This window comes from Cherax quadricarinatus, chromosome 22 (assembly GCF_038502225.1).
Source record: "Cherax quadricarinatus isolate ZL_2023a chromosome 22, ASM3850222v1, whole genome shotgun sequence".
NCBI classification, from domain to species: domain Eukaryota; kingdom Metazoa; phylum Arthropoda; class Malacostraca; order Decapoda; family Parastacidae; genus Cherax; species Cherax quadricarinatus.
In genome coordinates, this window is record NC_091313.1 from 28,406,125 (window position 1) to 28,462,241 (window position 56,117).

Below are 56,117 nucleotides of genomic sequence, written 5' to 3' on the forward strand. Positions count from 1 at the left end.
CTGCAGATTTACATTACGATAACTCGAGAGTACCTCTTCAGCTCGGCTTCAAACTCTCAGTACTGGTCTCAGAAAAAATCGGATTGTTATTGGAAAATGAAGGTGTCGATTCCCTGAAAATCTCTAAACTACGATACTACCTTCAAGGCTGGCGAAGGGTACGTGATCCGAGGAATTGGATCAACACTTTAATTTCATAGATCAAACCTGATTGCTTCTCATTCTGTTTAGTCCTACTGCTTTAGCCCTTCCCAAGAGTATAATAATAATAATAATAATAATAATAATAATAATAATAATAATAATAATGATGATTTAAGTATTTAAATATGGCATGTTCTAGCACATCTTCATGCATAGAACACCTGATGGATCATAAAAAATCAATTAATAAGTATTCACAAAATAGACGCGAGATTAAAATACGTTAAAAATCAGAATCTATTCTTACCTACCAAGTAATGTCGAGAAAACTCTACGGACACCACAAGCCTAATTTCGTTTGACTGCGGGTTATTTGTGTACAGTTTCATTATATTTTAACAGTGACCTGTGTTGAGTTCTATCTCCTGGGCCTATTGAGGGTGTTGATCTATAGCTCCAGGGCCCTTTGAAGGCGCTAAGCTGAAGGTTCTAGGTTTCCTGAGTTGTGCTAATGTTCCAGAGCCTCTAACAAACACGTTACAAACACATCGCAACACAGACGTCACAGCCATGTTACAAACACGTCAGTGAATCTAATATTCATCATGAACGATACAGGAAAAAATCCCTAAGTATTTCTCATAAAATATTATTACCCATGAGGCATAACAACTGTCTTGGCATTATTATATGCTGTATAATCCTACGGGTTTAGCACTTCCCCCATGATTATAATAATAATAATTGGCATTATCATTATTATTCTGGTGAAACTATTACTCTGGTATAATAAGGAACTAAATTTTAATTTTTTTTATAATCCACTAATTTTATGATAATGAACAGTGCAAAATGATAATTTAAACTCTTACTAATTATTAGGAATTATCATAAATTATGTTCAAGAAGCAGCGCTAAACTGGTAGGGTTTATATAGCGCCTGAGAAATTTTAGACAAATACGATCTAAGGATATAAAGGTAGCTCCAATTCCTCGGATCAAGAGGAGATGATCAAGACACTTCACTTGAAGGGACGATAAGAAGAAGCAAGAAGTTTCTAACACGTAAACCAAAACTAGTAGTAATAGTAGTAGTTAGTATTAATAGTAGTAATATTAATAGTAGTAGTAGTAATAGTAGTCAGTAGTAATAGTAATATTAATAGTAGTAGTATTAATAGTAATAGTAGTAGTAATAGTAGTAATAGTAGTTGTAGTAATAGTAGTAGTAATAGTAATAGTTGTAGTAATAGTTGTAGTAATAGTAGTTGTAGTAATAATAGTAATAGTAGTAGTAGTAATAGTAGTAACAGTAGTAGTAATAGTAATAGTAGTAGTAATAGTAGTAGTAGTAATAGTAGTATGTAAAGTAAAAGGACACAAGTGCAACTAATGTGACATTTTATTGTGGCAACGTTTCGCTCTCCAGGAGCTTCATCAAGCCATTACCATGGAGAGCGAAACGTTGCCACAATAAAATGTCACATTAGTTGCACTTGTGTCCTTTTACTTTACACATTGTCGGTAATTCTACCAACTTTATTACAGTAATAGTAGTAATAGTAGTAGTAATAGTAGTAATAGTAGTAGTAATGGTAGTAATAGTAGTAGTAATAGTAGTAATAGTAAGAGTAGCAGTAATAGTAAGAGGAGCAGTAGTAGAAATAGTAGTAATAGTAATAGTAGTAATAGTAGTAGTAATAGTAGTAGTAATAGCAGTAATAGTAGTAATAGTAGTAGTAATAGTAGTAATGGTAGTAGTAATAGTAGTAGTAATGGTAGTAGTAATAGTAGTAGAAATAGTAGTAATAGTAATAGTAATAGTAGTAATAGTAGTAATAGTAGTAGTAGTAATAGTAGTAGAAATAGTAGTAATAGTAATAGTAGTAATAGTAGTAATAGTAACAGTAGTAGTAATGGTAGTAGTAATAGTAATAGTAGTAGTAATAGTAATAGTAGTAGTAGTAATGGTAGTAGTAGTAATGGTAGTAGTAGTAGTAATGGTAGTAGTAGTAGTAATGGTAGTAGTAGTAATGGTAGTAGTAGTAGTAGTAGTAGTAATTGTAGTAATAGTAATATTAATAGTAGTAGTAGTAGTAATAGTATTAGTAGTAGTAATAGTAATATTAATAGTAGTATTAATAGTGGCAGCCATAGTAGTTGAATTATTAGTATTAGTAATAATAATAGTAATATAATAATAGTAGTAATAATATTAGTTATCAGGAATAGTAGTAGTTGTATTAACAGCAACAGTAGTAGTAGTTAGTCGTAGTATTTTGGATTCACGTTTTTTTCAGTGGCAAAAATAAAATCGTCGTGTATAGAGGAGCTTGACAAGAGAATTTACTGCACGTACAAAGTATGAAATAAAAACCAATAATCCTAAACCAAGAGTAAGGTTAACGTAAAGTAAAATGGTTTTTAAAAAAAAATTCCAACTGCAAGAGGGAAGTTGGAATAAATACCCAATAAGTAATCTCTGTATACCATCTTCTCACCTCACCTGTGGGCATTACGTCTGCATATTCACCTCTTTGGAAGATGAAATATCTGATCCCAAACTGCAATCGATAATCGGGAAATGAGAGACGGGCAAGAGAGCTCGAAATGAGTGTGGCATAAGAGAGCACGTACATCCTGTCAGTAAACAATTGCATGTCAGTATCTTTTATAAGGTCAGAGAGCAGCAATAAACGCTGATGGTGTCTGTGATTACTGGTGTTCTTAGAAGAGGAGGAAATACGCTCAATGGTTACCCTCGGACAGCCAGTTTCATAATGTCTTGAGAATTTTGTTTCATAGTGAGGCGAGACGAGTTAAAGAATACACTGGGGTAGTAAAGTAGTACATAGACAGTTAAGTGGAAGCTTCACTGAAGATGTTTGTTTAACAGTGGGTTTTATCACGTTTACAAACATGTTTGGGTTTTACACAAACAACGCGCACAAAGAAGAGGAGATTACGACGACGTTTCGGTTCGACTTGGACCATTTACAAAGTTTGTAAATGGTCCAAGTAAGACCGAAACGTCGTCGTAATCCTCTATGTGGGGGTTGTTTGTGTATTGTTCCAGTCATGGTATTTTGCCTTTTTTTGTGTTTGGGTTTTGATCAGGCCCACTGTGTAGGCGAAACGTCGTCATTAAAGGATGCCCTATAAATACATTTATGCAGAACAACCACTGTGAAAAAGTAGTGAAATTCCAAGCTCTTTCGTTCTCACATTATCGAGGAATTGTGAAAAAGCATTGAAATCATAAGCGTTTTCATGATTCCTCACATTATCATCAAGTTACACGAGCATGCGAGAAATCACGAAAGCGCTTGGAATTTCACTATTTTGTGTCAGTGGTACTTCTGCATATTGTGATATCACCCGTTTGCTGTGATCTTACTGCAACAAATAAACTTGTATATCTCTATCAATGTGTGTGTATTATACATCCTGCTTCTCTATTCGTGCCTCAGACACCGAGATAATATACGACAGTGTATTAATCTAGATAGAAGCAGAAAGCTCTCCAAAGCAGACGGCCTCGATGTGGACTCTGAAGTTTTCTTCTGTCTGTTTTTCCCCATATATTCCCACATGTATCTCACACCATCCTGTGGGTATCTCACACCATCCTGTGGGTATCTCACACCATCCTGTGGGTATCTCATACCATCTAGTATCTCATAACATCCTGTGACTAGTTCATACCAATACCTAACCAATGAAATTAAGTGCTGAAGAGAAAGTAATTTATGCACAAAAGGGACGAATGAAAGAGGTTGTGAAATTTTAACTTTTTTGCTAAAGTCAAACAACGATAAATTCGACACTTTGGCAACATTTAGGTATATTTATTTCGAAAACGTTTCGTCACTGGTTGACGAAACGTCTTCATAATAAAGATGCCCAGATGTTGCACATACGTCTAGTACATCAACTCATCGGTATTATAATTTATTCTTCAAGTTTCAGTAACAAGTTTGTGAATTAATTTTTTTTTTTACATTTTTCCTTATCAGAGATTAGCACAAGTTTAAGCTGAACTGTTAATTGAAAGTTCCATTAAATACTAGCACCAGGTTCGCTTATTTCAAGAAGACAGAGATAAGTCTTCTTTTAAAGACGAAGACGATTTACAGCTGAAAGAATTAAGTTAGTAATCCCTCGAAGGGTTATTATTAATCGATAATGATTAATATCATTAGCCCCCCTAAAGGACTGAGATTCGTAACCGCTCTTTCCCCTGAGGGTTTAATAACCCAGGAAACCTCAGCAGAGCCAAGCAGTGTAGTTAATTTACATTGGGCTGCTTAGGCTATCCCCCAGGATGCGATCCACTTCAGTCGACTATTGCTAGGTGAACATCGGCAGCAGATGTTGGAAGCCAACGAGTCCCGCCTCGCCCAAGATTGAACCTACGTCATGCTGTTGTGAGGTGCGACTAGGACGTGTGATAGATCCCTCTATAAACTTAAGAAAAACATGTAGATTTACGTCAAGTCAGTTGCTAGCTGTAAATTACGTTTAACAGGCTATGAATTTAGAATAGGAATCAATAACAAAGTAAGAAAGATCCTTGTCGCAGCTACATAATGTACTAGACATGTACACTATACCAGTGACATCTGTGCGCCTTCAGAACCGTTCTAAATATTTTAACTGTTTACAAAATCATTTGTAGATTATCCTAAATAAAAAAAAAACTAATGCAGAGGTAAATAAATCTGTAATTTATTTAAGTTTAAATGAACTCGGAGATTTTTAACTGGTTGTAAGAACAATATACTATGAACATATTCTGAAGAGTAGATGTTTCTGCATGTGTATACACAGACAAGCAGTGAAAATACAAAGGTGTATATATATTATCAGAATATATACACCTCTGTTTTAAGGATTACAGTATGCTTGACTGGTGATGTACAGGTGACATTTGGCTTTAATGACCACCGTGTAGCGGATTGGCTTCAAACCTAATAAACCAAGATAAAAAATCTGTACGAGTAAGGTCAAACCACAGGTGTAGACTCGTTGATGACAGAGGCAGAGGTCAACGTTTACATGAAGGTCATCACAAACGACTTATGATTCCAGCTCAGTTACACTACCATAACAGACGCCTGACACTAATTCCCGTCTATAAATCAAACCCTGGACAGGTTAACGACGACGGATCACAGGTAAAGGTCACCAAATATTCACGCAAAGAGAAAAAGGTTCAGGTAAAGGTCACCAATAATTCACGCAAAGAGAAAAAAGGTCAAGCCTGCTTGCATCATCTCCAGGCCAGGGGTCGAAGGTTAGGCAGTGTAGTTGGTATGATGATAAACCATCTCAGGTGAAATACGTGAGGACAGGCCAGACTCTTGTGGCGAAGGATAATATGGCAGATTCTGAGTCATATTTCTTCACTATAATAAACAAACGTATCACCAGGAAGGACTTTAATGTGTTTTTTCTAAGGACTGGAGAGCGGGCGGGGCTTGCCATGTGGGCGGGACTACCTGAGCTCTGAACCACAGATGCCAGCAGCAACTTATTTCCAGTTTATATATTCAATAATCTAACAGTCTTCTTCGTCTGTGTCAGCAACGAGGAAACAAGAAATTTAAATTTTGATGATAGAATGTATTTTTCTATGGTTAATGGCAAGAAATAAAGGTTAGAATAAATATGAGTTTGGAGATGAGGGGAAAAATCATGTGCTGGCATCGCAGGCGCTGGCGAGGGGATGCTTAACAGATTTAACCTGTTGCATTGTCCTTACTGCCTCATACTCTCATCAACCAGCCACGGAGTGACCAGTGGCTCGTCCCCAGCCGTCAGACAAGGTAAAGTCACCACACACAAGCTTAAACAAAAGTATCTCAGTGGTTCTCACACTACACATGTACACTAACACGTTGACTGACAAGTGTAAGACTCTCTTCATTAGTGCACTTCTCAGCTTCGATTTTTTTAGATAATTACAAAGCATACTCAAACGCATGTTCAATTAAACGAGAAAATCTTTTACAAAATTATTTTAAGCAGATTGTGAAGTATTGTTCGGAAAATAATTCTTATGTTAGATAATTCTGAACGTACGCAGACGTATTGGCAAGTAACTCAGTTCTATAATATAATTAAAAAAAAAAGACGACGTAAGGTTAAGAAAATCATTTAAACGTCAAACGGAAATCGGAACACAAAAGAATTTCAAGTTGTGGTTTGAATATATCTACGAAGCTCAGTGTTATCTCATGTAAGTGAAGTGGTTTTAGAAGGAGGATGATCTTGTGAATACTAGCAACGTAGAAGCTTGTACGACTGGCCACGTTTTAGGAAATAAAACATACATTAGTGTAATTTTTAGAGATTCGTTTTGAAGAGTCATAACGAGGGATCATCACACAAGGTGCCGTATACTCTGTATAATTATATATATATTATATATTATATATATACACACACATGGTATATATATATACAACACTACGACTAGCCGAGGATTCGAACCCATGTCGTTGTGGCCCATCTCATGGTGAGCGAAAATCACACATGAAAATTACACAGGACCATGCAATCCTAGGACTGCATGGTCCCGTGTGTGATTTTCGCTCACCATGAGGTGGACCAAAACATGGGTTCGAATCCTCGGTTAATCGCAGTGTTGTTATTGATTAATGCCACTCGTTCGTGGTTACAATACTAATATATATATATAATTATACACTATGAATAGTCCACGTGTGCTGTCACCTGTGATATTTATGCTAATTGTGTATTATACATGTGTAACGAGTCTTATATCACATGTAGGATTTATACTATGTGCCACATCAATTGAGTATAGCACCTGCGTGGAGCCCTCACCTGATAATGTTAAAAAAAAATGGAAAAATATCAAAAGTATGCATCAAGACTAGTCCCAAAGCTAAGGGAAATGAGCTATGAGGAGATATTATTGTAACTTTACCTAGCTATACTGCAAGATAGAAGAACCAACAAGGGAGACATGATAACATACAAAGTATTCAGGGGACTAGATGGAGTGGTCTCAGACTTGTTCAAGAGGCGAGGAACAGGTTCACGAGGGCACAGCTGGAAATTAAAGTCGCACTGTTCACTAGGACGTCAGGAAATATTTATTCACTCATAATTTTAAGGATAGGCATGACAGGGCTTACCAGGCTAGTGGTAAATTTATCAAGGGGTAATTTAAGAAGCGGAAACAGAAGCGTACACACTCAAACACACATACAAAGACAGAGAACAACGATATATAGATGAAAGCTTAAAAAACGTAGCCACAGGGATGTTAGGAAATACTTTTTTAGTTTTAGGGCAATGGGTAGTAGGAAAATGGCATGTAATGAATGTGGAAATAATGAAGACAGAGTTCACAAGCAGCTTTAAGAGAAACAATAAATTTAAGAAGACCAGAAACTATTAGTTAACAGGTAAATAGTACTGATAAGTATGGTACAGAGTGAATTTGTAAAGCAAGTCTTAATTCTAGCAACGTTTCTCCCAGGATTGAGAAAAACGTCACCGGAGTGAAGCTTTGCTTTATAAACTGTCTTTACCAGGCCAGGAACCTGAGAAACTAAGTGAACAAGACACATGAGGTTTATGGCCTTTATTATGAAGACGTTTCTTCTACCAGGGACTTTACCAATGAAAAGTTCTAGTGGGCGAGACGTCTTCTGAATAAATGCTATAAACAGCAAAGTGTTTCTTATTCACAGAGAAGAGTGATCAAAAAAGCGTCCTTACAAGGACCAAGACTTTTTGAAGTACGTTAAAAACTTACCTGTTGAGAGAGTAATCTTGTACCTTTCTTTGATTAAAATTTTTTAAGGAGAATTAATACGTGAGAGACAGGGTAAAACCTATATGCATACTTGAATATGTGGCAAGGATGGTGGGATAAGTGGCTACTCGAATTCACCTCTAGCTCAGGCAAGGTCTTGGTAACTGGGGGAAGAAGAAAGACTGAGAAAAGAATGAGAAATGTGGGAACAGAAGCTGTAAACCTCACACAAGATTCTTGGTTAAGCACAGTGCAAAGCAAACACTGGCGTACACACAATTTGAGGACATAAGAAGGGCAGTCAGGAAATTTAAAAAAAAGCAATTTACGAGCATGCGTAATGAAAGTTAGATTTATTAGAGGATGCAGCACCGACCATGGATCCAAAACCCGTTCAAGAATGTCCAGAAACTAGAGTACGTCTCAAGGAACAGAGTAAGACCTATCTGGAACTGAAAAAAAATACCTATATAGGAAGACTTAAATAACAAGACTGTAATGAATGACAGGGGTTTCATGGAAGACATGACCACGACGTAATAGATCCTAAGCAGACGTGATAGGACAGAGATGATTGTGTGGAAAGTCGTGAAGTGTGGACGTGGGTACACTGGTAGACGTTGAAGATGTACACAAGTCCAAGAGAAATAAGAAAGTACTTTCTCAACTTTGGAGTAATTAGAAGGTTTAGCGACCTGAATGAGAGAGAAGTGGAGGAAGGTTTCATGCCGTGTTTTTACGAGAAAGAATGGCAGGGCCTCGGAGACCACGAATTTAGTGAGACCGTTCGTAAAGAATTAACTAACGTAGCAAGGAGCAGGGACTAATATATGTGCAATAATCCCCCAAAAATTGTACTCTCAGATATTTTTCTCTTTCAAGTTCATTTAAGGCACAAATTTAAGGTATTTAGCTACAAAACTTTGAGAATAGAAAGTAATGAAATGTGTGTTCAGTGTGGAGTTATGAGATGGTTTATGAAATGCTACAAATTAAACAATTGTCGTAGAACTATACTATCATACTGGTAAGTCGTACTATCGCCTGAAAGTCCCGCGAAAGATGATTTGGGCATTAGTAGTCTGTCATAACCCTTGGGCTAGGTGAGGGTTGTGAGATAATAATAATATATATAATATATATATATAATATATATATATAATATATATATATATATATATATATATATATATATATATATATATATATATATATATATATATATATATATATATATATATATATATACAATATATTAAATTCGGTGGTACATTGGTTAACGCACTTGCCTTATGCTTTGCGTCATCCGGAACGTAAAATAAGTCACGTTTGTCCCCATCTTCATCTGCCAGGACTGTCAACTTAGTATATAATCAATTTATACAACTATTAATTTATAATCTGTTCGGAGTAGTCCTTTGCTTATCTTATCGTATTCAAGAGTTGACCCTTGCGAGTGGCAGTATAGTGAAGGGCTTAACAAGGGGAGGCAAGTAGTGTTCCTTACAAGGTAAAACTCTTAAGAGGCCCTCCACTGTGTCACTGTCTGCACGCCATTCTCAAGTTCTGCCTCATCTTCACAATCCCTCATCCTAACTCTGTCATCACGGGTCCTGTCCCACGTCTCTGTCTCGCATCCTAGCTTTATGATCAAGGGTTCTATCCTTTCCTCTCAATGACTCGGCCTATGTGACTATAGCTTACAGTTTTTTTCTGTTGTATTTAATAGCTGCTTTCCAAATAGCTGAAATTGTTTATTACAGCAAAAGATTGTATTCAATTCCGGGACCAAATAAAAAAAAAAGACAAGTTGCAGAACTGGCTTTTACTGGGAGCACATGTCTATGTCGGGCTTTGTCAGGTCATAAGAGGTTGCAGCTAACACGCATGTAAAGGTGGAATTATATATATACTAACTGTAACCACTGTACGACTTGATGGTTACTAACATACTGTACCACCAGAATGATAGAACTGCAGTAGTTCCCTGGATGGTTGCTGTCTCTTAACTTGCTACCAAGATGACAGGACTGTAGCAACTTTCTGGATAGCTGCTGTCTCCCAACCATCACAGTTAGAGTTAAAAGACAAATAAGAGATAATGAAAGCAGTCAGGGTTCATGTCTAAACCTATAATCATGAAGACACAGGAATGACTGTGCTTCATCTACCATTTTTTTATTAATTTGAACTCGTATCATTACGACGAATAACGTAACATTAGCGACAACGTAAAACAGTCGCCAGTGATGATGACTGTTGGGTGAAAGACTAGGTGCAGTTTTTTTTATGTAATTCTTTCGACACAACATCAAGTGATGGAACAAAAATATGTAAATATTGCCAGTTAAAGTCAGTATTTTAATGAAAGTTTTTGGATAATCTTTCTCCGTCTCTCTAAATATTTCACCAGGTGATTCCTTATTATATTACCGATGAGTCTGCATCACTTTATAGCTGTAAATAGGACTCTACGGGTTTAGTGCTTCAACATCATAATACTTGTGACATTATGATACCATATTTGTTTGATATAATTTAAGAAAGTGTTAAACCTGAGGGTGTCTTATGGTACATGCTAACAATCAGAAAAAAATTCCAATACCTTGGTATCGTGAAGGCAGAGAATTTCTGCATATATTTTGATGAGTATATATAGTCCTATGTGGACATACGCAACAGCGTATGTTCGCAACGAGGGGTGTATATCTCAGCATGTATACTCTTCGAGTTTACTTTAATCTCTGTCTTTTAGAGATAAAAGGTTTTCTGACTTACTTTACAGTTGACCTTAGTTTAAAACCTGTCGACCTTCGTGTGCTCTACAGGTTTCTAACTAATAAACCAAACGGTCAGAAAATTCGCAAAGAGAAAGGGGAATGCGAGGTAAACCAGGTTTGATTCAAAGACTTATTAAATATTTATTCCTTGGATCAAGAGCCCTTTACCGGCATCAAGGAACCTCTTCCAGCCTTCTAAGAAGCAATGGTGAATAAGTCTACGGTGTCATCCCACCACGTTTAACATTCTGTGCACACCAGTCAAGGAAGGTGCATGATGCCGGTGTGGGGCTCTTGATCCGAGGATTTGAACGCGTTCTCATCTTTCTTGAAACCTGATTGCCTCTCTTTCTAAGGGAGCTTATTATCCCTACTGGTTTAAGGCTTCCCCATAATAAATAATAATAAAAATCATAAGCTGGCTGTGATGGAGGTCGCATAATTAACTTCCACTTATATTTCATATCACCTTTTAAAGTAAAAAAAAAAAATGAACCATGATCAATAATCGCTGGAAATCTTCATCCCAGCGACCAGAAATATGCTTTAATTCCCCTCTAATAAATGCTGTAATCATTTCTTTCCAAATTCCTTCCTTTACACCTGAGCGTCGGGGAGTTTCTAAACATCTCAAGATAATCCTGATAATTTCACAATGTGAAAATAAATGATAGAAAACCATTATTGCGTAATGATACTGTATTTTTTTTTACTTTGATAAACAATGATTTTTTTTTTTTGAAGGATGAAATATAAAGGCTTACGATGTTTGCAACACAAATACAGGTAAAATTTTAATTATTTTAAAAATAAAAGCCGAGCTTATGCATGGAAAATAAAATAGTGAATTTCATTGTAAGCAAATTTTAACTGTTAACTTGGATTTATTAACCCCATCTAACCTCTCTAAAATTAATGTAACAACTTAGAGATATCGCTGCCATTATAGAATTTGCCGAAGAGCCGAACTCCTTTACAAATTTAGCTTCACCCCTTCCCAAATTTTTTTAAATGGGTATTTTTTTAATAGTGAAGATACTTTTTTGTTGGTTTTGATCAAACCTAACTTAGAAATCTTACCTAACCTAACATTTTTTTTTACCCAAATTTTGTTGGTATCACATAAGTTTAAATTTATTTAATATTAGTTAAAATAAATTTTGTGTTATGTTCAGATTGATTTTGCAGATTTAAAGCAGACACAAATTTTCCTTATGCTTATTCGGTAGTAGTATCTTTTATTTTTAGGCCTAATTCACCGACCTGGCTTATTCGGCACACTTTTTATTTAAAGTAATGCAAATATTTTTCGGTCTAAGTAGAGACCCTCTTCAAACGATACTAAACTGGAACACTTTCAGTTGCACACGAGAAAGAAGTATTAAGGTAGGCCTATCGGTAAGAATCTACGAGTAAAGGAAAACCTGAGTAGGTCTGCTGGCCTAGGCTCATTTACTAATAATCACAGAGTCCTTCCCCACATTTTTTTTTCACATCAAAATTAATACATTTTTAATTAAATTCACTTTTGTTGATCAAGTTTCTTAACGATTCGTCAGTTTTAAAGAATCTGTAAAAACCTTAAATTTGGAGAAAACACCAAGACTCACATTTCATTGATATTTCAGCGGCATATTTAACAGAGGTTCGACACTCGTTTATAGTATTGTAAATTATCAACGAGTTCCTTATATTCCTCTACCGTATGTTGTTGCACTCCATCAATACTTTAGCGTTAGTGACATTAATCTTACGATTCTCCGAACTTCTTATGCGAGCAAAGAGAATTTAGGATGACACCGTCGACGTTTAAAATATTTGTTTCCCCAATGTAACGTTTATCGTGATCATCGTGGAGAATCTTGCAAATACCAGTATTAATCTGCGCATCTTCCAAACACTGTCTTGGCCTTGTATATCCAAGTCTGAATCCCTGCGTGTCCGTGGCTGTGTATACCCGTGTCTGTATCACTGTCACGGCTGTGTATACCCGTATCTGTATTCCTGTCGTGGCTTTGTATACCCTGGTATGTATCACCATGAATCATGGTCTGCAAGAGTGTAAACAGTATATTAAAAACTTCCTGGCTTACACGGCAAGATAAAATTATGCAAACAATGCTTAAAAAATATATGGTATATTTTCGCGGTGCAATATTCACTATAGAATAACTTTCACCTCAGCTTTCCGTATATTCTAAGATTTTTCTAATCTGGAGATAAACATAACAGATTGTATACTTTTTTATAAAGCCGCAATACAGATAAATGTTGCCATATAGAAGCTTGGTATGCAACGTGTGTATTTTCTTATTGTTTTTTATGTTTAAATAAAAACATATACCTCTTGGTTCACGCTCTTTGCAATTGTACAGCTCATCTTCTTGTCCAGACATATTATGTCACTGTTGCAAAACCAGTCAAATTGGTGATTGCTGAAGGTGTCTTCAACAGTGATTTGCAGCAGTGAGTACCCGCTTGCCGTTCACAGTGTAACACTTTAACACCGAACAGCACAAGTCCGTGCTAGAAACCTCCTGTAGATGGTAAAAACCTCGTGCGTATCCATTTAATAGTTAAAGACACACTGTACTGATCAAGACATTTATTAAAGGGAACGTTTCGCCAAAGGTGACTAGCCCTGATGAGGCCTTAAGAAGTCATTTTTCCTTAATGAATGTTAATGAATGTCTTAATCAATGTACACGTGTCTTATGTAAGAGACACTTGTGCATTGATCAAAACATTAAGGAAATACGACTTGTCGAGACCTAATCAGGGTTGGAAGATTCACTTGTGGCTATACGTTTCCTTCATTGTCTTGATCAGTATATACGTGTCTTTTAACTATTAACTTGTCCCTGTCAACATACCATTTTCATCTATGCATCCACTATTTACATTGAAAGCATTCTTGAATTATTTAAAAGTATTTTGGATCAATTTGAGGTATTCAACTTACGTTGATAGCCAACTTATTCTCCAGTAACCTGTTTAGTTACTACAGTCTTAAGAGTTACTTTCAAGCGCTCCCCTCCAGCCGCCTCGGTGCTGGTACAGGTGTTTTGATGAAAGGAAGTGGAACTACCCTATTACTTTATCCAAGTTCATTACCTCCCATTTTCCAAGTTGGTTATGAGCCCTACGGGCTTAGCACTTACCTACCCATGAACTAATGCTACTTTACTATCGCTTTGGTTGACGTTGCAACATTTAATTACTTTGAGTAATATACTATCAGTTACATTTGCAAAATGTAACCTCTGGATTAACTGCAAGTTTCTAAAGGCTTCGCTCAATATACAACAATTTCATTTTAACTTTCACTCGCGATTTTTAAGTATTTTCTAAAATATGAATATTTATTTCGTGCTCATAATCCAAGTAATATTATTGGTATAGACACGGTCAGCAGCAACGGCAAGTTACGTACTCTCACTGTTGAGATCATATCAATAAAGAACAGTGTAACCCAGTAAGCTACCGATGTAGAAATTATACCAAAGTCTATAAATTAGTTTGTAGATTGATTAAGCCTTTTCACCGTTTTCAAAAAAGCTTATTTTATTTACTCTCAGTAGCCATTAGAAGATTCTAACATAAAAGCTCAGTAATAAAATAATTTGGTCAAGGTGAATGCCCAGGAAGAAATATTAGATATAGACAATAATAAAACCCTTGCTTGAGGAACTATGTGTAAGAAGGCGAGGTCTGTCCTCCCAAATAATTTTTAAGAGGTGTTGAGATAATGTTCTCCGCTATGGGACTATGCCAGTGGGAATGTGAGAGATATTTAGGATAAAGCTGGTGTGATTTATGTCATTACTTGGATATCTCACATCCTGGCTCCTTTGATGAGCTCAAGATCATGAAGCTAAGTGTTATCTTTGAGACGCCGTGGGAGGCTCTTTCCAAAAGATTCTCTACATGACGGTGTACACACACACACACACACACACACACACACACACACACACACACACCTCGGTGTATATACTCTGTTGTCTTCGTCTCCCATCGCCCATCCTTATGCGAAATATAAATTAGTTGTTTTCTTTCAAACACCAACAAAATTGATGCCCCGAATCAAACCATTTAAAAAAAAGAACATACTCGTTTAGGACAAGTTTAATAACAGTTGCTGTAATGCGAGATTTAATGAATGACAGGAGAAAAAAGAAGGATATTTATACGGGTGAGCGTTCTAATTGCTCTCAATAGATGTCTGTGATCAATGCCGATGAAATACAGGTTAATTGAGAGTTACGGCACAGTGCCAGAGGCTGACGCTTCGAATGGGGGTGAGGAGCTACTTTGGTGACTGGATAGGGCTCTTGATCCGAGGAACGGGAGCTACACTCTGCTTGCATTTATAAATAATAATAATAATAATAATAATAATAATAATAATAATAATGTAGAGACTGATGCTCAGAGCAATAAGGACACAGCACAGTAAAGATTTCCGTATTCGCGAGGCACAGTTAAACCCGTAGGGGTTATACAGGGTTATAGGTAGAAGCTCAACTCCTCGGATGAAGACCCCTTCCCCACCTTTGTACCATATGTACCTTTCTCCGAAGGCAACTTGTACTCGCCTGCTTGCGGTCATGGCGGGGGGGGGGGGTTCGAACAGGCTGACTGTTGAATTTCGAGAGGACAGTAACGTATTCTAGGCGATTCCAGTCATATTTCGCATCAAATTATACTCATCAATAATTTTTAATAATTGTGCGATGACTCAGTTTTATTGGAACACTAAACAAAAGAAGCGTTCGAAAATAAAAGTGAAATTTTAAGATTATCGAAAAAAAAAAAATGAATGAATGAAAACTTCTGCTCAGCTAATTGTTTACTTAAAAGGTGTTCGTTATATGAAGGCCGAGTACCCGGATGGGAAGATACTGACAAGGATGATAGTAGTAATAATAAATAATTATGGAAATGTTGCGGTTATCTTAATTGTGACGTCAGGACGCTTCTGACAAGACAGTGACTGAATGATGGTCAAAGTATTTTCTCTTACGGGGGCCACTACCTGGGTGGGAGACGGCCGGTGTTAATAAGAGAAAAATATGGGTCCATATACGAGAACTTCAACCTAAAGCTCAAATGTATTTTGTATTTGAAAGCGGAGTGGAACGTTTTAAATTGGTTCAATAATTCAGAATGAATTATCGCGCGTTTTAGAGAATTATTATAATCGAAACTAAGCGGTAAATCCACAATTGATGTACAACACAATTTAGGGAAAATTGAAATTTTCCCAGCATGATTTCAAAATTAATTACCGTGCATTTTAGATAAGATTGAAACTTCCCTGGCACGTAGTCTAGAGCAGGTGGGCACTTCTAGCTCACTAGCATCTTCTAAGAATCACTGGAGACGCCCTTGAATAGAGATATTGAATTGAGGCGCCTTTTCCCGGCCTCTTGTTAATACTAAGTGAGTGAGTGTGGCGGCAGCCTCTCCCGTCCTGAGTGGCTGGCACTAACCTAGAGCACCGTAAGAGGGCAGTGGTGGAGGGCTGTGGTGGTGGAGGGCTGTGGTGGTGGAGGGCAGTGGTGAAGGGTAATGGTGGAGAGCAGTAGTGAAGGATAGTTGGTTAAAATCAAAACCTACCGACAATACTAAAGTCATTAATATTTCTCCAAACCTTTTCCCACTAGACAAGAATGTTTTAATTCCCAAAATAGGGATTGAACCCTCGTCATATATACGCTAAGTAAATGCACTTCTCAGTGTGTATATCCTGCGAAGTGGAAGGCACATTAAGTTTTGCCTTGAAAACCTCAACCTGCAGATCGCCGCAGGATGGGCACTAGGCAGGTAACTGGCACACTTAACACAGGACCAAACACACTAATGGTGGATTGTGTGGACAAATGAGCAGTATGAGACTCCACTCATTCACGCCACTGACAACAGTGACAGATCCTCCGAGATCTAAAATGTATTTAGTCAACGAGAAGTAATGCACATTCCTTAAATGCAGCATTCACGATGATTGTAATATTTCAGATCGATTCCACACTATCAAACCCTGCTTACCGAGCCACATTATTATTTAATGGAAAGCGTTAACTAAGTAGGGGTCACAGGGGCTTGGGGTATGGGAAGAAGCATCAGGGCACCATCCTTCACCAGCATCAAGGCTATTGAAGGGTCATTTACACAGTAAAACAGCGAGAAAATAGTAAATTTACACAGTAAAATAGACATCGAAACGTAAATATAAAATACATTCTCATGATGACCTCCATGATGCATTTACCTGAAAATTGTTCTGGTATTTGATTAACTGATATCATACGTCAAAATGTATTAATGCAGAAATGTTGATATCTGCAAATGTTTCAGTGGGATATTTAAAGTGTGTGTGTGTGTGTGTGTGTGTGTACTCACCTAATTGTACTCACCTAATTGTGGTTGCAGGGGTCGAGACTCAGCTCCTGGCCCCGCCTCTTCACTGATCGCTACTAGGTCCTCTCTCTCTCTCTGCTTCCTGAGCTTTGTCATACCTCTTCTTAAAACTATGTATGGTTCCTGCCTCCACTATTTCACCTGCTAGGCTATTCCACTTGCTGACAACTCTATGACTGAAAAAATACTTCCTAACGTCCCTGTGACTCGTCTGAGTCTTCAGCTTCCAGTTGTGACCCCTTGTCCCTGTGTCCCCTCTCTGGAACATCCTATCTCTGTCCACCTTGTCTATTCCCCGCAGTATCTTGTATGTCGTTATCATGTCTCCCCTGACTCTTCTGTCCTCCAGTGTCGTCAGTCCGATTTCCCTTAACCTTTCCTCGTACGACATTCTCTTGAGCTCTGGGACTAGCCTTGTTGCAAACCTTTGTACTTTCTCTAACTTCTTGACGTGCTTGACCAGGTGTGGGTTCCAGACTGGTGCTGCATACTCCAGTATGGGCCTAACATACACAGTGTACAGTGTCTTGAACGATTCCTTATTAAGGTATCGGAACGCTATTCTCAGGTTTGCCAGGCGCCCGTATGCTGCAGCGGTTATTTGGTTGATGTGTGCCTCCGGTGATGTGCTCGGTGTTATGGTCACCCCAAGGTCTTTCTCCCTGAGTGAGGTCTGTAGTCTTTGTCCACCTAGCCTATACTCTGTCTGCGGTCTTCTTTGCCCCTCCCCAATCTTCATGACTTTGCATTTGGCTGGATTGAATTCGAGAAGCCAGTTACTGGACCACATGTCCAGCCTGTCCAGGTCTCTTTGCAGTCCTGCCTCATCCTCGTCCGATTTAATTCTTCTCATCAACTTCACGTCATCTGCGAACAGGGACACTTCAGAGTCTATTCCTTCCATCATGTCGTTCACATATATCAAAAATAGCACTGGTCCTAGAACTGACCCCTGTGGGACCCCGCTCGTAACAGGCGCCCACTGTGATACCTCTTCACGTACCATGACTCGTTGCTGCCTCCCTGTCAGGTATTCCCTTATCCACTGCAGTGCCCTCCCTTTTACATGTGCCTGATCTTCCAGCTTCTGCACTAATATCTTTTGGGGAACTGTGTCAAAAGCCTTCCTGCAGTCTAGGAAAACGCAATCTACCCACCTTTCTCTCTCGTGTCTTACTTCTGTTACCTTGTCATAAAACTCCAGGAGGTTTGTGATACAAGATTTGCCTTCCATGAACCCATGCTGGTTTTCATTTATAATATTGTTCCTTTCCAGGTGTTCGACCACTCTCCTCCTGATAATCTTCTCCATGACTTTGCACACAATACATGTCAGAGACACAGGTCTGTAGTTTAGTGCCTCGTTTCTGTTTCCTTTCTTAAATATGGGGACTACATTAGCTGTCTTCCATTTCTCAGGTAGTTGCCCAGTTTCAAGGGATGTGTTGAAGATTGTGGTTAGAGGCACGCACAGCATCTCTGCTCCTTCTCTAAGGACCCATGGGGAGATGTTGTCCGGTCCCATCGCCTTTGAGGTGTCAAGGTCACTTAGGAGCTTCTTCACCTCCTCCTCAGTTGTTCGTATGTCATCCAACACTTGTTGGTATATTCCCTCTTGATGTTCCCTTCTGTGCCGTCTTCCCACAGCCCTTCCTGTCTCTACTGTAAAAACTTCCTTAAATCTCCTGTTCAGCTCCTCACATACCTCCTGATCATTTCTTGTGAGTTCTCCACCTTCTGTCCTTAATCTGATCACCTGGTCTTTGACTGTTGTCTTCCTCCTGATGTGGCTATACAACAGTTTCGGGTCAGTCTTGATTCTCGATGCTATGTCATTTTCATACTGTCGTTGGGCCTCCCTCCTTACCTGTGCGTACTCATTCCTGGCTCTGCGACTGATCTCCCTATTTTCGTGTGTTCTCTGCCTTCTGTACTTTTTCCATTCTCTATTGCATTTTGTTTTTGCCTCCTTACACCGTCGGGTAAACCAGGGGCTCGTTCTGGTCTTCCCATTGTTACTGTTGCCCTTGGGAATAAACCTTTCCACTGCCTCCTTGCATTTTGTTGTTACATATTCCATCATTTCATTTACTGGCTTTCCTGCCAGTTCTCTGTCCCACTGGACCTCCCGCAGGAAGTTCTTCAACCCTATGTAGTCCCCTCTTTTATAGTCAGGCTTTTCCCATTCAACTCCTGTTATTCTCTCCACTTGCAGCTCTACTATGTATTCAAAGCACAGAACCACGTGGTCGCTAGCTCCTAGGGGACTCTCATACTTGATATCTTCAATGTCTGAGCTGCCCAGGGTGAACACAAGGTCCAATCTTGCTGGTTCATCCTCCCCTCTCACTCTGGTAGCGTCTTTAACATGTTGGTGCATGAGGTTTTCCAGCACCACGTCCAACATCCTGGCTTTCCATGTTTCGGGACCCCCATGTGGCTCCAGGTTTTCCCAGTCAATCTCTCTGTGGTTGAAATCCCCCATAACCAGCAACTTTGCTCTGCTGGAGTGAGCTCTTCTTGCCACCTCAGCAAGTGTGTCCACCATTGCTCTGTTGCTCTCTTCATATTCCTTTCTTGGCCTCCTGCAGTTCTGTGGTGGATTATACATCACTGCAATGACCACTTTGTGTTCCCCAGACTGAAGTGTACCTGCTATGTAGTCTCTTTCTCCCGTCTCATCTATGCCTTCCATTATCTCGATTTTCCATCTGTTTTTTTACGAGCAGAGCAACCCCACCTCCCCCCCTGCCCCTTCTATCTTTCCTCATGATCTGGTATCCTGGTGGGAAGATTGCATCTGTTATTGTCTCCGTGAGTTTTGTTTCTGTAACTGCTATGATGTCTGGGGACTTCTCATTGATTCTTTCTTGCCATTCCTCATGTTTATTCGTTAATCCATCTGCATTTGTGTACCAAACCTTCAACTTCTGTTCTAATACTGCAACTGTGGTGCGGGGGGTTGGTTTGGATTGTTCAGTTGCCTTGGGGCTGTCGTGGCTGGAGTCCTTCTGCAGGTGTTTCTGGGGGGTGCGTTTGTCCTTCCATTTGATCCTGGGTTATTTTGCTCTCCTTTTTCATTTCCTCCCATTTCTCCTTTCGTTTTTGAACTCTCTCTTTCATTGTCTTCCTTTCGTCCTGTGTTCTGTCTCGATCGAGGTACACACTCCGGAACTCCTGCTTGCCTCTCAGCCGTGCTTTCTCCTGCAGGATCATGGTTCGGGTTGATTCTGCCTTGAAAATTACTTTGAGAGGCCGATTTCTTTTCTTTGTGAACCACCCAATTCTCCGAAAATTTGCCACCTGGGTCATGTCCCCCTCGCCTATCACCTTCATGATATCTTCAATCGCTTTTTTTTTTGTGTGTGTGTGTGTGTGTGGTTATGAGAGAGAGAGAGAGACAGACAGACAGACAGACAGACAGACACAGACAGACAGACAGACAGACAGAGAGTGTTATCAGTTTTTTAAATATTAGTGAACATAATACTCACTACAGGCAATAAGCACACTCTTACAAATATTAATCAATCACGTCTATTATTATCTGTTACTACTCCGCTCACTTACAACCATTATAATTCCATCATGTTACCGTCACTCTGTGCTGTCACGCCCCTCTATGCTGTCACGCCCCTCCGTGCTGTCACGCCCCTCCGTGCTGTCACGCCCCTCCGTGCTGTCACGCCCCTCCGTGCTGTCACGCCCCTCCGTGCTGTCACGCCCCTCCGTGCTGTCACGCCCCTCCGTGCTGTCACGCCCCTCCGTGCTGCCACGCCACTCCGTGCTGCCACGCCACTCCGTGCTGCCACGCCACTCCGTGCTGCCACGCCACTCCGTGCTGCCACGCCACTCCGTGCTGCCACGCCACTCCGTGCTGCCACGCCACTCCGTGCTGCCACGCCACTCCGTGCTGCCACGCCACTCCGTGCTGCCACGCCACTCCGTGCTGCCACGCCACTCCGTGCTGCCACGCCACTCCGTGCTGCCACGCCACTCCGTACTGTCACGCCACTCCGTACTGTCACGCCCGTCTTCCTCACCAGTTAATTACGTTAAGGAAAGCCGTCTGTCAGCCGTCTGTCAGCTCAACAGTCTCATTTAAGAAGAGTGACTTTGATGAAGCGTTCATTGCGCTGACGGCGACCTGTCTGTGTACTGTAATCAGCTGGGCATTAACTCAAACACTGAAACATAATATCTTGCAGACGAGCTATTTAAAGGTAAACCATTCCGGCCTTATTTCTAACACACACACACACACACACACACACACAGACACACACACACACACAGACACACACACACACACACAGACACACAGACACACACACAGACACACACACACACACACAGACACACACACACACACACACACACACACACAGACACAGACACAGACACACACAGACACACACACACACACACACAGACACACAGACACACAGACACACACAGACACACACACACACACAGACACAGACACACAGACACACACACACACAGACACACACACACAGACACACACAGACACACACACACACACACACACACACACACACACACACACACACACACACACACACACACACACACAGACACACAGGTATGGTTTGAAAATCTTAAGGAAACTTACGAAACCAAACTGGATTGCATAAACGGAGAAAATAAATACTGTATATTAATCGATAAACAGACTGGTTTTAAGTCAGCAGTATTCTGTATGTTACACCTGCTGTGCCATCAGGGAACTCGGATATAATACATGGGAGAAAGGGATGGTCTAACTTATCATTTATTAAGATATCTTTCTGAAAGAGGAATTCGTATGGGTGGGCAAAACGAAGAATATGGTGGAAAGATGTTTCGCCCTTTATCAAGTCGTGAATACCCTAGTGAGGTATTCCTGGATGTTTGTGTGTGTGTGTGTGTGTGTGTGTGTGTGTGTGTGTGTGTGTGTGTGTGTGTGTGTGTGTGTGTGTGTGTGTGTGTGTGTGTGTGTGTGTCGTGAAATAAAACTGCACTAAGCCTCACATTCATTTCGACAATTGTTACTTTATTCATGTTCCACGATGTCGACAGTAAATTCTGACGCGAACAATTAAATTTTTGTATTTGTTCTCACCGGCTATAACGTATCCCGGCTACAATGTACCCCCACTACAACGTACCCCGGGTATATCGAATGAAGAACAAAAGGCGCAATACCTTGAATGAAACAAACAACCCGCACATAGGAAAGAACAGCTCACTACGACGTTTCGGTACGGCATGGACCATTTGCAGAAGTGACATTCTAAATGGTCCAAGTCTGACAGAAACGTCGTAATATCTGTGTATAATGGATGAAGACTCTAGCTAGAAATATAACCTTCTATGGTTAACCCTTGTTCTGATAAATTTCTTTTAGTTTCCCCTCTGTCTTCAGTACCTAATTTGGATCCTTCATAACCATGTGATGCAAATTTGTACACAATACGAAGTCAATGTGAGAATGTGACCAAAAGTGTTGCTATTTCCAACACTTTGACTTCTCATAAAGTATGCCGAAACTAATTACAAGTGTTTAATTGCAAGTGTCCCTCTGCCACACAAAAAGAAAAATATTGTCGATTTTTTTTCCCCATCTAGAAATTTACTGTGAAAAGTATTTGGTTAGTTTATTGCTGGCTGAAGTTTGTCGCCCAAGAACTTTGTAAAGTATGTTACTCACAGCAATCATTCAGTCAGTGGGCAATAAAGTTGAAAAAAAAAAGCGGAAGAATGTGCTGATTTTAGGCAGACACGAATGAGGGAGAGGGAGAGGGAGAGGGAGAGGGAAAGACAAGACATTTGTCGTACTCTGTAACAAGGGCAGTAGGGAGGCTCTGAAGTCTCTAAGCACCTACTTGACGAATTAAACCTCCTCTTCGTCAGTAATTGGGCTCTGGAGTCTGCTTTATCTCACGCCAGGGGTCATTGCTTGTTGCTCTAGATGGCTATCGTAATGTAACTACTGAAGACGTGGTAGTAAGGAGGCAAACTACTGCCGCGACATCTTGAGGAGGGGAAAGGAACTCTAATGCAATCACTTAGAAATTTCCTTACTGACGATGTTTCGGTCTTTGAATCTTGATCACTTCAAATACATGTATTTAAAGTGATCAAAGGATAGAAACGCCTTCAATAAAGATGTCCTAAATTAATGTATTCGTGCGCGTTTCCTTGAAGTCATGGAGTTAGCAGTTACAGAATAATGGTTTAATTTGGTAAAGGCTGTGACTGGGAGTGGGGACGAAGATGGTGTTACAAAGTTTTCTGTTTTTATTGAAAACGTTTCATTCACAGGTGAACTTTTCCAAGTTCGGCGGCTGGGTGGAACATTGTTCAAATGAACTTTGTAATTCTCTCTAAATATCATATTTGTCGGCTTTTTTTTTTTTTTTCCTCTCTCTCTCCTTTCAAATTTCTTCAGAAAATGGAGATGCATAAAGGAAAGAGAGCGGGTATATTACATAACATGGCATAATCTCTCTAAAAATACTCGTCAGACTGCGCTACCTCAAAAATAAGAGGAAAATCTAACAGGGAGACACTGAAAGAGACAACACAATAAACACGAGCTGAATGATTTCCAGTGATGGTTGTTGATTCCTCTCCTCCCTGTCCACGTTGCATAAGAAGGATTAGTCCCAGAGTATCGTCATCTGGATTCCAAATACTGTACACACACTCTGCGAGGTTTAATGCGTCTTTGTGAGCTTTTCTGCATGTCAAAATGTCTTAGGAGAAAAGAAACTTGCACTCTTTTCTGACGCGTTGGCAGCCCGTCCGCTCATCTCCAAGCTCCCCACCTTGGCTATTCATCTTCCGACATCTCACGAGCTCTCATGTTAATCACCTGGAGGTGACCTGTTGACTAGCTGTAACGTCTACTTGACTTAATGATCTAAGCTCGGCTGAACCGACAGCTTCAGCAGTTGTACCTGCGCTGCGTTTCACTGTTTCCCAGAGTTCTCAGACCTCCTGCTGCTTCATCCATTTTACACACGTTTCGGGTGATACACCTAGAGTCAGAAGACTCTGCAAAGTATATGCAGCTAAAACACCCTCCTGGTGATGGTATACAATACAACTAACCACTACATGTCATGATCATGTCAGAACTACTGTGTCTACCCTCTCCCGTATTCGACCGAAGAAGTCTGTTGTGAAGGCGAAAAGTTTTTGGCAGTAAAGATCTCTAATTCTGTACATGTTCCACATTGATATATCAGTTGACAAGAAGTTTAAGTGTACACACCATATTTCGATGGAATATCTATGTAAATTGGGCTCTACCGAGTAAAGAAGGGGCCTAATACTCAAGGATGGGTTATATGCAGCGAGATAATAGAAATGGGAATGCAGGAGGCTGCTTCGTCGTCCTGATTCCCTGAATAAGACGTCAACCATTGTTAGAGCCTCATTATCCCTCTCACTTGTTGTGAGGCTACGGAGACGGGATGCTCGTTTGGCACAGCATATCCGTGGCAGCTAAATTTTGGGGAACTGGAAATGGACGAGGAGAGAGAATGAGGGGCGAAAGTAAAGACGAGAGTGAGAATGAGGGAAAGAGTGGGGTGGAAGCGTACATACGAGTGGGGAAAGGAATGAGGTAGAAGTGGAAGTGAGTTGACGAGAAGTGTACCGCTCGCACAGAATTCTGTGTGAGCGGTCCCCCAACATTTGCTCAGCCCACTTTTATACAGAATCCCCTACACTACACCGACCTCGTGGCTTCAGCATCCAATCAAATGCCCATCACTCCTGCCCGTGAAAACTCTCTCTCACCATACTGTAAAGTTTGCAATTTTCGTGGTGATACTTTGGTATCAAGTACAGGAATGCAAAACATGCTCTGCGTCTACGAAGCTCTTTAATACGTCTGGAATTCGTGCATAAAATTTCCGAGCAAGAGTTGGGTTGATATGTGCTGAACACACTATAAATATCCTGAGGAAACGTGCTGAACATAGCTCAGGAAGGTATGTACCGAGCATTGCATAAATATCCCGAAGACATGTGCTGAGCATATTATAAATATCAGGAATATTATATAGAACCAATTCGAGGAATCAGACTCCTTGAAAATAATAATTACTCACACTTGTGCGTGTCAGACAGACTCTTACTTCTCTGTCAAGTGTAGTATTGAGGACTCGGCTGGGGAGGTGCCGATAAGGAGGACAGTCTCCCGGGAGACGCCGGTATTAACAAATTCTTAACTACCTCTCAATATGGATCCATGTTAAGCTTTCATATGTTTAGATCATCATTAAGCTCGAGTCTAAATTTTGTTTAGTTTTGAGAATTTTCAGCTTTGTTTTGCTGTATAAAAATGTCAGGTAAAAGAAACAACGAGCCGACAAGCAGTCGAGGATGAAAAAGAGAGGAAACGTATATTACAGCAACGTTCCGCTAAAGTAGAACTATCAGTCAAGTTGAAAGCTTTATATCAAAAGTCTGCGATACTTCATTTGTCTTTGCCAATCATTATAAAGTCATCTGAGTCCATTACATTAACGCGTCCTGTTTAAAAATCCTTTCAAGATGAGGATAAATCCATTCCTAAAACAGAAGAATTAAATTAATATTTCTTAGTCACCTACGATTTCCATACGGTTCATCCATTTTCTTAAATACACACGAGACGTCGCTCATATCTCCGACATGTTAAATCCAAATGAAACAAAACGCCAGGCAAATTTGGACTGGCAGTAGGCGGAATGGTGCAAAAAAAAAAAAAAAGTATCATCGTAACTAGAAGCAGCCGGCCCCGGGAGGAATGTGGTCAAAAGGAAGCTGGGTATTATCTCCCAGACTTGGTGGAGTCGAAGAAGAACACAGGCCACAGGATAGGAATCTCTCGGGGTTTCCAGACCCAGGGTTCTTCCCCTGAGACAGACTCCTTCTCTGCACCGTTTACGCCAGCACACGACAAAGCATTTAGAGTTCTTGCCACTAGAGAATGCATTTGGTAAAAAAAAAAAAATAAACATAGCGAGTAACTCGCTGCATACGTCAACTCAAACAAGTGGACAGGTTGGAGTCTTCAGGGGAAATGAGATGTATATGCCAAAATTTCGAATGTAATTTCACGATGTATCTACTCCGAGAAGTATATAGCTTTCATACTATATACATAGAACTTACTTCAATTCCTCATTCAGTTAATATTCGCTTAGTACGCGTTCAGATTAATTGCAGTTAGTGTGTTTAAACTAACAATTAACAGAGTGATAGTCAACTATTATACTATCATTATTATATTCAAGGCTGATATCAATCGGTATTTAAAAGCGAATTAAAAAGAGACTAATTATGAAAACAATTAGCCTCACCGCAGAAGACAAATAAGGCTCACGAGAGGAATGACTAACGAGATGGATAAACCTGTAAACTCAGTCATACTATGTGATTACAACAAAGGTTTGTGGTCACACAACAGCGAGTGTAGGAGATGAATGGGATTATCGAAGGAACTGTGAGACTAGAGATACTGGAGGGAAAAAAATAATACTGAATGTTTTTTCACAATGTGGGAATGTCCATATGCACATAGTCCTAGTCATCACCTACAAAAAGAGGGTGAAAGATGGCAGGTATTGTCAACAAGTCTGGTAGACAGTCACTTGGTAGAGCTTCACACTGAGCGAAACATCAATAAAAGTTTCTCTTCACTATAACTATCAAAAGTCATGGAATACTCAAGTCACGGGAGAGGACGCATTGGGGAACAGTGGTGAAGCAGTGGTGAAGCAAAGGTGAAACAGTGGTAAACACAGTGGTTATCACTATTTATCAGTGTGCTTAAGACAGTGGGAAAACACAGTATGAAATAGTGGGAAAAACAGTGGGGAAAAGTGGGGGGAAAACAGTGGGGAAAAGCAAGTGAGGGGAAAAAACACACTTGCGGAAAACCTCGTGTGATAATGAAAACAAACCAGCGGGGGTATTTCCAGCGGCCAGCGAGGGGATAAACTCGTCCCACTCAGCTGAAAGTGTAAACCGCGTATCACACTGGCGAAAATTTATATAGTAAACAAGAAAAAGGTTATTTACCTAAGTTGCTCTTAAAGTGTCAAGTAGGTACGAGAAGTTGTAAACTTACGTCCATTATTTATTTATCAAAGTCGAGTCCGTGAGTGCGCTGTTTACCTTTTTTTTTTTTTTAATGACTTAATGGGCAGTTGTGTGGGTACTCCACAGTGACGTCATCGAGGTGTGTGAGAGGGGAGGGTAGTAGGGGTGCCGTGACGTCACTGATACGTCATGATTCGGTAGTGACGTCACAGGCTAGGTACCATCTGGCAGGAAGATGCGCCCCTCTGGTTGATGGGGTATTGTGTCCCCTCTTGTCCTCCACATGACGTCCAGGAAAAAAAATTCGTGTTGCCCACATGCTGGAGATGGGACAATTGCTCACGGTTCAGGACATTTATTAAAGGGAAACGTTTCGCCACGAGTGGCCGATGACTAATTAAGGAATCAGTGGCGAAACGTTTTCTCCAATGTCCTGTACTGCACGTAAGTGTCCTTTTCCACGGGAAATATAAGGAATACGGAAGATAGCAGGAAGCAAGGAAGACTGTAGGTAGGAAGAGGCAGAACCTAGATTAAAATTATAAATTAAATAGGAAGACTGCATATAATCGAGGAAAAATGAGAGGAAAAGGGGAGGAGAGGCGAAGTTGATTAAAAAACTGGAAAGGACAATCGATAGGGTAAAAAGTCAATAAGAAGAAAATAAAAAGAAATTTTAAGAATTATAAAAGGCAATCACGACTGAAAAAAATGGACAATCAAAATGAAAAAAAAAAGAATTTAGAGAAAATTGGTTTGAAGGGGGAAAATGCAGGAGGAAGAAAAAGGTAATAAAAAAAATCTTAAGGGGGGGGGAAGACAAGAGATGAAATAAATCGAGTGTAAAAATTATTATAAAAAATATTTGCCTTTCAGTAAAAGTGTGGGAAGGACGTAAATTTATCCATTTGACTGCAACTAATTTCTAAGTAATGATTTTTTTTCCGGGGATTCTGGACTAGTTGCTTATTAATCTTCCTCCGAGTTAGAGAGCGAGTGTGTGTTCAGTGCGTTGAACACCGCAGTTCATCGCTGTTCGTGAAAGTTCGGCTTAAAACTTCCCCGTAACGCAATGACACTAGTCAAATACAATGAAAATTAGCCATTAATTGAAAATATATGTAAAGCAAATATTAGCCTTCCGTAACTGCGTCACTAACAGCAGCAACGTTGTTACAACTGTTACATCGTTACCACAACTGTCAGCTATATGACAACGTTGACACCCTATGTTTAAAAGCCCTTTTAGTTAAAACTGTAAATCTCTTAATAATGTCCAGTTGTCCGTGAGGAGACGGAGGAACCATCCAAATTATTTCCAGTATTTGGGGCCTTCGAAGGAGATAACACCTATTGGGTCTGAGGCACACCTCAACATCCATAAGCAAACACCATCACCTTTTACACTAGCAACTACAGGAGCACATGGGCCTCCCCATCACATTGACACATGAATCAGCTTAGAACCCGAGCGAGGCTCCGCAGGTGGGATCACTTGTGAGTCAGGGCGAGGCAGGGTGCCCTAACCTCATTCTTGAGGAGTCGACTCCAGCTTGTGTTACACAGCCGCCCTCCGCCCAAGATGCTCGGGTTGCTTCCACGCCCTCGGGCATCTGTTGCGGTCGTAGTGGGCCAGTTTGGCACTCTTGTGGCCCGCCTGCCACTCTGCTGTACCCTGATGGACGGCCATAGTGAAGAGGGGTACTACTCGAGATGGCTGGAGTGCATGTAAACTGGCACTCTGGTACTGTGTTCGTTGCTATTAACACGTGAATACGCTCATCACGTAAAAGCTAAAGAACGCCCTGGGTATGAGAAATAACCACACTTCATCCAAAGAGGTAGTAGTTCCAATATTCTTGATGAAGGGCCTTCGTCAAAATCAAGGCACCTTCCTTGAAGCGATCTGACATACAGTGGGATCAACAAAAGGGTGTCCGAATGAAGATTTTTCCTTCCGTTCTTGTGTGGATCCACAACAGTGTTACCCAGTGTACCGACTCTTGAGACTAGAGACGCTGCAGTAAGACTCATCGTTTGGGTACGGATGATCGAGCCTCCACAACTCCTTGCTCTGAATGACCCCACACGGGTAAAGCATTTTAAATAAATGCATAATACAAATCCTCGTTTGGGTTACCTGTAAAACTGTTGGGTTTATCATGGTAGAACGAAAAACTCCATAACTTGTTACATAGTGTACCGAGTAGCACCATGCAATTTTTTCCATCATGACGCTATACCATACGTTATATCACGGTAGACATTAGCACCGCACTCTGCGTTTTATGGACATTCTAGCTTCGAAATATCCTTAATAAGGTTTGCAGCTTACTTGATCTTTATGTTTCTTAGTCTCCCTTCTCTTCTCCTTCCTTTTCCTTCTTGCTATATTATATTGAAGCGAAAATCAACATTAAATAATAAAAAAAAAAAAACTTATGGATCCCCTGTGCAGCAAGTATATCTTCAAATTCGAAGATAGAGTTTGGGGCGTAGTTGTCAACATAGGCTCTGTCTTGAAGGATGAGGCTTGAGGATGAGGCCAGAGTAGGCATTATTTAACAGGGAACCAAGTACACCTCCTTGTGGCACTCTGGCACCAATTAAGTGGCTTTCAGACCCTACTCCATTAAGAACTGCCCTGAGAGTCTGGTCTTGATGGTCATCATTAAGGTATAGAACGGAACCCTCCCCTCTTATTCTCCGTCTCGTCTCGTCTCCTCTCTCGTCATTCCTGTCTTCCCAAGTAAACAAGCAGTACTATAAACATTAACAGCCAGTAACAAATGGGCAAGACGTGTGCAACACCTGGGTAACATTATTATGAAGACGTATCGCCAACCAGTTGCAATTAAAATTCAATACAGAGATTATATACTGAAGAATTAAAATAAAAAATCACTGATTTGCGAATCATTTTGATAAAAATACGCAGGTGTTATTCATTTATCTTACTCGTCAACTTGTCAATTTTGTATACAATCTTTGTATAAAAACTAGAAACAAAGTCCCATCAAATCAGGAGGTGTCGACAATATATCAGTAACTTAGAGAGCAAAGTGAATCCTTCACTGGAGTTTTCTTTCTCGATGTTTGGGGAAAAAATATATAGAAACTCGCGACATGGAATTTAGAAATTATCCTTAAATTACAGAATATCTTGTCAAACCAAATAAAAAATGTATTTTTAAATTCTGAGATGCAACATGTTACGGTATAATTATCTACATAATGTGGTTAGCAACAAAGTTAATAATGTCGTTATTATTCATAGGAAAGCGTTTAAAGATAACAAATCATTCAACGTGTAAGTCCTTACATGATAATCCGTACTTGATATAATATCACGTTACCTCGATACAAACCTTTACCCTTGTGTCTGAAGAATTTAATACTACGGTGGGGGCTAATTCTACTGTGTGGGTTAATTCTGTGCGGGCTAATGCTACTATGTAGCATTAACTCTCACACTCCTAATCCCACTCGTGCATTTCTCCATCCTGTTATTTCCTCACCATCATCTGGCTTAGTATATATCTGCATTGAAGTCCTTGCTTGTGCTTTGTCATGCCTGCTTGTTCTTCGTTTTCTTTGCTTAGTCAGTGTCTCCCTAGTTTGTTTCATGAATCCATTTATTGCTCACTGTCTCTCATACGTTCTCCATCTCTCACTTGACTGTTCATTGTCTTCGTTTCTTTCTCCTTTGCGTGGTCCATGTCCCCCTTGCTTACTTACTGTTTTCCTTGCTTTTGTCTCCTCTTTATGTTCCTCTTCAGGCTTATTCCACATCTCCATATTCACGATCTTCTTCTCCTTTGCGTACTCACTGTTTTCCTTCATGTCTGCCACTTGTCGCAAGATTACTCAACAGTTTCGCGTCCTTCCTGGGTTCGCTGCACCTCTCAAGGTTCCTTGCCACACTCCAGCTACTTAAAAGGATCGAGGCGAGTAATCAAGTCTCCTCCAAAATGTTTACCTTCGTCGTCTTGGTCTCTCGTAACCAAGGTACTGCTTAATGGGAGTTTTATGCAATCCCTGGTCGCATGGCTTCCAGAGGTTTTCATTTAAAATATGTCTAGTTTGTCTCGAGTGAGTGACATCAGCTGGATTCAAATGTGCTGATGACGAGTGTGGAGAATAGGCCCACTTTTCACAAGAAGTCTTTTAAATAAAGCCTGGCAAAGCTCATCAAAGAGAAACGTTGTCTCACTGTTCTGTTAGAGAAGGCATTCACTTGGGTGATCAAAGTATTCAGTAAAAGTGTTCTTAGAGAAGGTATTCTTGTCAATTTCCCCTGGGTTTGCTCTGAAACTTGTCTTTTCTTGACTCCAGAAGTCAGTGCTGGTGGCAGCATCAGCACTGGTGGCAGCATCAAGGCTGATGGTTACAGCATCACTGGTGGTGGCAGCATCAAGGCTGATGGTTGCAGCATCACTGGTGGTGGCACCGGCTACGTCAGGCCGGCTGCAAGAAGCCACTGACTGCAGTTCAAATCACATCCATCAGTCTTAGGTGATGATCCACAACAATTTTGAATAAGAAACGAAATTTTTCTCAGTTATTCAGTCGAGAAATAAGGAGTAATAGATGTTGTGTTCTTGGGTAAAATTGCCTAAACCTCGCCACCACGATAAGATAACCCATTGGGTTCTAAGAGAGGAATCGGCTGAAAATTTTGAACGTTGTCCATCTCGACTTACCGCTTAAAGAAACTGACATATCACAAGACACAAGACCATAAGAGAGGAACAGTGTGTGTACTGGCCCGTGCAGGGCGAACATGCTTACATAACAATTCTCACAACTCTCAGTTTTTAATGCTACCCAAAATTTTCGCTTCTGTTGCCGTCGTTGTCTACTGACGCTCTGCAACACCTTACATCACTACTTCTACACGAGATCTAACTTAGATGTTACTATAAATGAAGCAGCATCGAATATTCAGTAGCATGGTAGTTGCACCACCAACATCAGCAGCAGATTCCCAAGTAAAAGTAACACTAGCTCAGCTACAATGTAACGTAAGAACCTGCCGCAGCTACTGAACACAGTGGAATGTTTGACGTCAGGCTCACCTTACTGCTGACGTCTCGCAGCTCAGGCTGACACCTGATGAACACATCCCACCCAGTATGGTGAAACACGAGAAGGAAACAGTCCTAACTTATGTTCCCATTGTATAGCTGTCATGAAGAGTAGGTTTATATTATTCTATTGATGTGTCCACTACTGTTTAATTAAAAAAAAAACAGTTGCATTATTATAAGCATGGGGGAGCACTAAAACCGCCTGTGGGGAGGGGGTGATGGAAGGTATTCAGACTCAATTCAGGTAACCGGAGCACAGATCCAATTCCCTAGATCAAGAGCCCCTTACTAGCGTCAGGAAACCTCACCTGAGGGAAGCAGAAGCTGCAATATTCGACGTGAAAACTGGTCCCAACAGCCGTACCTCTGTTAGGTTTAATGACACATAAGCAATAAATGAGAAGCAATAAATGTCTCATTAGTTGCTCATACGTCTCTTTTTGCGAGACACATTGTCGGTACTTCCAGCAAATAATTTTACAGCCGTAGCTCTATTAGAGTTACGAGACAACTAGGTGAATACATTTAGGTATCATGTTTGTCTCCCTGATAGCAGACAGGGGATCGACCCTCCACCAGTCCTTCCACTGAATGGCCCACACGGTTAAGAAGACTGTGTTCGGATTATTAACTCTTGATAACCCAATGAAATCCTAGCGTCACTGTGGTCCTTTTATTCTTTTTTTACCTTAGGATACGACCCAAGATGGTCCACTAACACTCGAATACCTTCTTAATAATAGGTGAACAGGGGCAGCAGATATATACATTCCCAACGTTTCACACATTCCGGGAAGCGATCCTGTGTCCATCAGTGTGGGAGCTGAGGAGACTATCAACCGAGCCTTCCACCTGGATCAAGACACTACCCTTAACCCCTCTTGGAAAGTAGTCTAGTGGTAAAAGTATCGAGAACAAATCGACATTAAACTGGATCGTAAAAAAAAGGGGGACATCATGCAGCCCTTCATAGCGTGGCACTCTATGGCCCTCAGGACAAGTGCCTAGCAACGCGCTCTCAGGTGTTTACAAACAAGTGACCAACTGCTGCTCTTATCTCTGGCCCTGGCCCGACTAAGGCAATGACAGCCTGACAGCCATAATGTAAACAAATTTCTTACTCCACGGTAAACAATGTGCTGTCAGGTTACACGAGGTTCATCTCAAGGAAAGTGGGAGGGGGGGATGTTTTTAATTGTAGTTTTCCCAGAGAGAGAGAGAGAGAGAGAGAGAGAGAGAGAGAGAGAGAGAGAGAGAGAGAATGGGAAAAAGACCTAGGAACCAGGCCCCCGAAAGGCTTTAACAAAAGTACAGAAAGTCATCTACAATTGTCATATCTGATGCAGCCAATATAGGATACGGAATTAAGGTACAATTTTTACAGATCACACATTGGATTAGTGTTTAATGACATGAGCAATCACAACACAAATATTTAAACCACCGTCACAAATTCAGAAATAAACATTAACAAGAAGAGCAAAGAAAAAAAAAACTACACATAACGCCCCAAACAGAAAGAACACAAATCAGAAAACAGAACACAAACGCCACAACAAAAAATTAACAAGAGCACAAGCATGTTAAAGAATGATTCAGAAAGACAACGAGAAAAAGGAAAGTTATAACAACTTCAGATGAGATCCTTAACTTGGACGATAACAAAGTTAAAATGGATGTATCCCCATGATTGTTGACCAGCGTCATTGGGATACGTTACGAAATACATCACATAACACATTAAAAACATTATTAAACGCCAACATTGGATACACGTACATTTACTAAAGTTCTTGAAGCTTATTTTTTTCTTTCTATGCAGACTATTAGGACGGGAGATCTAAGTATTATAGGGATACTATCATTCTATTTAATAGCTTTGTTTGACGGATATCGATCCGGTGATTAGTGGACGGAGGATCAAGCCCCCACAGCTCATGCTGAATAACTCATACGGGTCAGAGCTTCATTGTTTTGTGCAGCTAGTAATACTGACGTTAATTAAATAGAAACGAGGACAGGCTGTCAGATTCAGCCACTGTCATTCTTCTCGAGTGACACTGCAAAGATTTTAAAGTGAAAGCCGTGTAGAACAAATCTCTCTTATAGACGTTTCGCCCGGTTTAGAGAAACGTTGTCTATGAAAAAAGGTTGTTTTGCCCGACACACTATCTTTGTGGTAGTCACTGTAATCATTAATTGTGATGTTACAAACTGCATCGTACAGATTTTGCGAGGGCTGCCTTGGTAACATTGTCGCTTATGGTCATGGTGCCAGTGTCATGGTGCCAGTGTCATGGTGCCAGTGTCATGGTGCCAGTGTCATGGTGCCAGTGTCACGGTGCCAGCGTGGAAGAGCTAATACCTTGGCTAACACTCTCCCCAGAATGCTAAGAGAGACGATTGATTGTAGTTCCCCCTAAATCTTAATCTCCCTCTCCCTCTTTATTCCTCCCTCCTCCTGTCCCTTCTGATCCACATCTTCCTCCTATTCCACTATTCCCTCCTAATCCTCCCCTTTCTTTTTCCTTCTATCCTTCCTCCTCAATTCAATTATTCCCATCACTTTGCCTTCCTTCCTTATATATTTCGTCTTATTAATTCGTCCTTTCCTCCTCTTTCACGATTCCCTCCCTTCCCTTTCCTTCTTATCCTTTATCCCTCCTCTCAAATTTTCCTTCGTTCTTCCAAATTAATGATGAAATGCATTCTCTTCAAGCTGAGAAAAATAAACACGCAATGTGTGTGTGTATATATTATTTGTATAAATTATTTGCTGCGTGCACAATTTACTTGCTGCGTGCCCAAATTTGAATTAATTCGTTTGGCTGCTAATTTTAGATAATCCAGCTTGAAAGCTCACAAACTGATCATGAAACGAATGCATATGAAGCACTTTCCAGCTTTTAGCGTCCTGTGTTTGGTGTGTGTCTATCACCCATCACTGTGTGGGAGGTTTCACCTATCGTGATAGAACACTGTTATAAAGAACGTGAGTCACAGCTTAAGTACGTTACCGATACTTCCGTTTTCATTGTATATATTCAGAGACGAAGGAGGGTCTTTAATTTTAATTTTAACGTGTATAGAAAGTTGTATGTGAATATACATATGTCGTGCCGAATAGGTAAAACTGGCCAATTAGCAAAAACTCATTTAAAATAAAGTTTTAAAATTTTCTCTTGTACGTTTAAAGATATTTTTTTTCGTTTAATGTAAAAGTTAATAATGTTGTACCAAAAGCACCTTAGAAAACTTATCTAACCTTATTATAACAAGAACATTTAAATTAGCCTAATCCAACTAAATATGTTTTAGATAAGTTTACAATAATTTAACCATAAACAATGAAATTATTTTTCCTCCTTCGATTCAGAATAATTTTTTGCGAAATTATTACATGCACAAATTTTTGCACAAATTTTTGTAGGTAGTAGGTTGGTAGACAGCAACCACCCAGGGAAGTACTACCGTCCTGCCAGATGACTGTGAAACAAAAACCTGTAACTGTTTTGCATGATGGTAGGATTGCTGGTTTCTTTTTCTGTCTCATAAACACGCTAAGATAACAGGGATATCTTGCTACTCCTACTTACACTTTGGTCACACTTCACAGACACGCACATGCATATATATATATACATACATCTAGGTTTTTCTCTTTTTTCTAAATAGCTCTTGTTCTTTTTTATTTCTTCTATTGTCCATGGGGAAGTGGAAAAGAATCTTTCCTCCGTAAGCCATGCGTGTCGTATGAGGCGACTAAAATGCCGGGAGCAATGGGCTAGTAACCCCTTCTCCTGTATACAATTACTAAAAAAGAGAAGAAGAAAAACTTTATAAAACTGGGTTGCTTAAATGTGCGTGGATGTAGTGCGGATGACAAGAAACAGATGATTGCTGATGTTATGAATGAAAAGAAGTTGGATGTCCTGGCCCTAAGCGAAACAAAGCTGAAGGGGGTAGGAGAGTTTCAGTGGGGGGAAATAAATGGGATTAAATCTGGAGTATCTGAGAGAGTTAGAGCAAAGGAAGGGGTAGCAGTAATGTTAAATGATCAGTTATGGAAGGAGAAAAGAGAATATGAATGTGTAAATTCAAGAATTATGTGGATTAAAGTAAAGGTTGGATGCGAGAAGTGGGTCATAATAAGCGTGTATGCACCTGGAGAAGAGAGGAATGCAGAGGAGAGAGAGATTTTGGGAGATGTTAAGTGAATGTATAGGAGCCTTTGAACCAAGTGAGAGAGTAATTGTGGTAGGGGACTTGAATGCTAAAGTAGGAGAAACTTTTAGAGAGGGTGTGGTAGGTAAGTTTGGGGTGCCAGGTGTAAATGATAATGGGAGCCCTTTGATTGAACTTTGTATAGAAAGGGGTTTAGTTATAGGTAATACATATTTTAAGAAAAAGAGGATAAATAAGTATACACGATATGATGTAGGGCGAAATGACAGTAGTTTGTTGGATTATGTATTGGTAGATAAAAGACTGTTGAGTAGACTTCAGGATGTACATGTTTATAGAGGGGCCACAGATATATCAGATCACTTTCTAGTTGTAGCTATACTGAGAGTAAAAGGTAGATGGGATACAAGGAGAATAGAAGCATCAGGGAAGAGAGAGGTGAAGCTTTATAAACTAAAAGAGGAGGCAGTTAGGGTAAGATATAAACAGCTATTGGAGGATAGATGGGCTAATGAGAGCATAGGCAATGGGGTCGAAGAGGTATGGGGTAGGTTTAAAAATGTAGTGTTAGAGTGTTCAGCAGAAGTTTGTGGTTACAGGAAAGTGGGTGCAGGAGGGAAGAGGAGCGATTGGTGGAATGATGATGTAAAGAGAGTAGTAAGGGAGAAAAAGTTAGCATATGAGAAGTTTTTACAAAGTAGAAGTGATGCAAGGAGGGAAGAGTATATGGAGAAAAAGAGAGAAGTTAAGAGAGTGGTGAAGCAATGTAAAAAGAGAGCAAATGAGAGAGTGGGTGAGATGTTATCAACAAATTTTGTTGAAAATAAGAAAAAGTTTTGGAGTGAGATTAACAAGTTAAGAAAGCCTAGAGAACAAATGGATTTGTCAGTTAAAAATAGGAGAGGAGAGTTATTAAATGGAGAGTTAGAGGTATTGGGAAGATGGAAGGAATATTTTGAGGAATTGTTAAATGTTGATGAAGATAGGGAAGCTGTGATTTCGTGTATAGGGCAAGGAGGAATAACATCTTGTAGGAGTGAGGAAGAGCCAGTTGTGAGTGTGGGGGAAGTTCGTGAGGCAGTAGGTAAAATGAAAGGGGGTAAGGCAGCCGGGATTGATGGGATAAAGATAGAAATGTTAAAAGCAGGTGGGGATATAGTTTTGGAGTGGTTGGTGCAATTATTTAATAAATGTATGGAAGAGGGTAAGGTACCTAGGGATTGGCAGAGAGCATGCATAGTTCCTTTGTATAAAGGCAAAGGGGATAAAAGAGAGTGCAAAAATTATAGGGGGATAAGTCTGTTGAGTGTACCTGGTAAAGTGTATGGTAGAGTTATAATTGAAAGAATTAAGAGTAAGACGGAGAATAGGATAGCAGATGAACAAGGAGGCTTTAGGAAAGGTAGGGGGTGTGTGGACCAGGTGTTTACAGTGAAACATATAAGTGAACAGTATTTAGATAAGGCTAAAGAGGTCTTTGTGGCATTTATGGATTTGGAAAAGGCGTATGACAGGGTGGATAGGGGGGCAATGTGGCAGATGTTGCAAGTGTATGGTGTAGGAGGTAGGTTACTGAAAGCAGTGAAGAGTTTTTACGAGGATAGTGAGGCTCAAGTTAGAGTATGTAGGAAAGAGGGAAATTTTTTCCCAGTAAAAGTAGGCCTTAGACAAGGATGTGTGATGTCACCGTGGTTGTTTAATATATTTATAGATGGGGTTGTAAGAGAAGTAAATGCGAGGGTTTTGGCAAGAGGCGTGGAGTTAAAAGATAAAGAATCACACACAAAGTGGGAGTTGTCACAGCTGCTCTTTGCTGATGACACTGTGCTCTTGGGAGATTCTGAAGAGAAGTTGCAGAGATTGGTGGATGAATTTGGTAGGGTGTGCAAAAGAAGAAAATTAAAGGTGAATACAGGAAAGAGTAAGGTTATGAGGATAACAAAAAGATTAGGTGATGAAAGATTGAATATCAGATTGGAGGGAGAGAGTATGGAGGAGGTGAACGTATTCAGATATTTGGGAGTGGACGTGTCAGCGGATGGGTCTATGAAAGATGAGGTGAATCATAGAATTGATGAGGGAAAAAGAGTGAGTGGTGCACTTAGGAGTCTGTGGAAACAAAGAACTTTGTCCTTGGAGGCAAAGAGGGGAATGTATGAGAGTATAGTTTTACCAACGCTCTTATATGGGTGTGAAGCGTGGGTGATGAATGTTGCAGCGAGGAGAAGGCTGGAGGCAGTGGAGATGTCATGTCTGAGGGCAATGTGTGGTGTGAATATAATGCAGAGAATTCGTAGTTTGGAAGTTAGGAGGAGGTGCGGGATTACCAAAACTGTTGTCCAGAGGGCTGAGGAAGGGTTGTTGAGGTGGTTCGGACATGTAGAGAGAATGGAGCGAAACAGAATGACTTCAAGAGTGTATCAGTCTGTAGTGGAAGGAAGGCGGGGTAGGGGTCGGCCTAGGAAGGGTTGGAGGGAGGGGGTAAAGGAGGTTTTGTGTGCGAGGGGCTTGGACTTCCAGCAGGCATGCGTGAGCGTGTTTGATAGGAGTGAATGGAGACAAATGGTTTTTAATACTTGACGTGCTGTTGGAGTGTGAGCAAAGTAACATTTATGAAGGGATTCAGGGAAACCGGCAGGCCGGACTTGAGTCCTGGAGATGGGAAGTACAGTGCCTGCACTCTGAAGGAGGGGTGTTAATGTTGCAGTTTAAAAACTGTAGTGTAAAGCACCCTTCTGGCAAGACAGTGATGGAGTGAATGATGGTGAAAGTTTTTCTTTTTCGGGCCACCCTGCCTTGGTGGGAATCGGCCGGTGTGATAATAATAAAAATAAATTTTTGCTTGCCTTATTCAGCAAGAAGAAAAAGCATTGCTATTTAAGCCAAAATCACAAGTTTTACATATTCGACATAGAATGTTCATTTTACGACGTTTCACCCATACGTGGAGCTTTACCACCCACACTGGAACTATTCCCTTCAGATGGTCTTTTCCGAGTACTTGATAAAGCCCCATTGTGGGACAAAGTTATAAGAAATCTAGCGCCATTTTAGTAAATTATGTTGCCGACACTCATCTGTAAACATACTGAAGAGTTTGCATGCCATAATTATCTTGCGTCAAAAGGGGTCATAAAACGCTTGAGGAATACGAAGCTTACAGTTTAAAGGGACAGGTATTATCCATTAAAACAAACTCTGGCGTATGCAAGTTTAACCAATGATGAAAAAGAAAATATAAACTTGCGTGTGTTCCAGCGCTTAGAAACAAAGGCAAAAATCGAGAAAGATAAAGAGAGAAGGCAGTGAGGAAGAATGGAATTGACAGAAAAAATAATTGAGGAAGGTGATAGAAGGAAGGAACTGAGGGAGGGAGGAGTTGGGCGAGGAGAGGAATTGAGGAGAAAGCAAGATCAGGTCTCCCCAGTAGGTTTCTAAAGCCGAGTCGCTTCTTTTCTGAACGTGCTGTTGGGGGTCCCATTCATGTTGGTACTCAAGATTGCGTCCCACCTCTTACACGCCAAGTTACTGCACTGCTCTCCGTAGGTTAGTGTTTTATAACGCTGCTAAGCGGGCAGGGTTGTTAGTAGGTCTTGTGGAGTAGAAACTAAAGATACAAGATTGTTATTGAACTGAGTAATGTGTGTATGTGTACTCACCTAATTATACTTAATTGAGGTTGCAGGGGTCGGTTCATAGCTCCTGGCCCCGCCTCTTCACTGTGTGTGCGGTTGTGTGTGTATGAGTATATTAGCTTTTAAAAGTAATCTAGAATGAAATATAGAAAGAATCAACGACAGCTGAAGCAGTTAAGTTACTTCCCTTGTAGATAAGTGTTTTTTCCGACACTTGCATTCGTTGTTTTTTTCTGGGTAAGAGTAAAAATTTTATTTTTTTTATGCGCTATTCTGCTACCATGAATTATTTCAACATTTGCCTACCCCGTTTACATCTTTTTAGTAGTAGCCTAGCTCTCTCTCTCTCTCTCTCTCTCTCTCTCTCTCTCTCTCTCTCTCTCTCTCTCTCTCTCTCAAATACCACAAGACATCGCCCTCCGCTCACATCCCCTAAAATTAGATCAGCTCCAAGATGCAGATCTCATTCCTTTCTGCAACCACGTCCACCCAAAAAATAATTCCAAATTAGGCAAATTCCACTGATGTTTAAGTCATCAACTGTACAAATATAAGAGTGGAGCCAACCATCGTAATCCAATCACCCCCCCCCCTCCCCCTCCCCCAGGAGGATCAAAACTATCACCACGGCCAAAATCGGTGTTGAAAATTGTTGAACCTAAGAAATTTTTGAAATGGGGCTGAAAATGACTGCGTTATGATTTATTGAACCGGTGATGCAACTGTTGCAAAAAAAAAGAAAAAAAAAGTGGATGTTATTACTGGAACGTCCAAAAAGGATAGAGCGAAAATAGGGACAATATTATAGTATTATTCACGGGAAATTATTTTTAAATTATTGACAGGGGGGAAAGAGGCCAATATGTATACACAGGAATAATGTGAAAATTCAGAATCTGGAAAATGTTGTCTTAAATTAAAACGTCGATAATTACTTTTCACCGGCTTTAAAATCACAAGTTTACAATCACTAATTAACACTCACCAGGTTTACGATCACTTACGGAGTGGACGATAACCAGTCAAATTAAAAAAATCACTCATGAATTTGACACAAATAAAAAAAACTAACGGATTTACAGGCACTTACCAAACGAGTCAATTTCTGCACCAACAATCACTTGGTACACAAACGTTCAATTACGAACGTAAGTAACACATTCGTTTCTTGAAAATATATGTAACAAAAATCCGGCCAGAGTAAAGCAGAATATACCCACCCACCTACCAAAAAAAAAAAAAAAAAAAAAAAAAAAAACTGATTAAGCCAAGTTAGATGCCGCCATCTAGCAGAGAAAGTCAACAAATCCGAGATAATTTCCGTCTAAATTTAATTAAAAAGGTCGAACGAATTTCGTGTATAACAAGATCACCGTAGTAAGGAAACATAATTATGCGAGTCGCTGTGTTATCTCAACTTGTTTTTTGGGGTCTATATATTCTTTTTATAGGAAAAAAAAAGAAAAAAAAAGATCAGTTTTGAAAATGAAAAGGTAAAAAGAGCCGAGCCCTCCCTAACACACACACACACACACACACACACACACACACACACACACACACACACACACACACACACTTTTTTACCATTCTTTCGTGAATGTAATTCTCATACATTACCGCCTCGTCACTTGTCCTTTATGAAAATATTCATTAATAAGATCACATTACAACCTGATTATAGATAATGAAATGAAGCGTCATTGTGAGTCTCATTAACCCAATCACACTAGTAAGTTATATTAATGTAACTAACTAATATCAAAATTTGAAATAATATACGACTGCTTGTTATAACAGGTCTTGTTCAGTTATTATTGTTCTAATGAACAAGTTATTATATTTTTGGGAATCGCTAAGTTCTCATGGGTTATGTATTATTATTATTATAATCAAAAAGAAGCGCTAAGCCACAAGGGCTATACAGCGCTGCTCATGGGTTATGTAGCACCTGGAGAATGGGACATGATGTATGAGAGAGGAGGGTAATCTCTGGTTCCTCGGATCTAGATCCCTCCACTTGCATCGAGTCATTGGAAATGAATGGACTCGTGGTGTGTTTATAAGCTAATTTATGAATGTCAGAGGGGACTCGCCTCGCCACTCGTGTGGGGGACTCGCCTCGCCACTCGTGTGGGAGACTCGCCTCGCCACTCGTGTGGGGGACTCGCCTCGTCACTCGTGTGGGGGACTCGCCTCGCCACTCGTGTGGGGCCAGGGTAGTGTCAACACATTAGCTGATGACCAAGAGCAATCTGATGCTGTGTCAGTTGATACAGTCGGGTCAGTACAATTTGGTGTCGCGTCGTCGACATCACGATGAGCAAAGAATTCCTACTCGTGATGACCTCTTCTGGAAAGACGGTGAATAATGGTGAATTTGTTTTTTTCTTTTAGTAACTCTGTTTTCGAAAAATGTTTTATATACAATATATTAAAGAGTGTGACCTGATACAAAAACTTTCACTTCAGTCATTGTCTTGCCCTAATGGCTCCGCTGACAGTTCAGATGACCCTCCAAACAGCAACATCCCCACCATCTCTCCTTCAGAGTGTAGACACTGTATGCCTACCTCCAGGACTCAAGTCCGTCTGACCAGTTCCATTGGCTCCCTTCAGAAAATGTTGCTTTCCTCACACTCCAACAGCTCGCTAAATCATAAAAAAACACTTGCCTCCAGTCGCTCCTATCCACTATGCTCATACAAGCCTGTTGGATGTCCAAGCCCCTAGTGCCCTAAACCTTTACCCTTCTCCCTCCAACTTTTCAACCTTCAATCCACCTCCAAATTCCTATGCTTTCCCAGTCATCCATTTTCCTCAATGCTCTCTAAGTGTGTGTGTGTGTGTGTGTGTGTGTGTGTGTATGTATGTGTGTATTTGTGTATGTGTATGTGTGTGTATGTGTATGTGTGTGTATGTGTATGTGTGTGTGTGTGTGTGTATGTGTGTGTTTTAGATGGAATCTACCTGCAATGAAAGTGGGGAACTCAGCTTCGTAGAAGCAGAAAAAGGGGGACTTCGAGGAAAAAATATTATGTACCAAACTTATTTGGCACATGCGACGCGACACGACACGTTGAGGGACATTTTGAATATCAAATGAAACGCTTAATACCTTTCGAAACGCTCAGCTAAAGTTTTTTCATACTTGTTTTATCTTGACAAACAGATACAGGGATCAATCTTTATTTATTTACTTGGCCAATGTAGCGAGAGATTCCCCGCACTCGCAGTGTTTTACTGTGATCTCCGGCACTCGATTTTTTGGACAACGTTTCGCTCTATGGGGTTCTTTTATCATTACTTGGAAAAGCTCTACACGGAGCGAAACGTTTCCAGTTATTACCGTGTCCTTTCTTCACAAATCGAATTTACGATTTTTTTCCATGTTTACTCCGTTGGACGACGGGCTAGAAGAACGAATGAGAAAGAGAGAGAGAGAGAGAGAGAGAGAGAGAGAGAGAGAGAGAGAGAGAGAGAGAGAGAGAGAGAGAGAGAAAGAGGGAAACAAGACTTGTGAAAGTGAGGAGAAGAGTAAGGATTAAACCTAGGGGAGCTACAGCTTATACCTGAATTTTAAATGAAATATTCATAACAGCATGATGGTCGCAGTGAGGAGCACAGGTGATGTGAATATATAAAGCTATTATGAAGCCATCTTTCTCATTGTCTCTATCCATCCATGTCCATATATGTGTGTGTGTACTCACCTATTTGTGGTTGCAGGGGTCGAGTCACAGCTCCTGGCCCCGCCTCTTCGCTGATTGCTACTAGGTCCTCTCTCTCCCTGCTCCATGAGGTCTATCATACCTCGCCTTAAAACTATGTATGGTTCCCGCCTCCACTACGTCACTTTCTAGGCTATTCCACGGCCTGACTACTCTATGACTGAAGAAATACTTCCTAACATCCCTTTGATTCATCTGAGTCTTCAACTTCCAATTGTGACCTCTTGTGTCTGTGTCCCTTCTCTGGAACATCCCGTCTTTGTCCACCTCGTCTATTCCGCGCAGTATTTTATATGTCGTTATCATGTCTCCCCTGACCCTCTTGGCCTCCAGTGTCGTCAGGCCGATTTCCCTCAACCTTTCTTCGTAGGACAATCCCCGTAGCTCTGGCACTAGTCTTGTTGCAAACCTTTGCACTTTCTCTAATTTCTTGACGTGCTTGACTAGGTGTGGATTCCAAACTGGTGCTGCATACTCCAGTATGGGCCTGACGTAAATGGTATACAGAGTCTTAAACGAATCCTTACAGAGGTATCGGAACGCTATCCGTAGGTTTGCCAGGCGCCCGTATGCTGCAGCAGTTATCTGATTGATGTGTGTGTGTGTGTGTGTGTGTGTGTGTGTGTGTGTGTGTGTGTGTTTCGTAGCTTGACTTTTATAAAAATATCACAAGACCTGTTTAACAACGTACTCAAATAACAGAGTTTCTCTCTGTACCTGGACAAGTTAACAGAACGCTGTTTTGGAGAGACAAACGGCACTACTGCCGGAAAACAAACAGTGTCATAGTTGTCTTACACATGCCACATTGTGGCCTCAAGATGACACCGCGAACTGCGACACATGGCACTTGGGAGTAAGAAGAGAGAACTTTACGACTCTAGAGACAAGGAATGAGATGGAAGATGGGCACTATACTTGCTGAAGCCATGGCAAAAAAAGAAAAATAAAATAAAATAAAATGAGGGGAAGGTTAAATGTTGTTGCTGCTGCTGTTACTACTATTGCCGCTCCTGTGCTGCTACTACTGCTACTACTACTACTGTTGCTGCTGCTGCTGCTACTTCCCCCGGAAGAATTTATAGGAATGATTGTCGCGGGAGTTTCTAAATGCTTGGTCTCTGCTCACTAATATTACTATATACATTGGTAGGCCATTGTAGCTAATTAGATTTACCTCAAGGGATTTATTGTATGTGTATACATATTTTTGTGCGCATGTGTATGGGTTTATGTATATGTGCAGTATGTGTATGTATGCATGTGTGTATATGTGCATATGTGAATATGTTTATACATATTTGTGTATATATGTGCACGTGTACGCATGTATATTTGAGTATGTATATACTCAAAGGGGACAAAAGAGAGTGCAAAAATTATAGGGGGATAAGTTCGTTGAGTGTACCTGGTAAAGTGTATGGTAGAGTTATTATTGAAAGAATTAAGAATAAGACGGAGAATAGGATAGCAGATGAACAAGGAGGCTTTAGGAAAGGTAGGGGGGTGTGTGGACCAGGTGTTTACAGTGAAACACATAAGTGAACAGTATTTAGATAAGGCTAAAGAGGTCTTTTTGGCATTTATGGATTTGAAAAAGGCGTATGACAGGGTGGATAGGGGGCAATGTGGCAGATGTTGCAGGTGTATGGTGTAGGAGGTAGGTTACTGAAAGCAGTGAAGAGTTTTTACGAGGATAGTGAGGCTCAAGTTAGAGTATGTAGGAAAGAGGGAAATTATTTCCCAGTAAAAGTAGGCCTTAGACAAGGATGTGTGATGTCACCGTGGTTGTTTAATATATTTATAGATGGGGTTGTAAGATAAGTAAATGCGAGGGTCTTGGCAAGAGGCGTGGAGTTAAAAGATAAAGAATCACACATAAAGTGGGAGTTGTCACAGTTGCTCTTTGCTGATGACACTGTGCTCTTTGGAGATTCTGAAGAGAAGTTGCAGAGATTGGTGGATGAATTTGGTAGGGTATGCAAAAGAAGAAAATTAAAAGTGAATACAGGAAAGAGTAAGGTTATGAGGATAACAAAAAGATTAGGTTATGAAAGATTGGATATCAGATTGGAGGGAGAGAGTATGGAGGAGGTGAATGTATTCAGATATTTGGGAGTGGACGTGTCAGTGGATGGGTCTATGAAAGATGAGGTGAATCACAGAATTGATGAGGGGAAAAGGGTGAGTGGTGCACTTAGGAGTCTGTGGAGACAAAGAACTTTGTCCTTGGAGGCAAAGAGGGGAATGTATGAGAGTATAGTTTTACCAACGCTCTTATATGGGTGTGAAGCATGGGTGATGAATGTTGCAGCGAGAAGAAGGCTGGAGGCAGTGGAGATGTCATGTCTGAGGGCAAAGTGTGGTGTGAATATAATGCAGAGAATTCGTAGTTTGGAAGTTAGGAGGTGCGGGATTACCAAAACTGTTGTCCAGAGGGCTGAGGAAGGGTTGTTGAGGTGGTTCGGACATGCAGAGAGAATGGAGCGAAACAGAATGACTTCAAGAGTGTATCAGTCGGTAGTGGAAGGAAGGCAGGGTAGGGGTCGGCCTAGGAAAGGTTGGAGGGAGGGGGTAAAGGAGGTTTTGTGTGCGAGGGGCTTGGACTTCCAGCAGGCATGCGTGAGCGTGTTTGATAGGAGTGAATGGAGACAAATGGTTTTTAATACTTGACGTGCTGTTGGAGTGTGAGCAAAGTAACATTTATGAAGGGATTCAGGGAAACCGGCAGGCCGGACTTGAGTCCTGGAGATGGGAAGTACAGTGCCTGCACTCTGAAGGAGGGATGTTAATGTTGCAGTTTAAAAACTGTAGTGTAAAGCACCCTTCTGGCAAGACAGTGATGGAGTGAATGATGGTGAAAGTTTTTCTTTTTTTGGGCCACCCTGCTTTGGTGGGAATCGGCCAGTGTGATAATAAAAAATAAAAAAAAATTATACATAACTGTACAGGTTTATAAACCTCCGATGGAGACAACTATGCAACACTCGTTGATAAGTTATAACGCAAAAGTAATACTTAGCTATGCAAAATATAACACTAAAATGCGTTAAAGAGAATCCTCCAAAAACTCTTACTACTTTTACATACATAAAAATATAGAAAATTTAAATACGCAGTTAAAAAAATTAATGGAACCTCTTAAAAGAGCATAAAGTATGTAATTAACGAATTGATTGAAATTACCTTATTTGTAAGTGATTCGTGAATTAATTACTTATCTTTTATGTCAGCAGAGAAATCTTCAAGACAAGCTGCGTGTGTGCGTATATGTATATATGTATATCCTTGGTAAGAGCTTAGTTCATACACACACATATACACTGCAGTGCTGACAAGCTCCCACTACCCCTCACACACTGTCGTCTCGCTGGCGGTGGTCACTTTGTTGGCTGGTCAAGCGGACTTCAACACTATCGACTACTCAGAGGGTCGTCCAGGCTCCCTGTTGCCTGTTTGCCATCACTCAAGAATACTTTAAGCCCTAAAATTGGGATTAAAGTATACTCAGTGTATATACACTGACATACACCTCTCGGTCTTGATTACACTCATACCATGGAAACAGACGCAACACAAGAAGCAATCATCTTCTCCACATACTTGTTTAAATAAAAAACGATGTATGTCAGCTGGAATCTTGATTATCAAAGGTTCGTACAGCTCTGAGAGCTAGGATTGTATGGAGCAGATTGGAGAGTAGTGTATGTTCAGCGCCGATAGATAATTCTATGCATTGCTGATGTATAAGCATGTACAGCGATGACATATGAGTATATAGCGCTGGTAAATAAAAGTAGACAGATAATATATACCGCCGATAGATAAGATTATACAGTGGCTGTGAATCTGTCTCGGTCCTCTAAATTCTGTGCCATCTAACACATTTTTCAATGAGCATTTTTTTTTTAATTTACATGAAGAGCTAAACTGTGTAGGGTTATTCATCCGCGAGTAGCGGTAGTGGTGGATGCTCGATTATACTTCGGTTATTGACGGCCCTCTCCCTCGAGCAGTTAATCTGTCGGCTACAGTTTTGAGCTGTTCACTCCGTAATGGCATCTTCATTGTTGTTTGGGGTGAGGCGCTCAACCATTCGATTTGTTTATTTAGATTCATCCAGGCCTCTCCATGTGCGCGTGTGTTAATGCATATTTCACAATCAGTGACCTCCTTAGCCACAAGCACCTTAACCTTCCTTGCATTCACGGTCTTTATCTCTATCTCTCTCTCTCTCTGTCTCTCTGTCTCTCTGTCTCTCTCTCTCTCCCACTATTTGTTTACCACTTAACTCTCTTTCACAAGAGTGCATGTATATCTCATCTTTTCAATCGCCACTTCCCTCTCCTCCCTATTATCCTCGTATATTTAGTTCTTCTGGTTTCATTCCCTGCGTAATCTAAATCTGATGATGAGAAAAAATACATTGTAAAAAATACTGGATTATTAATATTGTGTTAAGGTCTTCAATAATTATTTTCAAAGTATGTAAAACACAAGAAAACTGTATATTTTCCCACAGTTGAATTTGTAGGTTGAGGTTTGCTATTCTACCTTTGTTTATACCAAAGCCAACCTCTGTTTACTGATTATTACCACCTAATTTGCTACCCACAACAGCCTACTAACACCCAGGTACCCTTTTCCTGCTAGATGTATAAGGACAACAGGTGTAAGGGGAATCAAACAGCATACTACCCGCAGCACTGGAGACAAAGAGACAGGCTGCAGCTAGAATTTCCTGGGACAACGTTTCGCTCTGCGTAAAGTTTCATAAAGTCATGAATTGACAGAAGCCTGTAAAGGCCTGTTCTGTTACATTTCTTACAGGTGTAGTGAGGTTGGTAGATACGTCTCGTCCTGCCTGGGTTCACACACTTTTTTCCCTCCTCATTAAAATGTTAATTAGCATCAATAGGAAACAACAACAAAAGCAAGAATAAAACAACAAGACCAATAACAATAATAATTAATAACATTAATAATAATGTGTTCTCTCCCACAGAAATCTCTCTCTCCCGGATGCGTCCGTGTGCGTGCTCCCCAGTCATGCCTTCTGCAGTAGTAGTAGTAGCAGTTGCCCTTCTCCTGCTGCTGGCCAACCCCCCGCCCGCACTGGCCAAGCGCTTCGACTGCCAGATGTTCTGTCGCACCACCGGGTTCAATGGTATGGTTGGCGGGTGTCGCTGCTCCTTTACCCTCTTCACCGCCAAGCGCGCCGCCAGGCAAGTCACTTCCACCTATCTCTCTCTTTCTCTTTACTTATTAGGAGGTTATTTCCTTCTCTCGAGACTTACTAGGTCATTTTTTGCGTCTCTAAACTACTAGAAGGTAGCTTTCATTTCACTTGTGAATCTTTATACTCACTTCTTCACGATGTATACACACCGAGTGGTATCTCAGTGGATATATATGTATGTATGTATATATATATATATATATATATATATATATATATATATATATATATATATATATATATATGCAATAAGATCACAGTAAACAGGTGATTTCAGAATATGCAAAACAACCACTCTGAAAGAATAGAGAAATTCCAAGCGCTTTCGTGACTACTCACATTATCAAGGAACTAATGTGAGTAGTCACGAAAGCGCTTGGAATTTCTCTATTCTTTCAGAGTGGTTGTTTTGCATATATATATATATATATATATATATATATATATATATATATATATATATATATATATATATATATATATATATATATATAATGTCGTGCTTAATAGGTAAAGCTGGTCAATTAGCAAGAACTCATTTAAAATTAAGTCCCTTCTGAAATTTTCTCTTATACGTTTAAAGACATATTTTTTTCATTAATGTTAATGTAAAAATTTATAATTTTGCACCAAAAGAATCTTAGAAAACTTACCTAACCTTATTATAACAAGCGCAATTTATTTTAGCCTAATCTAGCTAAATATATTTTAGATACGTTTACAGTAATTTAATACTAAACAAACACAATGAAATATATTTTTTTTCGTTAGGGTCAGAATAATTTTTGCGAAATTATTGCATACACAAATTTTCGCTTGTCTTATATGGCAAGATGAGCGTTGCTATTAAAGCCAAGATCGCAAGTTTTACACATTTGGCACGACATATATATATATATATATATATATATATATATATATATATATATATATATATATATATATATATATATACGGAGATGTGTATCAGAGTATGTATACATCAAAGTATTTATACTCCTCCGTGTATATACAAAGAGAGGCCTGTCTTTTATTGTTGATACATCTGCTTGTGATTTGCATAATAAATTCACTGTTTATATTCTACACACATGAAAGGCAAACATGTGATTAGGAAGGCAAGAACATCTCTATGGAGCATAGCAGACAACGCCTCAAAAATCCTTGCCATTCCTACGAAGTCGACAGGATTTACTCGTAAATCCCTTCGACGCGTAAGACACTAATGTAACACTAGCGTTCCTTCTGTGCTTACAGAGACCACAACAGCGTGCCTGAAGAAGTAGATCCTTCGCTGGAAGACCCTCAGAAAGACGAAGCCCACTACTTCAGCCTCGCCGGTCTGGTACGACTGGCTCGCGAGACCCACAACAGCATACCCACGGAGGACAGCCAGCAAGACTCCACTGTCGTGGATCACTCGAAAGTTGCCGCTGCAGCCATACCCAAGAACCACCCAGCGCGTCTACTGGTCAGGACTAATGTTAGTTCAGGCACTCAGAAACCCTTCATCAGGCTTGGGCGATCTCCCTCCCAGATGCTGTTAAAACGCAAGGAGTTCGAGCAGGACCTTGATAACGGAGACACAGCCGATTATCTTAGGCTGCCCTACTAGATGTGGATATTAAGCATCATGAGATGTTTTCATACAACTTCATTCAATTAAATTATTTGTTTTGATTAGTTACAAATCCTGGCACTACAGAGGCCTGATTTATGATGCATAATCACGAAAGAGAGGTAAAAGTACCCTGTTGCAGACAAGTGTAGAGAGCCTTCCTATTTACTATCAGGTTTTGCACTGTTTCCTACAAGTAAAATATATTTTTGTTGTCTTAGAACATTTATAAGATACCTAGTGGAAAATGTACCTCGTTTATAGGCCTATCAATGTAACTTTTGCCATTTAGCCTCACATAATAAATCTGAAAATGCTTTAGGATATTTTGCTTATGGAATATGTTAATAGTTTTCCTAATTTTCCTATATTATTCGAGACTAACATCCGGATACCAACCAAAAAAAAAAATTAATACACATTCTCGCCATGATATCCAACATTTAATAAAGACACACACGACAATGGAAAAGTGATTTTACTTAGCCTTAAAAAGGTTTTTCAGATTTTGTATCAGAACAACCAAAAAATACCACATTTTTTCCAGAAAAGACTAATCTCGTATTAGAGAAAGGCTATAAGAAAGTGGCTCATCTATAATGTAATAGTCTATGGTAATAATATTTTAAAACTGTTATTAGTATAGATATGACATTTAATTTGATGTTATATATATATATATATATATATATATATATATATATATATATATATATATATATATATATATATATATATATATATATATATATATATATATATATATATATATATGCAAAGGGGAATAACATTAGTTAATGCTGTAACACTAGGAGAGATGATTACTACAAAAATTAGCTAACCCAAGAGAGTCTTTGATTATCCGAGATCTGCTGTTCCCTGACCTTTCATGGTGGAGACTGAGGTAAACATTTACTGTTACTTGAAGTTAAACGGTAGAAAATGAGAGATAAACATTTACTGTTACTTGAAATTTGATGTTAGAGACTGAGGGGTAAATGTCTGCTGTTCCCTAACGGTCAATGGTAGAGACTGAGAAGTGAAATGTCTTAGACATAGCTTGGGACGAGGTCTTGCGAATTCAAGCTGATGAATAAACGTTAAAACTGTGGATATCCGCATGTCAAAGATAATATACTATTATATTCACAAAACTGTGTCACAGAAACTGTGGAAGGCAAGAAAAAAAAATCACATTTTATGGCAGGGCCAACACATTCTCTTTTACGAATGTTTTACATATTTTATTGTATTTTTTGTGAAAATAATATAAATGTACATTAGTACCGAAAGCTAAATACCATTTCATCTTTGTAGAACCTCACCTCAACAAAATTATCCATCTCTTCATATATTTCGATTTATTGCATTGTAGCCTCGTCCCGCACTACGCGGGAACTGTTTGAATATATACACACACACACACACACACACACACACACACACACATATACATATACACATATATATATATATATATATATATATATATATATATATATATATATATATATATATATATATATATATATATATGCTGTGCGAAGAATCCTCCCGGAAGTCTCTACTACCACTCCTCCCAACAGTACCCTCTTGGGAGCACCGCTGGATCACCAGGCCATCGACACTGTCCTCAGGGACAAATTGAATGACCTGATGAGAATGGAGGAGAGAATAAGCGATCTTTATGCCCTTGATGCTCTGTATCTCCTCACAAGGTGTCTTACTATGCCAAGACTCACTTCCTGAGGTGTGCACCCTCTTTTGACAACCCAACACTCGATGAATATGACGCACACCTGAGATAAACTTTTAAGGCGCTGAAACTGTCACTAGAGGATCAGCAATGGAATCAGGCAACCCTCCCAGTGCGACTGGGAGGTATAGGGGTGCGTAAGGCAACGCATGTTCCTTTACCTGCTTTTCTGTCTTCGTGTTTGGCTTCCAGTGCATTAGTCAAGAAGATAGTTCCCGAACGCTTGAGAGGCGTGGTAGGAGCTCAAGACCCCAGGTTTACTGAAGCAGTGATTCGGTGGGACACCCTTGCAGACTCCTCCAGTAGACCAGCTCCTCCCAAAGAGCACAAACAGTCCCACTGGGACAAACCGATCATGGAAAAAATCTCCCACACAATGCTCTCCAATGCTTCAGGAAAGGACAAAGCTCGTCTCCTGTCAGTGAAGGCACCACACTCAGGAGATTTCCTGTTAGCTGTTCCCAATTCCTCCCTGGGCACCCGTCTCGACCCACAGGCCATTCGGATTGGCGTTTCTCTTCGCCTAGCCGCCCCCATCCATCCTCACCGAACATAGGTGTATTTGCACCAGGGCGACAGCTGATCAATTCGGACTTCGTGGTCTCGTGTGTCACACAGCAGAAGGGAAGTATGCCAGACATGAGGAGGTCAATGACATCATAAAGAGAAGCCTCGCCACAGCCTGTTGCCCAGCTCAACGGGAACCCCAAGTACAGAGGTCTGATGGAAGTCAAAAGCGCCCTGATGGAGCCACTATGCTACCCTGGAAGGATGGAAAGCAGATTGCCTGGGACTACACCTGTGCCGCCACATTGGCAGACACCTACTTGCCATACTCCGTAGTGGAAGGGAGTGGAGCTGCCAGCCACAGGGAGGCCCAGAAGATCCGAAAATATGAAGACCTTCCCCCTTGCTATAACTTCATTCCAATAGGGTCAGAGACCCTTGGAGCATGGGGCAAGTGTGCTCTAAAGTTCCTCAAAGAGCTGGGTGAAAAGCCCATCATAGAAACCAAGGACCACAGGGCGACCAGCTTCCTCTTTCAGAGACTCAGTGTTGCGATCCAGAGAGGAAATACCTGCAGCATTCTGGGCACGCGGCCCACCGCAGGGGAGCTGGACGAAGTATTCGAGATGTAGCTCTGAGTTACCTATGTTGTTTTACTTTCTGTTGTATTTTTATGAATGTTTGGCGAATGTATTTTGTCTTTAAATAAAACAAACTTGAAATATAGGGGGTGGTAGGAGAAAATTCTCAAACAGCTTCAGGGAGAACCTTGAGTTTTTCCTGAAGCAAGTTTATTCTTTTCTCTGAGGATGAGGGTGCCTAGGACAGTTCTAGAGGTGGTACCTCCCTATATTATATATATATATATATATATATATATATATATATATATATATATATATATATATATATATATATATATATACATATATATATTTATGGATTTTGGAAAAGGCGTATGCCAGGGTGGATAGGGGGGCAATGTGGCAGATGTTGCAGGTGTATGGTGTAGGAGGTAGGTTACTGAAAGCAGTGAAGAGTTTTTACGAGGATAGTGAGGCTCAAGTTAGAGTATGTAGGAAAGAGGGAAATTATTCCCCAGTAAAAGTAGGCCTTAGACAAGGATGTGTGATGTCACCGTGGTTGTTTAATATATTTATAGATGGGGTTGTAAGAGAAGTAAATGCGAGGGTCTTGGCAAGAGGCGTGGAGTTAAAAGATAAAGAATCACACATAAAGTGGGAGTTGTCACAGTTGCTCTTTGCTGATGACACTGTGCTCTTGGGAGATTCTGAAGAGAAGTTGCAGAGACTGGTGGATGAATTTGGTAGGGTGTGCAAAAGAAGAAAATTAACAGTGAATACAGGAAAGAGTGAGGTTATGAGGATAACAAAAAGATTAGGTGATGAAAGATTGGATATCAGATTGGAGGGAGAGAGTATGGAGGAGGTGAATTTATTCAGATATTTGAGAGTGGACGTGTCAGCGGATGGCTCTATGAAAGATGAGGTGAATCATAGAATTGATGAAGAGAAAACGGTGAGTGGTGCACTTAGGAGTCTGTGGAGACAAAGAACTTTGTCCTTGGAGGCAAAGAGGGGAATGTATGAGAGTATAGTTTTACCAACGCTCTTATATGGGTGTGAAGCATGGGTGATGAATGTTGCAGCGAGGAGAAGGCTGGAGGCAGTGGAGATGTCATGTCTGAGGGCAATGTGTGGTGTGAATATAATGCAGAGAATTCGTAATTTGGAAGTTAGGAGGAGGTGCGGGATTACCAAAACTGTTGTCCAGAGGGCTGAGGAAGGGTTGTTAAGGCGGTTCGGACATGTAGAGAGAATGGAGCGAAACAGAATGACTTCAAGAGTGTATCAGTCTGTAGTGGAAGGAAGGAGGGGTAGGGGTCGGTCTATGAAAGGTTGGAGGGAGGGGGTATAGGAGGTTTTGTGTGCGAGGGGCTTGGACTTCCAGCAGGCATGCGTGAGCGTGTTTGATAGGAGTGAATGGAAACAAATGGTTTTTAATACTTGACGTGCTGTTGGAGTGTAAGCAAAGTAACATTTATGAAGGGGTTCAGGGAAACCGGCAGGCCGGACTTGAGTCCTGGAGATGGGAAGTACAGTGCCTGCACTCTGAAGGAGGGGTGTTAATGTTGCAGTTTAAAAACTGTAGTGTAAAGCACCCTTCTGGCAAGACAGTGATGGAGTGAATGATGGTGAAAGTTTTTCTTTTTCGGGCCACACTGCCTTGGTGGGAATCGGCCAGTGTGATAAACTATATATATATATATATATATATATATATATATATATATATATATATATATATATATATATATATATATATATATATATATATATATATATATATATATGCAATAAGATCACAGTAAACAGGTGATTTCAGAATATGCAAAACAACCACTCTGAAAGAATAGAGAAATTCCAAGCGCTTTCGTGACTACTCACATTATCAAGGAACTATGAAAGTAAAGCATCCAAGGAAGCTATATAAGGGGTCTGGCCAGCACCTCACTATCAGATCCCACAACGGTTAAACACCTGAAACACACAACATAAATATAGCATTAGAACTGGACAAGATTCCAATGCTCTATTTATTCATGTAAGAGATTTTAACCATCCAATTGATTTTCAAAAAGTTGAGAAAGTAGTATCAAGCAAGTCCATGGTCGACAGGAATATAATTGAATCTTGTTTCATAAAAAGCAGTTTTGACAATAATATGAATATTTCCTTAGGTTTATATAAATTAGATCCATTTATAATTAATAGAATTTGGGAAGAATTTAATAATACACTGGACAAATAATTTTTAAATTTTCTTGGGTAGAATAGTTTGTGGGTGAGTTGTGCAAAGGACCTATCCATGTTGGGTCGGCGCGCGTCAGGTGTTTAACCGTTGTGGGATCTGATAGTGAGGTGCTGGCCAGACCCCTTATATAGCTTCCTTGGATGCTTTACTTTCATAGTTCCTTGATAATGTGAGTAGTCACGAAAGCGCTTGGAATTTCTCTATTCTTTCAGAGTGGTTGTTTTGCATATATATATATATATATATATATATATATATATATATATATATATATATAT

The 56,117-nt window shown here is 40.2% G+C and overlaps 1 protein-coding gene across 2 annotated transcripts; it reads left to right on the forward strand.

Annotated features, from left to right (window-relative positions):
* The first annotated feature begins 5,903 nt into the window (after positions 1 to 5,903).
* On the forward strand, positions 5,904 to 51,213 carry LOC128689713 (uncharacterized). 2 transcript variants are annotated; one of them, XM_053778106.1, is made up of 3 exons: positions 5,904 to 5,972; positions 48,890 to 49,109; positions 50,381 to 51,213. In XM_053778106.1, the coding sequence occupies exons 2-3, from the start codon at positions 48,907 to 48,909 to the stop codon at positions 50,736 to 50,738; spliced, it is 561 nt and encodes a 186-aa protein (XP_053634081.1). In that variant the 5' UTR covers positions 5,904 to 5,972; positions 48,890 to 48,906; the 3' UTR covers positions 50,739 to 51,213. The 2 variants fall into 2 exon arrangements, with proteins under 2 accessions (XP_053634081.1, XP_069943710.1); XM_070087609.1 differs by lacking the exon at positions 5,904 to 5,972 and adding an exon at positions 47,393 to 47,537.
* The last annotated feature ends 4,904 nt before the right edge of the window (positions 51,214 to 56,117 follow it).

Bases quoted from the DNA above. Each gene is read 5' to 3' on its own strand.
- LOC128689713 (XM_070087609.1), top strand. From the start codon at position 47,510: ATGTCAGCTGGAATCTTGATTATCAAAG. The intron at 47,538-48,889 runs GTTCGTACAGCT...TCTCTCCCACAG, and splicing joins TGGAATCTTGATTATCAAAG to AAATCTCTCTCTCCCGGATG. The intron at 49,110-50,380 runs GCAAGTCACTTC...CTGTGCTTACAG, and splicing joins ACCGCCAAGCGCGCCGCCAG to AGACCACAACAGCGTGCCTG.